The sequence below is a fragment of the Dipteris shenzhenensis genome, chromosome 17, assembly GCF_047967505.1.
Source record: "Dipteris shenzhenensis isolate YYH24624 ecotype China chromosome 17, Dip_SZ_1.0, whole genome shotgun sequence".
Classification (NCBI taxonomy): Eukaryota; Viridiplantae; Streptophyta; class Polypodiopsida; order Gleicheniales; family Dipteridaceae; genus Dipteris; species Dipteris shenzhenensis.
This window is the reverse complement of record NC_141612.1, coordinates 28,049,645-28,121,733: the sequence shown is the minus strand read 5'-3', so window position 1 is coordinate 28,121,733 and position 72,089 is coordinate 28,049,645. Positions and strand designations below refer to the sequence as shown.

The following is a 72,089-nucleotide window of genomic DNA, read 5'->3' as shown; positions in this document are numbered from 1 at the left end:
TCATATCCTTATCCCTTTGCCCTCGAGAAACCAAATACTAGTTCTTAAAAAGACCATTATAGGGGAATCTAATTGTAAAGAGATATATAGACCAAAGAAATAGGATCATTGGTTTAATACATATGGCATACATCAACTAGAGGCTTTATGCCTCTCTCTTGTGCCTTCTTTCAAAGAGCAAGATATCCAAGTAGGCTAGCCTACTCCATCTCATTCATAATCCGCCATTTGCAGTTAAATGAAAAAAATATGGCATACATCCACTAGAGGGTTTATGCCTCTCCCTTGTACCTTCTTTCAAAGAGCAAGATATCCACATAGGCTAGCCTTGTCCATCTCATTCATAATTTGCCATTTTCAATTAAATGAAAATAATATTAGCTTCAAAATAATGAATGATTAGATTAATTAAAAACGTAAAACAAAGGTTAGCCTTGCTCCTTGTCCAAGAGTGTCACTCCTCCCTTTGGATTTCTTTTTTTGTTGCATTTGCTTGGATTTTCATGTTTATGTTTTTGTTAGTGTGAGAAGAAAGCTAATCAAGTTTTAGGGGGGGGAAATCTATTTTGTATGATCAAAAATATGAATTTTAACATGCGTATGTGATATATAGAAATACAATATAAGTGAATTTCAAGTTACCTTTTTTATTTTAATTTCTTTTTGAAAGATACTCCATGAGGCCTTTGATATACTTAAAGGTCTCATGGAATTCTCCACATGTTTTTCTTTTTTTACATTTAATCAATAGAATGCTTTAAAATTGATAGGATAAGAGAGTAATATTTTGCATATAAGACATACACACATATTTTGTTTAAAAGTTTGTAATGTTTTCTAAATGAAAAAAATATGCCATCATAAATTAACCTTCCCTTGTGGGGGAGTAATGAAATTAGTCTTCTTTCTCATTACAATGATAGAGTTAATGTTTTTGATATGTTAGAATGTAGCAACCATCGACAGAATCTAGTTAAAGTTTAGTATGCAACAATAATTAGGTGAATGTGACGCTTTAAGGAGCTCATTACATGCCTCATCTATGATATCATCAATTGAATTATGATTTTGAGGATATGTTGTGATAGAAGTATAAGCATGTGTTTTTTCCATGTAGGAACTTCACAAGATACTTGACGAGATTTAATAAAAAGAGCACTTGTTGGTGTGTGGGTTGCAAAGGCCTTCTCGAGTGCAAATTGAGTGCAGATTATGGATTATGTGGCCAGCATGATATGTACAAAGATAGATGGCCATGTGCTCAAGAAATCGTCCTTGTCACACCAATACTTATGGTATATATATCTCTATATATATTTCCATTTTTTTACATTTGCATTTGCATGTTTTTCCAATTATGAAATGCATAAATATGAATGATATTTTAGGATATAGAGCTGAGTCAACCTCAAATCACACTCAAGGAGGAGAAGGAAGGATAGAAGAGCTAATGGATCCACAATCTATCATAGGGATACAATGGTTCCCCTACAACAAGGCATTAGTAGAGGCAAGTCCTCAGTGTCATCTATGAAAACTGAAATTGTTGTGGTTGAGATCTCTGGCAACTATTTACTTCCTTCTCATTTGAGATTGTTGTCAGGAGTTATGATCATCGGGCATATGGTGCTTGGCTACAGTTTGATTTTCCTTATGATCAAGAGAAATTCTCTTATTATGGTCATTTGTATATGATAGCTCCACAGTTAGTAGTATTGATTAAGGATTGTAATTTTTGCAGAACGTTCATGTGATGTTTATTTGTGAAGTGATCATGTTGTCACATGATGTCATTTTGTGACCATGAATATTCATGGGCTGATTGAAATCAACATACAACATATTTATAAGCGTTGCATCACTTAGAGAGGTAGAAGAGCATGCTTTGCTGATCTTTTACATGTAGATGGTAGGCCTTACACAAAGCCAATATCTTAGGGACTGAATATGATGGGGTGACTAGAATCTTCTATTTTCTTACATGCTTCGTTTGTCAACAAACAACACATGTATAAATGTTGCATTGCTTAGAGAGGTAGAGGGAGCAAGCTATGTTGATCATTTTTATGTAGGCCCTATACCAAAGCTACATGGTAGGGTTAATAAATAGCTGAATGGGAGATAAATACATGACAAATTGTCCATATAAGTAGGGCTTAAGACATGAGCCCAACTACATGCCTTGTCCTATAAGCCAAGATGTGGTGGTAGTAGCCATAAGGATTGTTTGCAGAGAGGAGTTCTTTGTATAGTATTCATTTTGTAGCGCTTGCTCGTTGGAGATGAGAACCAGTACCAATGCCCTAAAGTTTTGTTGCAACAAAATGGATAGCTTTCGTAGCCTTATATGACCTAATAACATTTTGGTTTCGTATACTAGGCATGATTTGCATACTTATAATTCTCTTTTGTGGTGCAAATGGAATTTAATAACAAGGTGGATTGTAATGCAAATACTATTTGTGATGCTTGATTTGATCTACCTAGTTATATTTGTCAAATGAATGGTTTTCAATTACTCTAGAAAATTTTTAATGTGTGAATTTTTATGAGTGGATATGAATGATTTTATAATTGGTTTTGAAATATGTACCAAACATAAGGATGCCTTTAACATATTCCTAAGTGCTCTTTCCAAGGAGCAAACGGAGCGCATTTTTCGAGGAGGGTTGGCACTCACAACAGCTTGTTGAGAGGAGGGTGTATCAAGGTATAAGTATCAACTCCCAATTTTAAAGCACCCAAATGAGGAGAGAATGGGAGAGTGATACCTAAGAAATCTAGGGGCAGGGAGGGGGATGAAAAAGATCCACATGGGCAAGATGCTGTGTGGGCAGCATACATAATCCTTCTGAGGTTCTGATTGGACCCTTCACAACATGTCCAATAGTCTACATGGGAATGCCATTGAGCCACCCTTTATTGTGGCTACTCATGGGCGTGGACTGAGCGGTCTAACACTAAGTGGACTATGAACTAGAATTTGGTGCAACATACCAATAGAAGTGAAGCAAGGATAGGGGTTTTATAGGCCCCCAAACACTTGACCTAGTCAATTGGTTTATAGACTAGGGTGGCCAGGTTTATAGACTAGTCACCCTAACCCTATCTAGGGTCACTAGTCAAATTGGTAGTTGGCCTTTGGGGAGCATACTAGCCCCTTATAAAAAGACCCCCCGGGGGGGGTGGGGGGGGGGGGGGCAATAGGTCTTTCATTCATCCCTTTGCACATTGCATTCAACCCCACAAAAGTGCATGATAGAGGCACAAGTAGAAGCTCAGTAGTAGCAAGGCAAGGAATCAAGATCAAGCCCCAACCTTGAAAAGCACAGCAAGGCACTAGACAAGGGGAAGGATAGATCAATAGCAAAATGCAAGCGAAGGCACTGGTAGCAACAACGGCAATAATAGCCCTTAATCTACATGAAGACCTTATCCAATGAGCAGATCATGTCAAGGCAAAAAGGGACTTTGTTGACACTGAGTTTTAGTGAAGACCTAGTCAAGACATGGTACTAGATAGAGAAGGTGTAGAAGATGTTATCCACTCAAAGACTCATATCATGAGATAATGTATGAGGGGGTAAATGTTATTTTAATCAAAATTTTAAAAAAATTAACAATCATATGCTCATACATCATTATTTATATATTTGGAGTGAATGTGGTGCCTTGAATATAGCCATCACAAGAATATGCATCCCTTGAAGTTGAAACAAAATCACATAACAAGATGAACTGACCAAATCTAGTGAAGCAAATCAAGTATGTGCTAGTCTTTGTGCATGATTTAAAGTGCTTGTTCTCATCATCTAGTTCAATTTATCAAATGGTTTTTAAATATGTTTTGAATCATTATATAATAGTTATCTAACTTTTATGTCCTATCATGTATTGATAAGAGTAGGCAACAACATAACATTTTAATTAAAAGTATGAGAATCATTGTACTAAACACCTTATGCAAGGTGGCATTCCAATACCATAAGCAACAATGGTTAATTTAATTAAAAGTCTTGAGCTGAAAGCACAGTCAAGAGCATAGTAATGGTGAATGCAATATATTGGACGGGGCGTAGATTTGCAATGGCCAAAAGTACTTGTAGGGAGGACCACTTTTATGTGAGTTTTCATAACTTGTTCATGATAATTATAGTAATCATTAGATGGAACTTTGTTACTTTGCCTGTTCATACTAATAAAGTTAGATAGAAATCAATCGTCTCTCTCTTCATTAGCACACCCTTTAATACTAGTAGATAAATCAATAGGAGTTGGATAGAAATCCATCGTCTATCTCTTCATTAGCACACCCTTTAATACTAGTAGATAAATACAAATCAAATGCTTTGTCGCTTCATTAGCACCTCTTTTGTTAGAGCAGCTCTTGAGAAGTATGATATATCTCTTATGAAAGCAACGGCCAGCCTCTTGCTGTAGTACAAAGCACATCTTTCTCTTCATCCACATCACGAAGCAGAGCATGTGTGTGTCAGGCATTTATGCAGCCTCCATCCACCTACTCAGTGTTTCAACTCAACACTTAGATCCTCTTGTTGAGGATGCGAAGTATCCCTGACAGCAATTTCATGCAACACATTGCTCACCTCGATACAATTGCTCCCTGCCCCTTTCTTCAAACCCCGAGCACTCAGCAACCGTTGCCTTTCTCACCTTCATACATCATCTGAGCCCACCTGCATTAGCATGGGTGTCTGCTAGTAAAACATACGGTGACGAATTTCTTGGATCTAGCTCAAAAACAAAATGTGCAGCACGTTCAGCCCGCTTTACATCATTGTGAAGTCTGCATGATGAAAGCAAACTCAACCATGCTAAGGGGACATGTTTAAATGGCATACTGATGATTAAGTCCTCTGCCTCTTGCAACAGTCCTCTTCGCCCAAGAAGATCGACCATGCATACATAATGCTCTGCCGAGGGTGATATGCCATGGTCTCTAGTCATAGAGGCAAAATATCCCCTCCCATCAGCAACCTGGCCTGTGTGACTGCAAGCAGTCAGAACGCTAATGAAAGTAACTTTGTCTGGCTCAAAGCCCTCAGCCTGCATTTGACCAAACAGTTGCAGAGCCTCCTTGCCATGCCCATTCTGGGCACAAGCATCTATCATGGCACTCCAGGAAACCACATCCCGCTCTCTCATCTCTGCAAACACTGCCCTTGCATCATCTAGACTCCCGCACTGGGCATACATATTGACAAGGGCATTCCCAACAACAACATCCAATTCCCATCCGTTGCCCACAATAGAACCATAAATCACTCGACCCTCTTCTAAAGCTGCTACACTGGCGCATGCATCCACAACACATATGAAGGTGACCCTATTTGGCTCAAAGCCTTCCGCCTGCATCTGACCAAACAATTGCAAGGCCTCCTTGGAAACCCCATTCTGGGCACATGCTGTGATCATGGCACTCCAGGAGATCACATCCCGCTGAGGGACCTCTTCAAACGTTGCCTTTGCATCATGCAAGTTCCCACATTTGCTATACATATTGACGAGGGCATTTCCCACAACAACATCCAAATCCCATCCATTGCCAGTAGCAGTAGCATGAATCAATTGACCGCCTTCCAAGGCTGCCACACTGGCACACGCCTCCACAACGCAGATAAAGGTGATGATGTTTGCCACGAAGCCGTTGGCCTGCATTTCACCAAACAGCTGCAGGGCCTCCTTGCCGTGTCCATTCTGGTTACATGCAGCAATCATGGTACTCCAGGAGACCACATCCCGGTGGGGCATCTCTACAAATACTGCCCTTGCATCATCTAGGCTCCTGCACTTGGCATATGTATTGATGAGGGCATTCCCCACAACAACATCCGACTCCCATCCATTGCCAGCAACGGTAGCATGGATCATTCGACACTCTTCTAAGGCTGCCAAACTGGCACATGCATCCACAACGCAGAGGAAGGTGATCTTGTCTAGCCTAAAGCCTTCAGATTGCATTTGACCAAACAGTTGCAGGGCCTCCTTGCCATGCCCATTCTGGGCACAAGCAAGGATCATCGCACTCCAGGAGACCGTGTCTCGCTGTAGCACCTCTGCAAACACTCCCCTTGCATCATCTAGGCTGCCGCACTTGCTATACATATTGATAAGGGATGTTCCCAGAATGACATCTGACTCCCATAAGTTGCCAGCAACGGTAGCATGGATAAACCGACCCTCTTCTAAGGCTGCCATACTGGCACAGGCATCCACAATGCAGATGAAGGTGATCTTGGATGGCTTGAAGCCTTCAGCCTGCATTTGACCAAACAGTTGCAAGGCCTCGTGGCCATGCCCATTCCGAGCACATCCAGAAATCATGGCGTTCCAGGAAACCACATCCCGCTGTGGCATTTCTGCAAACAGTGCCCTGGCATCATCCAGGCTTCCATTTTGGGCAAACGCTGCGATCATAATATTGCAAGAGTACAAATTGCGATTGCCTATTCTGTCAAACACAGCATGTGCATTCTCCAGGCTCCCACACTTGCTGTACATTTGGACGAGAAGATTACTCAGAAATCTGTCGCCAGCATATCCATGCTTGTCCATGTTTTCATGCACAAATTTGCCCTCAGACAAGGCCTTGGCGGTAGTGCAACGCTTCAAAAGGGAGGCATAGGTAGCATGATCTGTCTCTGGACCCAGCTGGGTCAGGATCTCCGAATTCAAGCTTTCAGAACAGGGGTCTTCATTCCTCTTACGGTGGGTTACAGGTGTTGGGCAGGCCTTGCCGGTTCGTGGCTTGCTGTGCACATCTTCAGCAAGTTCGGCACACTTGGGTGTCCACCCAGTACGTGGCAGCTTGGTGGAACTAAAATAGGGAGCACCCTCATGGATATCAGCGACCCTTTTCGTAACTGTAGCTGAAGGTCGAGGAGGATCCAAGAAATTCGAGCTTGTAAGGGTGCGATACATTACCTTGTGCGGGTGCGTTGTCTCCAAGGACAGGGGCTCAATAGCAAAGTGAGGGATGTTGACAAGCATCAATTCGAATGAGGGAAGATGTACTGAAATCTGGGTGTGTGCTTCTTGACATTGTGATGGGCAGTAGTTTAACTTCAACCTTGCTGCAAAGATTGATTCACAATGTGCAGTAATTCTCTACAATTACCTTGGCATTAGAAACTCGACGGCTTGTCATCTCACACACTCAAATCTCTCTTCCACAAACAATAACCCGAGTAGCGGCCGCTCACTCGGTCCGGTGTTCCCCCCCCCTCGAGCTGGCTGCCCGTGTTCGATTCTGTCATTGCACGCCACGGGCGAATGTGCACCTCATTGACGGCCGTGTGTGTGAGGTAAACCATGACATTTCCGGCGGAGAGGATTAGATCATGTGATCCAGAGCTCACCAACCTGAATGTGCGTTTCATAGACGACCGTGTGTGTGAGGTAAACCATTACCTTTCCCATGTGATCCGAAGTTCACCAACCTTTAAAATGTACAATAAGCGTCTCGTAAACAGGCCATGTGTGTGTGTGAAACCATAACCTTTTTTCTTTTGAAAAAAATAAAATTATTTTTACACAAACATGCCGGCACATTTATAGAAAAAAGGAGAAAATATTGCAAATTTTGGTCATCTATACAAGGCACATTGCTCCTATATAGTAAAATACTTAAAGCAAAAGAAACTTTGAGATCTTTCAGGAATGGACCCACAACAACAATTCAGTCATGCCCGACACCGTCTACCCCAACTTTGCCCCTGCATCAAAAACTATCTCATTGTGGACATTCCAAATCGAAAGAGGAATTACAGTCCGAATGTGCTGCCAATATGCCATCAAGGTCGATAATAAGCCCAGAGTATCTCCCAACACCACTACCCCCCAGTTGGTCCTTAGAGAAAACCAGCTCATCAACCCCACTTTCATGATAGCTCCCATTATTACACACCACTCTCCTATTCATTGAACATGCCCACAACAGGTGCATGCTATCCTTAGTGCACCTCCCACACAGTGCGCAAAAGAGGTTCGTCTTCAACCACGTAGTCATCCTCCCCCTCAACAGCAATTATTTATGCATGATCTTCCATAAGAAGAAACTTGCTAATTATCCTTTGCCTCCTCCATTTCGAGGAGTGCCTTAGGTTCTATTTTTCATTCAGCTTATCCCACAGTACCAAATCCGCCATAAGGGATCTGTACGTTGTCCGCATCGTAACCTTCCTAAAACCTACTGCCCCTAGGTTCATGATTCACTCTCCAAGAGATGAAGAAATGCAATTGGTTGGCCAACCCTCAGTGACATTAACCAAAACCCCATTAACTAGTGCCACCTCTCTATTAGATAGCCCATATTGCTCCCTTACCCACCATGCTGGCCTCTAATTGGCTCTCCTAGGATCCAATAAATAATCCAATACTACACTCCCTTCTTATGAGCTGACTTGGTAACTTGCAGATCCATCTACGCCAGTGCCTTGTCCTGGTAAGTCATTGGCCAGCTCCACCAGACCCCTTTATTTAGACTAGCATCCCCCCTCGATCCAGCTTGCCTTTCCACTACATCAACCTGCAAAAACACATGTGACCCGTTGATTTTCAATGGGAGCTAAAAAAACTTCTTATCATACCACTGCATGTTCTACCACTTCCCCACCCCTTTCCCTTAGCTTGATCCAAAAACCATTCCACCCAGGGGGCCTTACGTTCAAACACCCTCGACATCCACTTGCATAATAGAGCTATTTTCTATTGTCAATATCTGGAATCCCCAACCCACCATTCACCTTCAAAACATCACACGGGATTTAATGCAATCTAAGTCTCCGTCTGTCCTCAGCCAAACGAAGGCTCTCAACATCTTTTCAATTTCCATCCAATGATTTTTCTTAAACCTCCAAATGGAGGCCGAATAAGTTGTTGTAGCCGACAACACATGCTTCACTATAAGCACCCTGCCATTCACCCCATAGATACACCATGCCATGCCCTCACCTTCTGCCAAATTCTCACTTGAAGGAATCATAGCCTAGTGTAGAGCGTATCTTCCAAATAACCAAAACCGCCTGCCCAAAGAGATGCTAGAAAAGCGAGCATGAAGATACGTCCCTAATCTAAGAAGAAAAGCTCTGGCAGTACGTAGGTCCAAAGCAGTGTAGAACTGTCTCCTTGGGATGGTAACAAGAAGGACAAGCCAATGAAGCTATATGCCTGGCAGCCAAGAAAGAGCCCACCGGTAGTGTGCCTACTAAACAACTCCATAAGAAAAGTCGTTGCCTAAGAGGGAGTTTACTATTCCAAATGCAGCAAAGACAAACCTTCCACCAAGCCAGAGGTCTATTAAGATACCAAATATGACCTTTACCCCTAAAGGAGCTCCCAAATAGTGCATCATTGAGCCTCTCTCCACCCACTTTCACATGCATTGCATCAAGCCACTCAAGCTGAGGCTGAGGCTCAAAATCAATTCTTAACCCAAAGGTTTTCTCCCAACGATAAATTGACCTAGAAACCTGGCAAAACTTATGTGACACCACAGATAGAGTTTCCACACTTTCCTTGTTTTCTAGAGAAAGTGCCACCATGTCATCTATGAGTGAGGACACTTCTAATTCCCTAACAACAGCAACACACCCCTATCCACACCCTCTTTAATCAAGTGAATTACAAGAAACTATACAAATTGCAAACAGTAGGGGTGCCAAAGTGAAGTCTTGTCTAATGACCTTCAAAGCTCAAATCCACCCCACAACCCCTCCATAGAGACAAAGAACAACCACAACATTTTTAAACAAGGAACCCACCATCTTCTAGAATCCTATTCCAATTGTCCAAAATAGCTAGAATAAAGTCCCATCGCATTCTGTCATATGCCTGATCAAAATCAAAGCTAGCAATACACACACATCTTCCCTATAACTATAGCATAATCTAGAGAGGATGAAATAATCATTATATTTTCAAAAGTATCTCTTGCCTTCACAAAACCATTTTGTTCCTTGTCCACCACCTTAGTATAGATTTCCCTTATCCTCAATGCCATGTCCTTCACCATTATTTTATACGACGTATTCAACATCGTAATCAATCTCTAGTCCCTAACCTTCAATCTATTCTGCCTCTTAGAAAATAGCTTCATCAACTTTACATTCACATATCAGAGAGGGAGCCTCTCAACGTTGTAGCATTAGTGATTTCCAAAAAATCAAGTTCATTGCACTCCAGAAAACTACATGGCATTCTACAGTTAGACCATTAGGGCCCAAGGACTTATCATTTTCTAAATAGTCAAGAGTTCCCACAACTCCTTCTCTAAGAATAACTTCTCTAGACCAGCCCTTTCACTCCCCACCACCCTCGAAGCAATATCCTCGAAGACATCCTACAATAACTAATCCTTTTGAAACATGTCATGCTCTTCCTACGAACCCACTATACAAGATAATTCTTTCCTAAAAACTTCAGTTATGTGTCAAATCCGAGACAAGATTACCTTCAGAATCCACTACCCAATCCACCTTCTCCATCATATGTTTTTTACTCAGTGCTTGCAAAAATAACTTCAAAGGGCAATCTCCTGAAGAGAGCCATAATATCTTACTCTTCAGCTTTGTTGTTGTGCCTAATTAAAGTTCTTCAACTCTTATGGTCTGCTCGGCTTCTACAAGAAAAAGTGTCAGGTACAGGTCAACTGGATCCACCTCATGAGCATTTCTTAACTTCCACCTTCAATCAACCAATAAGTCATTATTATTATTTTCTCTACTCTTACACTCTGGAGCCATGTCTTAGCCAAACTCAAGATTGCCCTGATAGCTTTGTCCCACCTAACACATGAATCTAACACCCCAATAGCCTCCCTCACCCACACTCTTCACCTTATCACAGAAATCCTCGCTCGTCAATAGCCTTTTATCAAACTTGAATGGAATGTTAAATGCCCTCCCTGCCTCCCTTGGAACGGAGAAGCTCCAACTAACTCGTGAATGATCAGATAGTCCCAAGAACAACAAAACCTTGCCCCCTAATGGAGCACTCGACCACCACCCTTCTTTGGAAATGTATAATCTATCAATATGATGAGCTTTGAATTTAGCCCCCTTATAATTCAATCTTTTTCTTTTCTAGAAAAGATTAGATCATGCAATACGAAGCTCATCAATCTTTAAAAATTACAAGGAGCAATCTTCAAACCAAATGGCATAAGATTAAAATCATAAAGTTGAGATGTTATTCTGAATGTTGTCTCTTTTATTAGACTCTTCCACTAATAACCAAATTTAAAATCCAATGTTGAAAACCCAATTTCTTCTTTGTTAACTAAGTGAAGTTGGCATGACCATGGACATCTTGAATGTTGAATGATGATGTCGGTGAGCATACTTTTAACCTATTTATACATCTTTTACGTTCTTTTGGAGATCATATTCTTTTGGGTGTTGAGATCTCTTTGTAATCATCCATGGAATACTTAGGTTGTAATTACAATCAGTTTGTTAGTTGAAAATGCATTGGGGAACTTCTTGAGAAAAATGTTGATCTTTGTGCAATTAAAAATATTAACAACTATGGCACCACCTAAAGAGAACATCGTTGAAAAGTTCTTGAATGTTGATTGATACCACCATTGAGCATACTCTGAACTTATTTATTTAGCTCTTTACATTCTTTTAGAGATTAAGTGTCAAGAACTCTTTGTAATTATCCATGGAATACATAGGTTGTAACTACAATTAGATTGTTAGTTAAAAATGCATTGGGGACTTCTTGAACAAAATGTCGATCTTTGTGTGATTTTAAATATCAACAACTATGGCACTCAAAGAGGACATCATTGAAATTTTCTTGTACTTTATCATATAATTTCTATCCCCTCAAGATCATTACCACCAATGAAATATTTCATGAGGGTATTAAACATATGCAACTCGTTTGTGCTTGGGACACATGCAATCATATCCTACCTATGGATTAGATTGAGACTCTTACAAGCTGCATGGTGGAAACTCGCGAACAACCTCCAGTATTACTTGTCGAGCAAGCTTCACATCAACACTCATTTCTTGGAGGGATCTAGACGTAGCAAATGTAATCCTATTCATGGCCACAATAGCATGCAAAAATACACGGTTATATACATCCCACCTTGAGATTGATTTCTATTTTATTTGTTATTGTTACAAGGTAATCACATATAATATTGATAGGATTGTAAGGATTTGCATTTAAGATTTTCATGTGCAAAGGAGCACAATGCTACACCTTTTACCATGCATCTTGCCCATTTCTAAAGTGAGCTTGTGCTTTCTTTCAATAGATTCTTTGACCTAAGTGTTGGCTAACTATTTCAACATTTGTAAATGATGATGTGAGAGCACACTATCTTGCTTAATGAGACAAAGATAAGTATGGAACGTTAGTTTAAATTCAAAAGCATCAAATGAAGAATGTATAGAAAGATCAATGTTCCAAATGACGACACTGATACTGAGAATATTAAGCTAATTCCAAGGTAGTTGTTGTCACTATCTCTCCCAAGTCTAGGTACCAGGGGTGTTGGTCACCTATAGTCATATTGTCACTCATTAAAGCATAGGTGTTCTCAAGTGTAGCATAGGTCCTCGAGTTGTATTCTAGTGAGAGGTGTAGGCTGAAGCGTGGAAAGAAGCTCTCGTACTCACATAGGTGAGAAAGAGGGCTGGATCACAACAATTGATAGAGGCTCTCGCCTCCATGGGAGTTCAAGGGTTTAGAAGGGGGTTGAATGGTTCAGAAGGGTAATAAGGTTGAGAGAGATAACTAGGAGTTTGAGGGTTCAAAGAGGGTTTCAGGATTCAAGAGGAGTCCAAGGTTGAGGAGTGGAGAGCTAGTCTCCTTTGTAACTTCAAGGGGTAAAAGGTTATGAAGGAGGGACAAGGGAGGAGGAAGTAGGAGGAGGACGAGGGACGGGGGAGAAGGGAGGAGGAGGAGGGAGGAGGAAGCAGGGAGGAGGAGGAGAAGGAGGGGGGGGGAAGAGGAGAAGAAAGGGGGAGATAGGAGATTGCAAGCTTAGAGCATGCTATCACATGATATTGTTGAGGTAGCATGGACCAAGGGAGATCAATCACATGAACACAATAGTGAACTTGAACATTGAATTCCAAAGAGTGGGAGCTTCATTCCATTGAGAGAGATTTATACATGTTGGTCTCTACACAATTTGTAGGTACCTCCAAGGTGGGACCTCTTTTGTAGGGGACCTCTTGTACAATAGTCCCTCCACAAAGTCGGGGGGCCTTTTGAGTCTCTACACATAATGGGGGAAACTCATGAGTCCCTACACAAAGTGGGGGGACCTTTTGGGTCTCTATACAAAGTGGGGGAGCATCATGTGTCTCTCCATAAATTGGGGGAACTGTTTGAGTCTCTTCGCAAAGTGAAGGGACCTCAAAAAGTGTAGACTTTTAGTCTTTCTCTCTCTAGTTTTAGCTGTTCTCTCTCTAGATCCTAATTTTGCAAGTATGATTGGATCTTTTCTAGAGAGGATTTTGGCTATCCTCATCCTTTAATATTCATCATACCATATTTCACGCTCAAGTTATTATAAGCGGAGCTTTGCTTCTACTCTATACACAATGATCATCTTCATTGCTTTAGACTGCACTTTTGACCCTTGTTGCCACAGAGTAAACCTTCCCCCATGCCGATTTGATTACCCGTCCTTGAGTAACTGATGCTTTGAGTGGGAGTTTTTTTGAAATGTGTTCCTTCCATGGAGTTTTTTGGTTGTTGGGGTTACTCTATTCTACCTTCTTTTGATGTGATGTTGCCAAAGTAATTCTTGCCTTATTGTTGAGTGTGTCCAAAATTCCTATTCTTGTAGATTGCACAAAAAATAATTTGTATGTCGGTAATGTGGTACAATGTTGGTACTTGATGTTAAGGGTATGGAATACCATGTGTACCTAATTTTTCCTTTTGATAATGCTTGGCATTTCTCTTCTTTATCTTGTACGTGGCATGTAGATGCACATGTTGAGAGGCCTTGTGTTTGATTACATTGTTTGGCATCAAATTTGGCTCACAAGAACATACTTTTTTACTTGTATTCTATTGGTATATAATGTATGTCTTCTTGGATCTTGGAATTTGATTCATTGGTTGACGAGAGGAATGCTTGTAAGAGGAAAAGGATTAGGTTGTCAATTATGAGGCTTAGGATGTGCATGTATAGTTTTGGAGCCCATGGTTGAATTTTTTTTATTGATGATGTCAATAACCTTGATTTGAGTGTAGCTATTTTTTTATTGATTTGCATGTGAAAGTGCATGATTGGAGCTTGTTGGGTGCCTTGTGCTACCTAAAGCAGATATTCAATATGACCACCTATTCACCTAAGGACTCCAGAGGACTATGCCTTGATTCAATGGGTTTTATTTGTGCATCTATTGTGTCTAAAGTGGAAAAACTTGTGCATTGTCTGTGGACCTAACCTATGTGTCTAGGTGCAAAGTTACAAGGTTGCATGATTCGAGAGAATCATATCTACAAATTTTATTCATTGATGCCATGGTTGAGAAACCATGTTATTATTCATGGTTCGGTCTCCCCAAATGGAGTTTCATTGAATGGTTCGATTCCCAAATGGAGTTTTACCGAATGCCACTCCTTTATTTGTTTTTATCCTTCCTTCTTTCAAAGACCAAAATCATTAATGGGAACATGGTTCTTGGAGAAAATTGTGTCATGTTGGTCTTTGGATTTTTTTTGAAGCTTTTCTAGTCTTGTACTTGAGTCGTAAGGCATGTTAGGGAGTAGACACTTTTCATATCTGTATATGCTTTTGGCAAAAGTGCAACCTCTTCATTTTGTAAGATGGATGGTTGATTGTGTTCCATCCTTCAATGATGCATGCCTTTATTGATTTGTATGTCTTTGGCGATGCATGTAGGTATGTATTTGCTCTACTTTTGATCTCTTGGGTTTGATTCTTTGAATGCGTTGAAAGAATTCCATTTGTGGCTGGGATGGGTTGGAGTTCTTCATGTTGAGGAAGATTTGTAAATAGTGACTCCGTGCTTGGCATGTGTCCCATTTTTATGGATATAGACTCTCTTTGTAGGCTCTATACACTGTCGTAAAGCTACCCATACTTCTTTTAGCACATTGCATGGTCTATGAATATTTGCAATAGGTGAATTTCCCACCTTCTTAATACATATTTGGGAATCCATGCCCACCTTAATCTTTTATCCAAGTATTCATGTCTATTGGGTAGAAAGTGGTGCACATCTTTCTTTTGTATCCAGATAGATTTTTTCCTTGGTTGTTTGCATTGCATATGTTTATTGTTGCTACAGGACCAGTGCCTTGTTTTTTAATGGCTCCATGTTGACATTTTTTTGGGTAGCCATTTGATTGAATGATTTGATTTGGAGTCCTCTGTGATCTTTATTGTTGAACAAAGCCTGACGAGAGAGTTTTCATGTCGTCTTGATATTGTTGACTCTCGGTTTTGAATTCTGTCAAACTATGTGGATCTTTGATATGGGCTAATGTCAATTGCTAGCACTTGTTTGAGTTTATTGAGCTCCTTTTTTTAGTCATGTATCTCATTGTTTTGCTCTGCGAGGCATGAAGTAAGTTTGTTCTTTTTATCATGCTCTTGTTGTAGTTGTTGCCTGAGCTGTTTCAACTGTCGTTGCCAAGTATTCTGGAATTCGTGCATTAGTTGAACATGCTCTTCGAAAACAGTCTTGAGTTGTTGCAGATCTTGTATTGGGCCTATTCCCTCTTGTTCTCCTCTCTTGAATATGTCAAGAATAGGTCTTCTAGGGTTTTGATAAGAGAGTGGATCTGACTATTGTACCTTTGTAGTTGTCTTTTGTAGATCCTCTAGTGCATGGCCAACATGTAATTCTTCTTCCATAGTTGGCACCCATATTTGAGATTTATCACAAAGGATGCTTTGTACACCCTTTTCATGTAGAAGTGTTGCACTTGAAGAGCCCTGGTGACCGAAATGTTCTTGAATGCCACACTTAGGGCATCACCCAAGAGACATGTGTTACAACCTTCTGGTGTAATGTTTTGGATTTCTTCCCCCTTTGTGTAATCTGCTTTTGTGAGAATTGGTTATGGTCATCAGTTGATTTCATATTCACATTGTCTTTCTTAGCTCCTTCCTTATTCTTTTTTTTTAATGCTTGTTGGTTGACTTTCCATTGTGCACATATTAATGATATGGGTTTTGCTTGACACCATTGTCAAATTACCCTCATTATTGTCTATTGTGTTTGATGATTCTCTAGGCTTTACAGTATGTGTGTCATCGGGGTTAGAATTGAGTCCCCTTGTATCACATCTAGATGTCAAAACCTATCTTTCCAATTATGCATCAATCATTGCTCGATCTCTCTCGATTGATTCTTCAATCACCGGTGCAATATCATATACCTCTGTTAGAGTTTTGCAACTATAATGATCCATTAGCTCATGAATTTCTTCATGCATTCCTTTGACAAAATAGTTGATTAATTGGTGCTCTGTTAGTGACAAATTTTCCTCTATGATAGTGCTTTTTAGCTTGTTGAAATAATCTATCACAGTATCCCGATTCTTTTGGACTACCCTTGGCAATGTCAATTTTTTAATTCCTTTTTCTGATCTTTCATGATTGCCAAAATTTTGGATGACACACTCTAATGGAGATCCATCATTGCTCCATGAGTGACTGCAAAGTTTCAACTGGGCCATGAGCTTTGTATTTCCACATCCATTTTACAGTACCAATCAAATGGTTCTCTTATGAGAGCTTGTGGGAATATTCAAATAATATTCCTCCTTCCTTGAGGTATCTCCTAACCATTTGCACTCAAAGAAAGCAATGAATTCTTCGGGATTACCTCTGCCTGAGAACATAGGTAGGTATACAAGTGAATCATGTTGCATGTCAAGTTCTTATGGGATTGACTCCAATTGATCCAATGTATCATTGGTACACATGTCAAGGTATTGGGGGTTGTCTTCTAGAAGTTGATCCCATGTGGGCTCCATTATGGGATGTTGATGATGTTCTTTTGACCAATGCTAGCTTGTTATGATGTCTTTCCCTTTAAGTGATATGGTGAAAATTTGCCCAATAATCCTCAAATTTTCTTTAGAATTATTACTTGCAAATGGCCAATCATGCTAGTGAAGATTGCAAGCAATTCTGGTACGTATTGGCAAAGTTAGGATCACTTTTATTTTAAAATGTGCCTCAAAATCGAGCAATGGTTGGACTTTGAAATGATGTCAAAAAGTATGCCAAAAGTAGTGGAAAATTTTTGCAAAATATGCTTTTTTAGAGTGGGAAAGGTGGCCTTTGACAAGGTCCAATTTGGGCTTCAAATGACCAGGGCAAAATTGGTCAATTTTTGAATTAGAGCCTCCCTTTTTTCTTTTTTTTTGGAGAGGGGTGCAATCCTAACGTAATGTACTATAGTTAGGTCTCTCTCTCTCTCTCTCTCTCTCTCTCTCTCTCTCTCTCTCTCTGTATATGTTACTTCGAGAAGCATGAGGATGTTTCGGACTAGACAGCGAAGCAATAGCAGCACAATGTCCGGTGGCGCGACACAACACAAAAATCAACGGAGGCGTGAAAATCAATGGCAATGAAAATCAGATCATGTGGTAGCAAGCTCATAGGACAATAGGTCAGTTTGGTTACCGTGTCACACCAATCATTAGCTCCTCCATGATATTGGCCGGATTTTGCTCGTACTTTAAGGGCACACATGCTGATAGTGGTGATGCAACAAGTCATGTTGGTGTTATGTTGTGACTATGTATTGGTGTTCTCATGGCTATGTAGCATGTAGCACGAGTGTTGATACTCATTTAGTAGCTCCACCCTTTCAACTTGTTTGTATCAGGTTTATCACAGTCTCATTGGCCCATCGGTCTTTCGAAAACGTCATAAACCCCCCCTCTCTCTCTCTCTCTCTCAAGAAAGGCAAGTGGAATGCATGCATGGAAAGAAGGATTCTAGGGGGTCTAAAAGCTCTATATAGCTTCCAAAACAAATGCAAGAAGGCACACCTGTGGAATTAGGAAATGAGAGTTTTTGTGTACCATAGACAACAATCCTCTATGAATGCCCTATAACATGTTGGGAGAGAATGGAAGCTATACATAAACGTTTCCTGATAGGGCTAGAGGGGGAAGCATCGTGTCAATTCATGGCTTACCTCAACAAATTCGAGAAGATGGACGCCAATAGGATACCACACAAGGCAATGGAAGCTACACAAAGTGTGGGTTGGCAACATAGGAAGGGAATGAAATGGATCAAAACACGATGCCTCATTTAACAAAAGATGCATGTGAAATAAGGGAGATTGTGATGTAGAAAATGCTACAAAAACTCTGGCAAAACCTGGGGGCAAAAATGCAATTTTATAAACAAGAAATTAACTCAATGGACAACCATGGAATAGAAAAATCTCAGGGAAGACATATCAACAATTAAAAGACAGCTCATTTGCAAAATCAAAACTAGCTCACATGATCTCGAAGTAGAGAGGGGCAGATGGGCGAGACCAACAATTCCTAGAGAGGAAAGAACCTACAAACTCTAGCCCACAAGGGAGGTAGAGAACGAACATCATGTACTCCTAGGATGTAAAGCCTACACACACATCAAAGAAGGATACGGGGTGATCCTAAGACCATCAATAGATAATCAAGTCTCTAGAAAGATAGTGTACATATCCACCTTCTTGGCATAAAAATACACCCTTTAAAGCTCTTAAGCATGTTTATACACATTAATGACATCAAAGACATTAAAACAAACTAAAAACAATGTTCATACACATTTATACACATTAATGTGATCAAAGACATCAAAACAAACTAAAAACAATGTTCATACATATTAATGAGAGTCAAAAGATAGATTGCTTTATCCCAATATTTATTTTACCTTGAAGTTCGGAGCTTTTGACTACCAAGCTCTTAATTACTATGTTCCTGAGGACCAAGCTCTTCAATACCAGGCCCTTAACTACTAGGGTCCTAACTAATAGGTTACCTTAGAAAAAACCTACTTGAGTAGCCAACCAAAAAGCTAGGAAGCTAAGAGAGGTTTTCAAACATCGCAACAAGGCACAAGGCCTAGCACACGCGCTAGCCCAACAAGTAACATGACAAGTTTGAAATTATTCTCACCGGATGTAAGGAATCACTATTAGTTAATAGTGATCACCAATCCCATAGATCTTGAAGGGTCTGCCTCGGACTTTAATACAATCATAACATCTCTCTCTCTCTCTCTCTCTCTCTCTCTCTCTCTCTCTCTCTCGGGATACCATGGCTAGCACTACCCTCTTCTATGGCACTTGCAGCAAGGGAAGACCAGAGGTGCTGGCATGCACGCATAGAGAGATGGTTTGAGGGACTGGGGCTCCACATGGACAAACTACCTACATTCCAGTTCAACATCCCTGCTCCGTTTTCTCCCCTCCTGTCACACGAGGTCAACCAAGTTATCCGTGAGGATCTACTACAATACACGCATTTTGGACTTGGTTGGGCCGAGTGTTCTTCCAGAGTGAAGCTGGGCTTCTACAGAGATCACTTCTTACATATCACAGCTTCTACATAGATCACTTCTTACATATCACAGCAAAGGGTTTAATTGTTCCACCAACATACACGCAGATTCACCTACCCCTCTCCATGAGAATCTCTCTTGGGCAGTTTCAGGTCTCTTCACACAGACTCCATATTGAGAGCGGCAGAGCAGAGCAAATACCTAGGGAAGGCGCATATGCACACTATGTGGCATGCAGGAGGTTGAGACAGAGGAGCATTTCATCTTCAAGTGCCCTGTTTACTATGAGATTCGAGGACATTTCTACTGTCTCTTTAGAGATAGTTATGGGATTTTGGCCCGTTTCCTCTCCTACCCAGACCAGCGGTGTTTGGTAGGTTTCATTCATGAGGTGCTTAGACACCACGAGAGGATACTCCGAGCACGGAGACAAGAGCAGACTTCTTCCTCGGCTGATTCCTCTCAGAGCTCTATCACGGGGTTCTTTCAGAAAAGAACAATAGACCCCCACGAGACGAGGCCTCGACATGATCGTGACCCAGAGCCTGTGACCCGACAGCTCAGTCAGAGGGTTGACACACATATCATACTTGGGGACATCCCCTCCTTGTTTAGAGTCGGACAATAAGAGATCATACATCAGAGCTTGGTAATTTTTATCTTGTCCAATACATCGAGCCATTTTTTTGACCCTTGAAAATATGATGGTCTAGAGCGAAAGCATATCAAGGGCATAAGCAAAAATAGTCCCATGCCTTTTCAACTTCCTCATCTATTCAGTACTTGTTCATCACTATTCCTTTGGGAAAATGGTGTCAAAGAAAGTGTCAGAAAAACGACAAGAGCTCAATGGAAGATGCATATCAAATAAGCAATCGACTCTTCAAAGAAGAGAACCCTAAAGCCAAGGACCAACACAACTACCCTATCCAGTACGAGGAATACACAATTATTAGTACAACAAGATTATTCTAGCAACTTGCAATGGGACACGCGTCATCAAGTATGTTCACAGCAGTAAATCTAAGCCATCAACTGGGTCAAGTTTAACCTTGCTATTATGCAATCTTAACATTGATAAAAGGTTTTCCAGATTTCCATAATCCAAGATTCCTGGATTTTTCCTCTCACAAAGCCCCCAAACCATTACTAATCCATATAAATACCTTTTCCTCTTTCAGACATATGTAGACACAGAAGCACTTGGAGCGCACATGCACGCACCCAATATGTTTTATGACTAATCAAAGACCCTTATAAGCCACTTGATATTTTCAACTTCAGTACAAAATCCAAGCACAACTTCATCCAGCCATCGCTTGGGAGCTCAACTGACCACGAAGAGTCTATAAATAAACAAGATATTTCATTCAGGATTCTGCTATATCTATATATCATAACATGCTCATTTATGTAATTGCTCTGCTTGCCTTGCAAGCACTCAATTAAAAAGCATCCCAAAATTTGGATGCAAGCTGTCCACTCTTGGGACATAAAAATTGCAGCCTCTATTGGCATAGTGGGATGTTTGACTAAGGATTTCAAATTCTGACAGAATCATCATGACCCTTTATATAATCAGTGTGCTTGACTTGCAAAAATTCAATAAGAAACATCTCCAAATCTGGATGAGAGCCATCTTTCTCTATAACTGTTTCTCCATGAGTTGTGACGACTATTACCTTGTTTCTCCTACTCATGAGCTCATTAGCCACCACAGCATGCACTCCATACTTTTTTTGTGCCCCCCTCGCTTTTGCCATCAAAATTTGCAGGTCTGTTTCGAGCTGACACAAAATGAAATTATTAATTCTCATCGATATCTCAACAACCTGCACTTGTCCATACACAGGTACAAACATTGCACATTCTACACAAATGTTTCAACATATCAAAGGCCATTCAACAAACCACAGATAGTTTCCAGAAACCTTGGTAGGCAGCTGAAAAAAGAAGACTACGATTGCCCCGATGCTGTATCAGAAACAACCAAATGGCAATTACACACACAGTAATACAGGCGAACATAACAGTTCATATGAACATTTAAGATCTCTATAATTTTTCCATATCAGGTCTCTATTTACTTTGTATGATAGCAATCAAAACATGAGCAAAGGCTGATACAGAAATCACTTAACAGCAGAAACCTTGGTTGGGCTTTGTCCAATCTCCGCATTCAAGAACATGGCGGGCAATGAGCACCAAAAGCCATCCAGAAACCCTTTCCCACCAAGGCACACCAAGCCTTGAAACAAGCAAAGGCACATTCCTTGCGGGGCAGAAAGTACACCCATGTAGAACTGATGCAATCATCCACAATCAACATGAAATACAGAACTCCACCCAGGTAGGGGTATGCACAGGTCGACATAAATCAATGTGAACCAACCCTAGTAATTGTGAAGTCGGGTCAACCGACCCAGCCTGGGTGGGTTGACTGACCCTGGGGTCAGCCATATGGCAGCCCCTGGATCGGCCACTGCCAGGCCTTTATACAGCCCGGCCCTCCTCCATTGTTGGTATCTGCTGGACCATGTGTTCTCTCCTCTGATTGGGATGTTCCCTTGCTACAATACTCAGTTGCCATTGCCTCAGATTTGTGTTGATTCTCTCTCCCACTGCTGCATGCTTCCACACTTCTCCACTCTCACATGGTATCAGACTTCAAGTCGGGCAGGGACCAAGAGAAGGAAGATTCAGATGCGAGATTCTGAAGGCATCGCACTGTAAAAGTGGCTGCAATACCCAAGGTTCATCGCCTGTGTCCAAGTCCCTGTAGCCCAGATCTGCACTATATTGAGCTCTTGTGCTCCGTCTACAGGTCCTGGGGCCAGACGTCTACCCCACAAGGTCTTTGGAAGCTGTTTCCAGCAGCTAATTTGTGCCGTGGCTGGTCTAGTCAACAGCACATCTGGTCAGTAGTTTATTTTTTAACAGGCCCCATTGATTACAGGCTGATTGGCAGAGTTTCTTAGACCTGTTTAAGGTAGGTTGAGTGCTGCTCACTCCCTGCAGAGTCTAGCCCAAGGCATTCTGCCTTTGCACTGTTTTGGTTACTGTTTGAATCTGTCAGAAGGTCTAGTGACTCGCTGTGTGCACTGCACACTCGAGCTGTTTGTCAACCAGCAAGGTTCTTGGAAAAGCGAGGTTTGCAGAGGAGTATAGGGCGGCTGTTTGTAGCAGCCTCTTCGAGGTATGGGCAACATAGGCGCTTGGCAATTGGGTGTAGAAAGCAGTTAGCATGCTTCTCCTTCCATCCCACACCGCCATCCTTTCTCTACTTCTTCACAGGATCCACCCAGTGTTGAGGCAGGAATAGTTTCAGGAAGATCCAGGTTCTATGGCTCCCCCATGCATGGAGGACAAGTTGAACAGACACTGAAGGCTTCAACTCAAGATTTGGTTCATACACAAGGGCATTCAGGGATACAAAAATAAACCTGGGAGGATCGTGACTCAAAAGCACACAGCAGCATTGATGCGCACCACCACGCTAGAGGTTTCTCCATGAGTGCAGACCCTCCACAGTGCCTATGAGGTCTGGTCCAAACTGGAGGATCTTTATGAAAGGGACTCGGCAATGAGAGCAGTTATTCTTCAGAGGCAGCTCTACAGTCTCGAGTTCCCCTCTAGCAGTACGATGCAACCCTTTCTGACGAAGGCTTTTGTCAATGGGATCTGCTTTGACATCTCTTCAGCTAGCAGCTCTTATTCTCACCAAGCTTCCACTATTAACATATGATATAGTCTCCCGAACATTATGGTGCCAGCTTACATCTCAACACAAGGCCAAGAAAAATAGGAGCAAGTCCTACACGTGTGGCAAAAGTGGACATTTGTGCGAGGAACTGCAAGTCCAAGGGTAAGTCTCTCAACCAGGACTCATCATTGGACTCCGACCAGACAAGTGGATCCAAGCCAATAACGGTTGCCAAGGATCGCAAGGCGGTACGATCTTTCTGACAGTAAGAAGTCTCCCCCACGGGTCACAGCTAGAGAGGGCATGCAGGCAGGAGAGAGGGCTGCTTCTGGCCCTACTCAGTTGAAATTCTGGTACGCAAGGTAAAAGTGTGGAGCTATGGAGCAGATGCATTCAAGGTTCATTGCTTGGGGTCGCAGTGACTATGGACCGAGGAGTTTGAGTTCATTGTATGGGGTTCCTCTATATGATGAGTTTACGATCAGGATACAGGACGTGGTGTGTTCCAAGTTCATAATACTCCATTGGGAATCCGTGCTACTAGCTTGGGAAATCATAGTTGAGGATGACTCTTTCACGGTTCGAGGTGGCACTTCTTTGAGAACCCAGGCCATCAGGAGCTATCTCCTCGGACACTCCCTTATGTGCTGTGCAGGACGGTCCTTGGTGGCATCTTCATCCGCTTGCTTCTTCAGATCATCTGCTCACTTTGAATTGCAGAGAGGATGTTAAAGTTGTGTGCATCTCATAGTGAGTGAGGGCTTCTCTGTGGGTGTTCCCGCCCTATTCAGGATAGGTTTGACTGAGTTTTTATGCCTATTTATGGGCTTCTTGGCAAGACACTATGGCCCAGTTTGTAGGGCAGGAGGGCCAACCCATTTTGGGGCTTGACCCTGGTCAGGTCGGTTGACTGACATTACGGCTGTAGCTAAGGAACTTGTATCCTACTTGTGGCTCCACTGAGGACATTTCCTCCAGTGACCCTTCTGGCCGCAAGGCATCATGATCCGAATCGGACATCTCTCGGAAGACTTTGATAGGAAGACTTCCACTTGTCCATCTTGTTGTTGTTCTTGTTGTTGTTCTGCCCTTTTGACTGCTCGGGGGGTTCAAGACCTATGGAGGGTTCAAAAACTGCTCCTCCTGGTTCAAGACCATCGGCACAAGCTCCTCCCAAGTAGCTGAGTCTTCCACTGGTATTCAAAGATGAATAGAAAGCTGAGTACTAAGAGAAGAGATGAGACAGTAAGGTGATGGCCATGTTCTCTGATGATATCTCCTTCCTTGCCTAAAGAACCTCCTGCTGAAGAGCTTGCAGCTTGTTAATGTACACCCAAATGGTTGAAGACTTTGCAGAATTCAGCACACGCATCTGCACCTCCAAGGACACTCTTTTCATGGGTGATACCCAATTGTATAAAGAGGCCAAATGCTCCCAAATCCCTTTGACCAGTGTCATGTGTTTCACATGATTGATCACTTGAGGTGTCAATTGACGAAGATGAAGGACCATACACTAGCATTGACATGATCCCATAAATGTGTCAGGGTTTCCCGCTCCTTTTGGACTATTTTTTCATGGTCCTCCTCCATATTTGGCCTTACAACTCCAACTAAAATGAAATCAGCCTAGTCCTAGGACTGCGAAATAGACTCCGTCATTAGCTTCCAAATATCGCAGTTCTTCTTGTCCATCTAATGGTCTGCCAGGAATGTACGAAGGACAGGGATCTTCACAGGCTTCTCAGCCATCTCAAGCAAATCTGTCATCTCGGGGGGTGAACTTGCTCTTGTGAAGGGAGGGTGGGTGGCGAAAAAAATAGCTTGTAAGGCAGCTATCCTGTGGTGGCACCTCCTTCTAGCTGCTTCCCCTCATCCCATACAGTCCACTCCTACTCTGATCAGTAGCAAACACAGCCTGTCCTGTAAGCTCTCTCCATGTCCAAGGCTTCAAAGTACCTTGTGCTGTGATACTATGTCAGAGATGCAGCGGAAATATGTGAAATGAGAGAGAGCGGAAATGTGCAAGAGAATGCAAGTGAACGCAAGAGAGGGATGCTGGAACTTCTGCTTTATTCACTATTGAAAACCAGCTGAAATGTGACGTACAACAACGGCAAAACTGTGCCCACGGGCCACCCTGTTGGTCGGTCTGTTTAATCAGGCCGACTGGCCCGACTTTAGCCCTGGTTGGCTGGTCTTTAACCCAACGTGCTGGTTGGGTGGTTCGCTGGCCTGCTGGCCATATATGGCCCCTACCAGCTCATATCCAGCCCCAAACCCAGGCCCTACATACACCCCTTCATCAAGCCCACATGCCTTAGCAACAGCCCACCCGACTACCAGCAGAAATACAGGGAGAGAAGAAGAGAAAAACTACTACCATCGTCGGGCAGGCACACCCACATAGCAGCCTCACTCCCTACGGTACAAACAAGAGATGAACAATTCTAAAGTGATCTAATTAGGTGTCTCAACAAAGCACTTAAGGTCATTACACCATATCAGATTTGGTATGAAAGAAGACCCAATGTTAGTTACTCCCGTACATTTGGATGCGTAGCATATGCACATGTACATCAAGAATTGAGAGGAAACCTTGATGGCAAAGCTGAGAAGTACATATTTGTGGGCTACAGCATTGAAAGCAAGGGTTACAAACTCTACAATCTTGCTACCAAGAAGGTTTCACTGGTAGAGATTTTATTTTTGCTGAGAAATCAGATTTACACCTTGCTATATTTGACAAAAATCAGGGTTCACCGGATGTGTTTGAAGGGCTGCTTCCCATTTCTTTTGATACTGGAGCCCATACGCATGTTGAAAATCAGAATTTGCTTCACAAGTTGTTGATGCCTCAGTTCAATCTGTGGCTGGTCCTGTTGCTCACCAAGTGAAGATGCTGCGGCACAAGAAAGTTCAGCAATGCAGGAAGCTAGGACAATCCGTCATTGGCTGCTCCGTAATCTCCAGAAGAGGACGCTCTCTGCACCACTTCTTGGGTGCACACCTCCTGACACTAGAGACACTGAGGATGCAACTATTTGGTTCAACTTGGGCCAGTAATTTGCTGGAAATAGATGGACCTGATTGTTTTGATGATGCACGTGACAATGTGCATTGGATGCAAGCTATGCAAGCAGAGATCAACTCCAAGAAAAACCACATGTGGGATTTGGTGCACTTCCCTGTGGGCAAGAAAGCAATAGGTACAAAGTCGGTATATAAGCTGAAACAAAGATCGGATGGATCTATTGCCAGGTACCAAGCCTGTCTTTTTGCAGAGGGCTATGCTCAAAAAAATGGCATAGATGTTGCACTTGTCTTGGGTGTAGATGCCCGCACTAGACCCCCACATAGAGGCTCTACACATTCAGCTCATTGTATGTCTTTTCAGTCTCATAGACCCTTCTGTCTTTCAAAGACCTTTGATAGACTCCCCCTCTGTCCCGCCATCGGCAGCATATGGCTGGCTGCTCCCTAAATCCCTCTCTAGTGTTTGTCTTTGCTAATCTCCCCCTCCCTCCCTCCGTCCCTTTTCCCCACTTCCTCTCTAGTAGTACGCCTCCCATACAACTCCTGCATAGCCTCTCTGTACAGCTCCTGCGTAGCCTCTACGTACAGCTCCTGTGTAGCCCCTGTGTACAACTCCTGCGTAGCCTCTCCCATACAGCTCATGCGTAGCCTCTCCCTACAACTCGTGTGTAGCCCTTCCGTACAGCCTCCGCAACTCTTCCGTACCCCTCTGTACAGCTTCCTGTACAGCTCATGCTGCTCCTGCATCAGATCTAGCTTGCAGTAGCTCCCTTCTCCGTCCCCTAACCCCGAGCTGTGTTTGAACCCCCAGCCCAGCCCGGGGGTTAGCTGTAGCCAGGGCGTATTATAAGCATGGCCAAGATGGAGTGGCCTATCCTCTCCTCCAAATCCCCCTCTGCCTCCACCCCAAAAAACAACTATTCCTACCAGCAGCAGAAGACCCCTCTACTCTTCAGTTGCCAGGACACCCTCTCCATATGCACAGACATATTTACAGAGGTGGTTTTGACCACCCATTCTGGGGCAACATGAACAGATTTATTTCTTACAGCGAGAAGTGAGGGAGCTGAAGATATTGCTGGAAGAGGTGAAAGCTAGATTTTGGGTCCTTGAGGGGCCTGGATAGCTGTAGAGGCTTCTCCCCCTACCACCCAGTTGGCCTCCACAGTCAAGGATTTAGTGCATACCCAAGTTCAAACATTAAGAAGGAAGTGAGTGTGGAACTGGACACAAAAGCAAGTAAGACTGATATTCAAGCAGAGATTAAAGAGCATGAAGCTAGACAGGACAACGCACTGAAGATTAGAATATGGGGACTCCCAGAAAACTGGTACAAAGAGGAGAACACATTTAGTGAAACATTGGCAAGGGTCAACGCAACCTTGCTCAACATTGAATGGACCGATGGTAATGAGGAGGAAGAGGATGACTCCACACCACTTTCTATTGGACAATCTAAAGGTCATGCCATCCTTACATTAAAATCAAAAGATTTGCGGATCAACCTCCTACAACAATCTTATAAGCTAAAGGGTACCAAAGTATGGATAGTTGAGGAGCTTACACAAGCTAAACTTAAGAACAAGGCAACGGAATTAGCAAAGGTCAAGGCTGCCAAGAAGATGGGAAATGGGTAGTATACCGTGAAGGAGTGGCACTTATTGAAGAGTTCAAATCAAAACCAAAAGACTCTCAGGATTAAACTGATGTATGGCCAGCTATATATGTGTATGTTTTATCTAGGTTATCAAGTAGGTACTTGAAATAAAATGGAGCTGCCTCTGCACTCCATGGGAGCTGCCCTATGCCCTCCCTAAGCTGATGTACTAGATGGTTTTCATGTTGTCCCATGGACGTTAATAGACTCTCTCTCTCTCTCTCTCTCTCTCTCTCTCTCTCTCTCTTCCAAAGACTTTAATAAACTTTCTTTCTTTTTCTTTCTCTCTCTCTCCGTCCGCACCGCGACCTCCCTCCCTCCTGCCCCGCCCTGCAGCAACCCCCCTCTAGCATTCGCCCGCCTCCCTCTGCAACCATTTGCCCCCCACTAGATTCCCGTGCCTCCCTCCCTCCAGCATTCTTCATCATGTGCCAGCCTAGCCTGCATTTGTGCATCTCCTCATAAGCCCTTGTGCATTTTGCTATGCTGCTCGTTGAGGTTTTGTTGCATTTCAGATTGCTGCACACTGAGGCTCTGCTGGATGTCAGCTCTGCTCCGCTCCGGTGCAGTCCTCAACATGCGGGAAGGCGTGTGGCAGTGAAGAATCAAGGCAACAAACCAGCCCAACATACGGCTTGGAGAGACAAGGCAATTATTGGTCTGGGTCTCTTTGACAATCTCCTCCATCATCTGGACCTCATCAAAACTGCCAAAGAAGTATGGACTGGTCTTGAAGCACAATTTAAATAATTCCAAGTTGTTTCTCAAGATGCAATTGTATAGCATGTCGTATGAAGGGTCAGATACACAACACTTGGATGCTCTTAGCCTTCCTTTTCAGCCCTAAAATGCCTGCTAGATAATGATGATAAGAAGGTTGTCCTTCTTAACAGCCTCACCAATGAAGAATGATTTAAAGAAACTCTGCTAGCCTTGAAAGTAGGATGAGATATGTCCTATGAGGAGAAGGTAGCAGTTTTTATGAAAGAAGACCGGCATATGCTCGACACGACCTCCCCTACAAGACCTTCCTCACCAAAGACAAACCAAAGAAACGCGGCTACTACAAAAATCTTGGTCACACAATTGACTAGTGCTACAACAAGGTGGGAAAACCACAAGAGAAACAACATGCTTAACTCATAGCAACTTCTTGCAGCCATTCAGATGATGACCCAGAGCCCTCGACAATCACAGAAAATGTCATGACGGTTACAATTGACTCATTGTCTCTTGATAGTGATAAACACTACGATGAATGTGTTAGAAAACGGAGGGAATGAATCACTCAAACCTCCAGCCAAGATCTCTCCCGCTCTTCTTGACACTCAACTCAGATAACTGATCACAGATGCAATAAACACTCACTCAGAGATAAATTAAACAGAGAGAGAGAATATATTCATCCACCGGATGGTGGGCAGAAAACTGGCTCCAGGGGAGCAATACAAAACTCAGCCAAGTGCTGAGGAGAACTGATGGAACTCTCTCTGTTAGACTAGACCAGCTCTGAGTGCACAGCACAGCCTATGACTGAGGCTTTCTGTCCTGCACTGGATGCTGGAATGGAGGAAAGTGTGGGCCTTTTATAGGCACTGCCCAGGCCTTCTGGACTGGCTGACCAGCAGGGTCGGTCCCTTGACTGGTGGCCGACCAGAAAAATCTGGAAATCCGACCAGGGTCGGCCCTGGTCGGTGGCCCTGGTTGGGCCGACTGGCCCTGCCACAGGCCCCTATAAAAGGGTGCCCTGTGCAGCCAGTCCATGGGACTGTTTGTGCTTCCAGGGAGGCAAAGGGCCCCCCCTAATTCTCTGCTGTTTGCAGACAGCAACCAGCCCGTGTGCTGGTTGCCTATGATGTCTGCCTGGGTCTCTCTTTCCCATCCCTCCTACCTCTCACTACCCCTTGTCCCCACAAAACGGGGGCTCACAGGTGGGCACAGTGAGTCTCTAACAGAATGGGCTTTCTAAATCCTCTACCTTTCTCTCCTGAATAATGTCTGTGTGGGGTAATCTGCCTGAGTTACAAATCCAAAACCAAAATTATAGTAGTGTGTGTGTGTGTGTTTTCCTTCAGGGGGGGCTATCTTTTAGGGGGGACACATGGAAGTTGTGAATCTTTCCCATGGCCTCTAAGTCGGATCCAAGAGCCATGATTGAGTATGAACCTGCACCATGCTTGCCTTTGTTGAGCCTTTGAGCCATGTGTATGTACCTCTAAATTTAGTTCTACTATAAACCTCTGAGCTCATTGGTATAACATGCCATGCTCTAGCAATGTCTGCTAAAGTACCATTCTTCCTTTCAGCTCTTCCATTCTGTTGAGGAGTGCATTCTTCCTTTCAGCTCTTGCATTCTGTTGAGGAGTGCATTCTGTAAATTGTCTTCGAATGCCATGACTTCTGTAAAAGTTCATGAATGCTGAAGACATGTATTCACCTCCTCTATCTGATCTCATGATTTCGATCTTTCTGCCTGTCTGGTTTTCTACCATGGCTTTGAATTCTTGAAATCTGAGAAAGACTTCAGACTTCTCTTTCAAAAAGTAGACCCAACAATATCAGCTATAGTCGTTGAATTGTCTTCGAATGCCATGACTTCTGTAAAAGTTCATGAACGCTGAAGACATGTATTTACCTCCTCCATCTGATCTCATGATTTTGATCTTTCTGCCTGTCTGGTTTTCGACCATGGCTTTGAATTCTTGAAATCTGAAAGACTTCAGATTTCTCTTTCAAAAAGTAGACCCGACAATATCAGCTATAGTCGTCGATGAAAGTCAAGTAGTAAAGTGAACCATTGATGCTGCGGGTCAAGGCATAACCCCATACATCTGTATGAATCAAATCAAGAATACCTCGTGCTCGAGAGGTACTTCTGTCAAAATTGGTTCGCTTTTGTTTACCGAAGCAGCATGCTTTGCAAACTGTTCCAAGAAACTCTAGCTTTGGAATTCCAATTGCCATATTCTAATTTCTGAGCTCTATCAAGCTTTTGAAATTGACATGTCCATATCTCTTGTGCCATTTTGTGGAAAGTGGCATCTGTTGCGGTTGAGCTCACATGGCATGCAAATCTGGTACTATAGCTAACATTCTGCACAAGCGTCCTTCCTTGACTGCTTTTCCTACTAGTTGATATCCTCTGGATTTGTGCAACCTAATGGCTGGCCCACAAGCCTCTGCATCTGGCATACATGGCCCTACCTCCAGCCCTGTACCCTAGCTCTCTCCTAATCTAGCCTGAAAGGGGTGGGGCACACCCACATAGAAGGCCTCTCTCTCTAGACTAAACAATGAGATGCCCTAAACTCTAACAGCTCCGAACTCATACTCAGCCGACTAGACAGTCAGCTGATGTCAGCCCTCCAGTCGCCTATGTTAGCTTCCCGCTTTGCCCTATTTATAGGGCTCCTCCACTCCCCTTCATTTTAACACTTGGAGAAGCATTTCTTCCTTGTATCTGGTCATTCTCCCCCTGCTATATACACAGACACACTTCCCTCTTTCTGTGTCTATTGTCTCTCTCTCCCTGCTGCATGCTTCGGCACTTTTCTACACTCACATGGTATCAGACTTCTGGCCAGTGAGGGACCAGGAGAGGGCAGTGATAGGTACAGACCAAGAGAGGGCATCCTTTGACCTGTAATCGCGAAGCCTACTGCTGCAATTGTATCCCTGTCTGCAGCGATTAGTTCCAGCCCTTCTTCCCTTCTGTGTGCCAGCCACTCCGACCTAAATCAGCATGGCTTTTAGGCGCTACAGGTCCCCGGGCCAAGAGACACCCACTCATAGGTATTTGCGGCCATCCAATCTGGTCTTTTTTAGACTGTTTTGGATGAGCTGAGTTGATGGAACAAGGCGTGGACAGCGTGGGACGAGTGGTGAAGAGCAGTTTGGGTGCCTCTTCTTCCATCCCAAACCCCCATCCCTCCTTGTCCCTTCCTCTACTCTACTCCCTGGGCCTCTTTCTTTGCAAGATCTCCGGCAGTGAGGCGAATGGAATAGTTCCGGGATGACCACATTTCAATGGCTCCTCCATGCATGAACATAGAGGACAAACTAAACTGAACAAACTATGCTCACTGGCATCTTCAACTCAAGGTGTGGTTCATCCATAAAGGGATCTAGAACCTGGTTCAGGGCTTTAAGAAGAAACCCGAGCGCCTAGTGAACCCTAAGAAATGAACCACGGATCAAGAGAATGAATTCCACGATGCATTAGCGGGCTGGGAGGAACGAGATTCGAAGGCTTGGTCAGGACCATCTCACAGGAGATATCTCCAGTAGTCCACACCCTTACAAGTGCAGTCGAAGTATGGTCCAAGCTGGAGGATCTCTACGCACGAGACTCAGCAATGCCGGCTGTCATATTGATGGGGCAGCTTTTCAGTCTAGAGTTTCAGAGAGGCAGTTCAATGCAGCACTTCCTCATGAAGGCAAAGGCTCTCCACGACCATCTTTTGTCGATGGAAGCTGCTTTGACATCCCTTCAGCTGGCGGCACTTATCCTCATCAAGCTCCTGCCTGGTTATGACATGGTCTCCCGAGCCTTGTTGTCTCAGGTGATGAACCTCAGCTCCACGTTGCTCGAGGAGGAGACAGTTTTGTTGTCCCAGGGGAGATTGACCGTCTCTACGTGTGGCAACGAGGCCCTTTCATCAGTGTACAAGGCCAAGAAAAGCAGGAGCACGTGCTGCAACTGTGGCAAAAGAGGACATTTGTCACGAGACTGTAAGTCCAAGCAGAAGTCCAAGGACAATAACTCATATGATTCTGAGCGAGGCAGTGCCAAGGCAAGCAAAGGACATGCTGCCATGAGGCCTGGGATAGCACCATCTTTCTAATATAGTTGACAACTCCCCCCAGAGGTCACAGCTGGAGATGGCATCATAGTTACCAGAAACGGCCATTTCTGGCCTAGAAACGGAGACGCCGAAACCAAAAATGGCATAATCTGTGGAGGGGGTTTTGGGTGTGTGGCCCTCTTTTGATTAAACTGATTTTTATCAAAAAAATTTTCATCGATTCGTCACCTCCTGTCGTCGTTTTCGCCACCTCCTGTGTTGCTGCTCTCCATCATGCTGCTTTCCAACCTCTCCATCTTTATCATTTGATTCCTAGGCCGCAGCCTACTCTCCTCTCCATCCCTCCATCCTGCAGGCTGGTAGCTGCTCTCCATCCTCAGCCTGCTCTCAGCTCTCTACCAATTCTCCCGTATCACAGCGTCCGTACAACTGTACAGCTTCTCCGTCCTCCCGCTAGCCTCCGTACAGCTTCTCCCAAACCACAGCGTCCGTACAGCTTCTGTTGGAACGGTCACCTCCCCATTTGTAAGCCCCCAAATGAGGAGAGCATGGGGGGGGTGAACCTAGGGTTTGAGTGTCTCTCACATGGGCATCTGATTGGATGCCATGTGGGCAAGAATCATAGAGATGGTGGGTACTTGGAGCTAGGATGGATCTGCAGTAGCAAAAGGCGAAGCAGTAGCCAGCACAAGGAACCCGTACAGCGCAGGACACGTGGCTGGGAAGAGGGCCTGGCAGAGGCACAGACATGGCAGGGAGTGCAGGCCCAGATCTGCAGCAGGAAATGTGACTGTCAGTGGGCAGGTGGCAGGCCTTTTATAGGCTGCATATTTGCCTTGAATGGAGGGCCAAAAGCCCTGGAAGTTTGGGCCATAAAAGGCCTGGGTTGTGTGCCTTATAGGGCTGGACCAGCCACAGACTGGTCAGCCAGTCTGGTCGGCCAGTCTGTACCAGGCTGGTCGGTTTTTATCAGCCCCCTCTGGGGCCTATATAAAGAGGCCATTCAGGCCTTATTTTGACATCATCTGGAGCAGCAATTCCACCAGCAGAAGGAGCAGCAGCAGGGTTATCTTTGGGCCTACAGTCAGGAGGAGAAAGAAGTACCTTGTGCTGCAGACTTAGCTAACAGGAAGCTGCCCACCTAGACTGGTTTCCAGACAGCAAGGTGGAGAAGATCATTCTAGACGGAAAGTCTACTCACGCTCGAGGTGGAGCACGCGGACTCTAGTCTAGAGATAGCCAGCAGATAGGAGGACTTTTGTGGTAAGATCAGAGGACCACACCATTGGTGGGACTCTGGACCTGTCTCTTTTGTATTGTGTCAGAGGAGCACTTCACTTTCAAATGCCCCGTGTAGTACGCGTACAAAGGTCAATATCACTGCCTCTTCAGGGATGGATTCAAACCCCTATCCAATCTCCTTTCCTACCACTAGATCATAGATGCTTGGCAACCTTCATTCACGAGGCCGTCCGTCCTAGGGAGTCTTTGCTCCAAACACAAAGGCACGATCAGGATACCCATTCAGACTCCTCTCAGAGCATGATCACTGAGTTCTTCCAATCAGATGGCACCGAGCAACAGGACTTGTATAGACAACAGACGCGAGGATTGGAGCCAGAGATACGATAGGCTCGCCAACAGATTGAGGCACACCTCTATACTCTATGTGATTGGCAAGAGATTGAGTCAAAAAAGCACTTTGCTTTCAAATGCCCTATATACTATGAGATCCGAGGCTGTTACCATTGTCTCCTCATGGATGGTTTCGGACCCCTCTCTAGTTTATTGTCTTACCCAAATCAATAGAAGCTTGACGGCTTTTATTCATGAGGCCGTCCAACGGAGATAGCATTTACTCAGGACACAAAGGAGAGATCAAGGTCTATAACCAAACTCCGCTCAGAGCATCATCACTAAGTTTTTCCACCCAAATAGTACTAACCAGCAGGCCCTAGGGAGTCCGCAAAGCCAAGGTCCAAAGGGAGAGACACGATAAACTCGTTAGCTGGTCGATGCATAGATCAGGCTCGGGGATCTTCCCTCCATATTCACCAAACCAAAGGCATGGCAGATGGGGGTGATAGAGGCACTCGTCCGACGTAGGCCACAGCCGAGAGACCATAGCGGACCACATGCACAAACCGCCACTATCGCTATATCACAAGTTTTATGCCACCGCAGCCTCGTACACCACCGGGCTCCCCCTTGGGCTTGATCCCTCCGCCAACTTTCACAATATCATCGCACTGATGCCATGCCACAGCTTCCATCCTCTCCATGGGCTCAGACATCTTTATGTATTAGTATTTCTTTCAGTCTCACCAACCCTTCCGTATCTATCTATCCAAATATCATCGCAATGATGCCACGCCACAACTTCCATCATCTCCATGGGCTCGAACATCTTTAAATATTAGTATTTCTTTCATTCTCATAGACCCTTCCGTATCTATCCATCCATCCATCCATCTGTCTATCTATCTATCTATCTATCTACATACATACATACAAGAAATTAATTGGATGGATAGAAATGAAATGCAAAAATACCTCAGGTAGGATATGTCAATGTTCAAAAGGCATATAATCTGCAAAATAAGGACCAGCTCCCCTGAACTAGAGGTGGAGAGATCCAAGATCCGAAGAGATGGAAGAATCTGCAAAATCTCCCCACAGCGGAGATAGAAAATGAGCAGCACATGCATCGAGCCTATGCACACATCAGGGGAATAATAGTGACAGTAGAGGCACCCTAAAAACCCTATTGGAACAACCGGCCAAAAGGCTAGGGGGATACCTAAAGGAAGTCTTGGAACACGACAGCAAAGTCCTCGGGCTAGCATACAAGTTAGCTACGCAAATACTCACAACGTAACAAGCTTTGTAAAGATTGCTTGTCAAATCTTCCGGATGTAAAAGGGCCAGTCACCAGTCCCATAGATCCTGAAGGGTCTCAAGTGTACTTCAATACAATCATATCATCTCTCTCTCTCTCTCTCTCTCTCTCTATCTCTCTCTCTCTCTCTCTCTCTCACACACACACACACACACACGAATGCATTTCTTATTCTCATTTTCTGCTTGTTTCTTCCTTTTTGCTATCGAAATTTTTGTTGTTTGGTTGGAATTTCAAAGCTTAGTAAGCACTGGGTTTACCCAAGAGATTCTGAAATATTTAAAAGCCCATAGGGCAGCTTATGCTTCGGTACTGATGAGACCAAAAGTGCAGTTTTGCTTACTAGGTTGTTTTTAGTTTTTACTTTCCTCATTTACTCACAATTTTTTCTAAATTCGCTTACAAACCCCCTTCTTTTCTTTGTTCTTTTAGTTGTTCTATAGAATTTTTCATTTGTAAGATTGGATATATTCTACTCTTATGAAGGTATACTTATATATCCCATTTCTTGTAGTCGCTCAAATGCTAGACATCTCTAACTCCCAATACTACCAACTCAGACTAATTTTGTACTTCCCTAAGGATCAATGCCTTGGGATGACACGCAAGAGGTTTGATAATTTACACCTTGGGCTCACCATATTGATGACTCATGAGCCCAGAAACGAGTCTAGCTTGAAAGTTGAGTTTAATGCCCTGCATCTCAGGAGCTGATCTTATTCCTCTGCATCTTCTTAATGCTGACAATGCACCACAAAATGACAGTAGTTGTTGCTGAGAGGTCCTTGTCTTGCTTTCCCTATGCTAATTTTCCCAATTGTACTAATGATCAGAATTTGTTTTGCCAATAACGAACACCAGGGGGTTAGAGATGGCTTCCTCCATCCAAGCAGGTAAAAAATTCCTCTAGCATAGCTAAGGATTAAGGGGCGTTCTAGGTATTATAAGTGGAGCCAGCTCATTAAGGGAACTTTTGAGCCTACATACAATACCAATGAAAATTCTCCCCTGATGATGTGCCATTATCGTTCTAGGAATTCTCAACAAGAACTCCTGGGATTCACGATCATCCAAGGGCCAAGTCTGCAGTGCATCATCCAAAACACGGTCATAATGTCAACATTGACCATCTTGCCGACAATCCTCTCTCACTAGCTCCACCCCTTGTTGAGAAGTCGTCTTGGCCATCAGAACAATCAAGACAGAGGAAACAAGATGATAATGAGGAGAAGAGGGCGGTTGACGAGAGACCCGCTCAAACCTGCAAGTGCTTCTGCATGGGCAAATCCACTTAGCCCAAATCTACTACAATGATAGCATGGAGAAGGGCCAGCAGAGAATCAGCTAATGGTTGCATTGAAATGACCCCTCTAGGATTACCAAAAAGGATGGAAATGACCCCTCTAGGATAGAGGAGTAGCTCTGCATAGGCAACACTTTGACAATAGGAGGAAGAACAGAGATGGGGAAACACAGTAGAAAGGGGCAGCAAGAGTAAAAACAGGGGCACAGGAATAAGAAGCTGCCTAAAGGGCTGCTCAAAGGCAGCAAGAATGATGGAATGGAGTGTGTTGGAGAAGCTCTAAAAGGGGGAGAGTACAAGCCTGGCCTGTAGATAGACATGGATAGCTTTCCAAGGAGAGAGATGTGTTATAGTTTAGATGGCACCTCCCCATTTGTAAGCCCCCAGATGAGGAGAGCGTGGGGAGGTGGACCATCAAAGAATTGGGCTGCCACATGGGCAGCACATAGGCTGCCATGTGGGTAGCACATTGAGAAAAAGTACCTGGCTGCATAGAGGAGCCTGCCAGAGTCGGAGCAGATCTGACAGAGGGGGGTCACTGGAGCAGTCCCAGGACAGGTGGCGCCTTCTGTACAGGTGCTGGTAGTATGTAGTATGGAGCTCGAGCCAAGGTCTCTAAGCCAGAACAGAGCCATGCAGACCTGCAGTAGATCAGAGCTCTGCCCTTAGCATTCCGCCTCTCTTTTGAGGCTGCTCCTGCCATGCCATGCCACATGGCTTGCTGCCAGTGGCCTGCAGTATGTCGACCTGTTCCAGGCCTTTTCTTGGCCTTTGCCTTGACCAATCTTCACTCCAAACAGGCACCCACATGCATTGTCCATTTACTTGCTGCAAATCTATGCTAAGTACACATAAGGAAAGAAGTTTTGAATTCTATATATTAAACACCACTGTGTGGGTTTCTGTGGCTCTATTAGTCTTCCATTGTATATACCGTCTGTTACGTCAATCTCTAACAAGATGGTGAATGAGGAAATTCTCAGTTCTTGTCCTTCAGCTATATCTATTCACTTTTGTGATTTGGCCTCTTAATTCAATCTCTTTGCAGCATTACACATCCTGAATATCAATGTGACCTTGAAAGAGGACCTCACACATGCAGCTTTTGAATAAGGCCAAAACATATGTCAAAGTCCATCAGGGAGATCCTCAGCACCAATTTCTTGACGTTGAGCTTACCATTGTGCTCATTCAGAAAAACTACAACACAAATGGAATGAGACACAAAAAGAACAAATAAGAACCTTAAAAGATACGCAGAATGCTGATGGGGCCCATTGTTCCCTCAAGACTTTAAGCATTTTGGGCACAGCAGCAAGCTGCATTGCTAAAGGGCCTTCTGCAGATTGTATCTTGTGCTCATCCTGGGAACAATGTAACAAATTAGCTATAGTTTCTCTCACTACAGTTTGTCCTAACATGCAATGAGGATGCATGTTGATAAGTTGTACCTCATAACAGGCTTTCTAAGTGTCAATGTATAAACAAATGTATAAACAAATGATGGTTAGCATCTCATTTGTTAACTCCAAAGATATGCCTACTAATAATGAGTAGAAAAATACCATGGTATCCCAAGGAACATAGAAATCTGACACTGCAGCTGCAAGGTAGAACATCGCAAGCTTACACATGGAGTCCATATTCAGTGCAATTATATGCAAAATCTGCTTCAAAAACATACACCATTCTTGAGAACATTTAAAGCAAGTCCAGATGGCCATGCTACTATATCATTTAGAATGTAAACAGTAAGTATAGAAAAATTAGAAAGTTTTATGAGCACATGCAACTTATCCAACAGCAACCATCTCACTTCGTGAGCATATGGAAAAAGGCACAATTTTAAAAATTTTATCAAAACGTGATTCATGATAATGAGATACAAACATAGATGTGTGCAAACTAAATGACATGTGGGCAATCCTACACAATGGTCCAAAAGAACCATGGCAGTCCCAAAATGCTTCCCCTTGTTCTCTCAACTATTAAGAACCCAGTGATAATAGGCCAAGCTTGGCAAGGGCCTTTGGAGAAGGTTCTGGAGGCAAGGCCTTGGAAAGAAACCTATGTTATATGAAGTAATGACGTGATATCTATTTTTCCACATAAGTGCTATAGGGACAAAATATATTAAGCTTTTCCACCCCCATTAAAAGACACAACATAAAAGGATAGCTTACAGTAGTCCATGGACCACTCCAACTAGTAAAGAGCCCCCAATTCCGGAGCCATTTCATTCATCATTATTAAGAATAAAAATACCTCTTGAATTAGATTTTCACTTAAATTTTGTTTCGAGGGTGGGTCTAGCACAAGTATTACCACTAGCCTATGGTCTCTTGTGTGAGGAGTGTTGTATGGTCTCTTGTATGATGAGTGTAGCTTGCCTACAAGCTAAGCGTGTATGACCTTATGAGTGAAGGTAACTGACAACCCATTGATAAAAGCAAATGAACATCCATGCTTTAGAACCAGCTATTCAACCTAAAGATAAATGATAGAGAGTCAGCCCACGACTTCCTAGTGAGGAGAAAGATTCTCAGAGATCAACTCGGAGCAATGGGTCACAAGATGGACAGCAACCAAAAAGCCATGCTCTTGGTTGATAAGCTTACAAGGAGCTAACGAGGGTTGATGACTAATCTCACTATTGGAGAACAAACGAGGCCGCTCACATTTGAGGAGTTTTCTTCTTTGTTGCTTCAAGAAGAAGATCAAATGAAGTTGTACGGCGGGAAGGATGACAATGAGGACAACGAGAAGAATGGAAGCCACAGAAAAATAAGATGCCAATGGTGAGGATGGGGGCACAGCTGATGGTGACAACAAGAAGCAAAGAAAGAGCCACAACAAGTGCTTCTATTGCTACATGCCTAGATGCTTTGCCAAGGATTGCAAGAAGAAGGAGGCTGACCAAGCAAGGAAGGGGGACCAGTGAAATACGATATTTGCCAATGTGGTAGACGCTATGTCCCATTGAGACAAAGTATGTAGACCCAGAAGTGGTAGTGTTCATAGCAGACATCGAACGTTATTGCACAAAGTCAGACTCTGTGGTGGAGGATGGAGGAGGTTGCTCAATCATCGGACGTGAGGAACAGCCCTATACCACCTGCAAAAATGGAAGGGCAGACCTAGAGATGGAGCTTGATGAGCAAAATCTCACTATAGGGAGTATAACTATAGTGTTACATGCAAGCACGGAGAATCGTAGTACTTATAAGAGTAGATTACTTTGAGATCAATATAGGTATAGGTGCTCTCAACTCAATGAAGAGTGGAGGGTGAAAGCCTTCCATATAGACAAAGGGGGATCTCTCATTGCAAAGGCATTTGACGCCTGCTACAAGATTGTCCCCTTGAGATTCGCAGCAAAGACATCGGCAAGTTCGAGTTGCAGATCAATGTATGGTGATCAAGAGGCTTCTCCAGACTAGCCCGCTTGCATGATGTTGGAAGGATCATTATCAAAGCCTTTATGGTGGAGACAAAGGATCCGGAAGATCAACAAGTGACACACTCGCTCCAAAGTTAGCCGAAGGGATTCCTACAAGAGGGGATCTACATGGACCAGCCACTAGGATCTCACTATGCAGAAAATGATGCATATGGCACCGGTGGGCTGTAGGGTTAAAATAGACCCTATATCTTTGGTACCTTCCAAGGTTTGATCAGTCCCTCTCTCTAAGGGGGGCAACTAGAACTTGCCCTAGATGGGCCAACTGCCTACCCTAGATGGGCTGCCCAGGCATGCCATAAAAGGAGCTCACACGTAGCTATGAGGGGGCTGCCAAGCAGCCTAGGTGGCCAACCAGTAGGTCGGCCCACCTCTGCCAGCGACCCTGCTACTGGGGCTTGGTCACCCAACTAGCAGCTCAGGTTTGCTTCCCCAAAGGGTGGCCACACAAGCCCCCCTATACTGGCCTAACTACGGCTCCTCCAAGGGGGCTGCCACATGGCACATAAACAGGCTGCAAGAGCCCCGAACTGCCCCAAACAAGGCAAGTCATATCCGCCTTGGCCAGCAGCCCTCCTGGCCCACGCGTATGACCCTGGTATGCCCTGCAAGCAGCCAGATCTGCCACAATGACCTGGCCATCGACATGCCTAGGTATGCACCCAACCCTATCACACACTCCCAACCAAGGCCCTCACTCTCTATCCTAACCATGGTACATTAGGAGATGCTCAACTCTAACACCCCCTCTCAGCTCCTGGATGTAGCATCATCTCCAAGAGAGCTGAGCGTGTCGCCAAAGCAACTGAAGGAATCCATAACGTGAACCTCTGTCGCTGAAGACCACAACAGGTACCATCGAAGAAGGAAACCTGGTACTGCTCCTTCCATGCCACAGGTGCTATGCAAACTCCTCTAGTCCGGTATTGTACTAGTACAACAATCCAGTTGATATTGCCAACGATGCAGGATCTGCTTTCCTGCATGGGCACTGCATCATAGAGCTATACAACCCCCTCTCAAGTCCAAACTTGTAGACTAACATCAGATCGATGCCCTCTATGCTCTAGAAACAATGGGCATCTAGCTGCTTACTAGGATCAAACTGCGGTGTCTGGATTCCTGCACTAGCAATCATCTATACCATCCAGATCCCCAGCAGCTCATCAGACAGTAGCTGTAGCAGAACACAAGGAAACCCCCTCTAGGTCTACTAGGTCATCACGTCCAAACAAATACAACCTGGGATACATACTGCCACCTGAGTCAGCGGGAGCAACTCCTCATGCCTGAAGTCTTGCCTGAGGGCGTACCTCGAACAAAGACTCCTCCACCACTCACTTGTCTGGCAAGTCCCGCTGCCACAAACAAGCAAGCAATCCTCCAACTCAAAACAAAATGCCTACCAGTAACGCCACCTGGGTCAGCGGGAACAACTCCTCATGCCTGAAGTCCTGCCTGAGGGTGTACCTCGAACAAAGACGACTCCACCACTCACTTGTCTGGCAAGTCCCGCTGCCACAAACAAGCAAGCAATCCTCCAACTCAAAACAAAATGCCTACTAGTAACGCATCCTGCCTCGTGCGACTAGAAGGTTGGAACAATCGACGTGACGGCTGTTCCAGCATCTACTTCTTTTTGCTCACTAGTCCTCTCACTTTTCCTTTGAGGATACTACCACCAATAGTAACCTTTCTGACTACAATGGTTACACATACTTGAAGCCTTTACAGCTTCTCTTTCTGTATCTATTAGCTTACTCCTTCCCTTCTGCTCTACAGGTGCCAAAGCCTCGAGTGACTTTCCTAGAAAGGGCTTTGAAATCTCGCCTCCTGGTCGAGCACCATGGGTAGCAACTTTTCCCAGGTCAACGTATTCATCCTTCCACTGGTTGTCAAGGACAAATAATATGCGGAGTACTGGGTAGACAAGTGGAACAGCAATGTTATGGCCATGTCCTCAGATGATATCTGCTTCCCCGCCTGGAGAATCTCTTGCTGCTGAAGCTCCTGTAACTAATCAATGTGCTCCCACATCGATCGAGACTTCGAGGGATCCAATAACCTCATCTGAACTTCCAAAGAGACCCTCTTCATGGGAGAGGTTCTGTTGTACAAGGATGCCAAATGCTCCCAACTACTTTTGGCCACCATCATATGCTTTACATGATTAATTACTTGAGTACAGTTAAGGAAAATGAAAGACCTTACCCTCGCATTGACTCTGTCCCAGAGCTGAGACATGGTCTCTGCCTCCTGCTGTTACAGGATCCCTAGATTTTTGCAAGGGGATCAGGCCTGACAACCCCACCAATATGAAGTCTGCTAAATCATATGACTGCAAGACGGACTCCATCATATCCCGCCACACACCGTAATTGAGTACATCCAATTGACGATCCAAGGGGAAGGTGGGTAATACGGGAATTTTCACCTTGCTCTCTGCCGTCTCAACCAGGGTAGTCGACATAAAGAGATAGTCAAACAGAGAAGAGAGAGTGGATGGGAAAGAAGGTAGAGAAGGGGATTCACGAAGAAAGAGAGGAGACAGCTGGAGAAGATAATGGAGAGGCTTGGGGCCTAGGTACCTTCACACCTTCGCTGTCCCATCCCTCGAAACCCCTCCTTTCAGATTTGATAACACCCTTCAAATACTACGCACCTTCCTTGACACCCGAACAGTCCACACCTCTGCACACTCCCCTTCAACTCCTCTGAACAGCAGCCCTAATACTCCATGCACTTTGCTGGCTCCACGCTCCCTCCACGTCTGGGATCTTTAGCCAACATTTGGCTCTGATACCATGTGAGTAAGAAAGAAAGTCTATTAAAGTCTTCAGAAGACCAAAAAGGGTCTATGAGACTAAGAGAAACTAATACGATGAGCTGATAGGTGAAGCCACTAAAAGGGCATCAACACCTAGGACAAATACAAAAATCCATAATCCATAATCCATAACCCTGCCCGTAACGGTGTCGGTACGAGAAGGGAAAAACACTCTGAGTGGAAGCCAATGAGAGTGCCGTGCCAGCCCTAGGAGGGGGCCTCGATGTGCGAGACTGCAAAAACCCTGTGATAGGGTGCTGGCGACTGTCAGCATGTATGGCTTGCTGAAGTCTCCTGGCTGTAACCCTGCAGCAAACCGGTGCCACAGTCAATCCCGTGGATCGTGCATTGGGTCTAGTAGGCATGGAAGCAAGGTCCCTCAGCGTGATCTGGGCCTCAGTGCGCTGACAAGTTTGATGTGTCTCTGACTCTGGCTCGGGTCCCGGATCTCCGTGACTCCTGTTGGTCTGTGTTGTCTAGCTTAAAAAATACAGTCCACATGTGCACTTATACGTTTGTTGGTGCATTCTATTTCTTCACAAACTGTGGGTGCCACCATTGCAATGCAAGTCAAAAAATAGCACCAAACAGAGAACTGATGAGGACAATAACCACAACCTGGAGATACTCAAACAATGTCGTATATGGGACTTTCAAGAGAGTGCCCTGCATCATTGCCTGCAGAGAAAAGTTACTCAGTTTCAGTTCTTTAACTGTATACACTCCGTACTTTGAACTATATGGAAAAAAGAAAATAAGAAAGAAGAAACTAAACCCTCTAGAAAAAAAGCTTTAAACCTCATGGTATGCCTTAACAGCATATTCCACAGCTGTGCGATACTCTGCTTGCACTGTATGATAAAAAGAAAGTGAAGATAAATCAGAAATCCAACTCATTACAGCATGCAAGTCTGATTATGCTGCACAATAAACTGTCAATAAAATTACGGTTAGACTGGCTTCCTATGGTTTCATTGGTTATTATACTACAACAAAGCAATGTGACATATGAGAACCTTAATATGAAAAAACAGGTAATGTGTACAATGCATATTCGTATACAAAATAACATAGTCACTAATCTAGCATTTGATCGATGCTTGAAAATCATTGTGGGTGGTCAGTTGATTGAACGACTAGAAATACAGACTGATGATTTCTAGTTGATGGCAGCATAAGCATCCAAAAGAACATGACTTTTTAATTAAACACCTTTCCTGATGAGTTCATCTCTGGTAAGGGGTGGTCCTCATTCGCAACAACCCAGCCGGTGTCGGAATCTCTCTACTTCTCTTTGCACCCTATCTCTTGTGTGGAATTTGTGTTGGCTTTATTTTTCAATTCAAGTATTGATTAATTAACAAGCTCTCTATTCACGCACGGGTGAGTAGAGAACCGAGATGAAAGATGATAAGTAGAAGAAAGAGTACAGGCCATTGGGTCGCAAATTGACTTTCAACCCGCAGCACTAAATCCACAAGAACCAAGGGGAGGACCAAGAGATAAGGACACCCACACGAGAGGCAAAAAGGGCCTAGGAATTCCTATTGGAAAAGGTGTGACTCCCATAGATTTTCTCTTCATTTAGGCAACATCATGATGAGATAACGAACCTTTGTAGGGACTGAGGAGACACAAGAAAAGGCCTAGTAATGCCCCCAAAGAATCCCATGAACTACAAGAGGACGCAAACAACCGAGTTTACATATTGGACAGATCCGGATTTCGATGTATTATTGCTGGTGTGACTGCACTACAAATTTCTAAACTTAAGCATGGATTGGATAATTAATTTCAGGAGAAGTGTCAGATCGGTCTACAACTTTAGGGATCCACGGGCCCTTTCGAATGCCAAAGTTGGTCTTTGCCTTCTCTGCAGCAGGACGAAACAACGAAGGCTAAGAAAATAAACTGAACCAAGCAGCTGTGGTATGCCAGGCAAAGTCTGGCACAACATGAGTGGGAAGCGAAGACAAATCGCACCAGATATTTTAGCTTTTTCTCTAGCTAAGACGAACCAAGGATGCATGCTTAACTACAAGCAGTCGCAAGAATTGAGGTGATAGGTTAACAAGGAAGAGTCAAGGCAAGTTATTGAAGCAAAAACCAAATCGAATGCTGTCACCAGAATTAGCCTCCGCTCTACCGATTGTCAACCATTCCACAATTGCTCCTTCGGGCTTGCTCCCTGCATGTGCTCTACTTCAGACTGCATGGATCAAGTTGCTCAGTGGCTGCCCCGTCAATAATGCAGAGCTTTCTGGCATTTGACAGTATTCATGGATTCAAGTCATTCGGGGACAAAGTGCAGTCATTCACTTTCAGCCAAGGATTCAATCTGATCATTGGTACAAACAGCAACGGCAAATCAAACATACTCAGAACTACTGAAGGAGCACAGACTTCTATTGGAGGAAACATAGCCATGGTTTTACAATCCAGAGTTACAAAGCGAGCTTTCTGGCTCTTGACAGTATCATGGATTCAAGTCATTCGGGGACAAAGTGCAGTGGTTCACTTTCAGCCAAGGATTCAATCTGACCAGGCAAATCAAATGTACTCAGAACTACTGAAGGAGCACAGACTTCTATTGGAGGAAACGTCAGCAATGGTTCTACAATCCAGAGAGCTCACTGACAAAAATCCTGCTCTCACTTTGGGTGCAGTTATGCATGCAGCATCAGGAGGAGACTGCTGTGGTATGAGAACCAGCAGAATATTCACCCCCATCAAGGCCCAGCTTGGCTGTAGAGAAATTTCACTCCCCACCACTAGAGCACAGCTAATTAAGATGATGGTCAAGACGCAGTAGGAAAACACCCAGCCATCAATGCAATCAAGCAACTACAAGCAAACAGGGGCTCTCTCAAATATTGCTGCAAGTGGAAAGCAAAGTGGAGATGGGATATGCCAAAGTCAACACCATAGAACAGAAAATGCAGGCACAACCAGAGCAAGGGGAGATAGCAAAGTTGCAGGATAGCACAATACCCAAAAAACGGAATATCATAAACAGCATTGATGACCTGGTAAACAATAATGCAATACCAAAAACAATGGGGAGCAGAAAGAGAAGCAGGACAAGGCTCTAATCATAATAGATAGTAGGGATAAAAGAAGATGAGGAGGAAGATGTAGGAGAGGTCCTCACAGATACTCTCAAAAACCAAGCACATATCAGCAATAAAGTGGCACGGCAGGATGCCTACAGGATCAGAAGGCAAGGGGACAGCCCAAGACAGCTAGTTGTGAAGTTCCAGAATGCCCAATCCCAGCTTACGGTGCTCATTCATTGAGGGATCTACCTTAAGGGGCACTCTAGGACCTCAAGACGAGTCAATACTCCCACAAGCTCAAGGAGCTTGAGATGGTCAAGGAATGCAACAAAGATGGAAAGGCAAGTATTACAGAAAAGCACAAAGGTGAAGTTATTTAGCTCCCACCAAATCTCCCTTTTACAAACATGACAGTAGCATATCACAAGGTGAATGCACAAACAAGATTAAGGTCGGGCACAATAACAATAGAAGGGAAAGAAGAAATGGAAGAAGAGAGTTAGGAAAGACTGGTTTGGAAGAGGTCATCAGAAGATACAAGAGATCCCCACCACATGGGAAAACACCTACTCACACTATGCTGATGTTCCAGGATGCAATGACATGCCTTTCTCGGAAACACTGGAGACCACACATGCACAACCCCCCAGGGCTCAAGAATCAGCCCAGATGCAAGACATCTATTGAAATACTTCAAGAACATGAGATGACTTAGAGTCCGACAAGAAGGCCCCCTCCATCAGGATTGAAGGGACAAGACCCGCTCCAGAAAATCAGAAACACATGACACACACCCCCACGTCTGAAGATGGACTGTAAAAAGTCCATATTTACAATGAAAGCAATCTCTCAATGCCAGACACCTTAAGGCTTGCACTTGCAAGGAGATATGCAAATGTCTGACAGAGTCACTGCAGAAAGAGCCGCAACTGCTTTCCAAAGGGCAATGGAGGAGTGTAGGCATGCCCTGCAATCACTGGTATGACCAAGAGAGCAAAACAGCAAATAAAGCATGGAAAAGAGCAGACACGGCCAAAGCCAGAGATTACAGGTTGATAGTCAAGAAAAGAAAATAGACTTCGTAAGAAACAAACAGCCTGAGCACTTTGAAGAGCTCAAGAAAAATCCTAGAAAATTTTTCCAGAAGCTACATGGGACCAAACCTTAATCTGGAAAAGCGGTATGGGATGATATGCCCCAAGTTGTTAGGGACCTATGGTTCTACTTATTTCCTGGCTTCCCCAGGATATTTTGGCACACTTCTAATTACATATTTCATTGTAATCCCTCCTATTTGTTTTTTTTTTTTGCAAGAAGTAATCCCTCCTATTTGTTAAACAAGACGACTTTATTCCTAGGTTCAAACAAGAAGACATTACTCCTAGATTCTCCTAGGGTTTCCTATTGGGTCTGTCCAGAGTTTTGGGATACCACTTTATTCAAAAACCAAGCATTATTGGAAAAAGAAATATCCAATCGTACAAATTCCATTCATTGTTTCTATGTTCCAATCTTTCTATATTTATGTTATAAATCATGTGCTGGATGCTGGAAGTTATTGTTTTTATTTATTTTCGGTAATTTCAAGTGCTTAAATAGATCTTTGGAGACACCCTTCTGCTAAAGCACGACTCTCACAGAGGGACAGAAGAAGTCCTTGGAGCCAATTCAAGTAAAGACCACATCAAAACACAAATAGAAGCTCTTGGGCTTGCAAACCACTGCCCCTCCGTTGTAAATCTTGAAAAGAAGCAAGACGAAAGAAATAATTCACAAGTTCATGCACAGGAAAAGTTGTCCTGAGCAGCAGTAGCACTAATTTGGAAACAGATGCACGAGTCAAAGGAAAGAGCTTACTTTGAATACCAGAACTGCCGCTGGGTTCAAAACATGTTAAAAGAGGGTTTTCCGGCACAAACCTGCAAAATGGCTGGACGCTTTCTCTGGCAAAGACCACCAATACTATCTATCAATTGGATGGTTTCAAGCTTTGTGGAGAGCGTAAAAATAACAAACACCTTGCCTTTCTCCAAATCCATGCTATGTTCGATCAACACAGCAAAAAATAGAAAGTTGCTTGCTCCTCTAAGAGTTCTCCACAAACTCTCAGTGAAAGAAAATGTTTCAGTAGGTGGAGTAACCTTCTATAAAGAAAGATGACAGCATATCCAGCCTTTAAAAAAAACCTGGAAAAATCCAATAGCCACTATAAGAATTAGAGCACCAAAGCAAAGATCCAATTGACCAAAACGACATGTTGCTTTCACTATATTTGAATCCTTCTCTTCTACCCTTCCCTATTCCCATTGGCTTTATATAAACTTGCGTGGCAACATCATAGATGCACATTCCTTTTATGTTTGGTGTTTTAGAAACATAATACCCATGTTTCATTTTTTGCCGAAAAAACAGTGCTAATTATATTACTTCGAGAACAAGATACAAGAGGTCAGCTTATAGCTGACGGGCTGCGTTCACAAACCGGACGCAGCCCTAAAAGGTAGCATAATAAATCATACTCTCACGGAGGGATATGATGAGTGTGAATGAACAGCCATCGGGGTGGTGAGTAGTGCCACCGAAGGCCCTGCGTAGTCTGCTCGAAGAAGAGGCCCTGTGTGTCCCAAGCCCGGAGGAAGCGTCTCCGCTTCTCCTGACCGGCCCGGGAGTCTCCCTGAATCTGGTCCCACTGGCCTCTGAGGGTATGAATAATCTCACTCCAAATCTCCGCCATGATCTGGGCAGTCGATAAGGAGGTGCCACCGAGGATCTGCGCGCAGCGCGAGGTCCAGATGTGCCACCCTGTAATGCTGCTGATAATCTCCCAGACTGGCTGCCTCTCCCGAACTCCTGTATCAGCCTCTGCTAGGTGCTGTGGGATACCCTCGAGCAGCCCCCACGTCCCCTGTGTGATAAGGAAAGTGGGGTCCTGCTGGCATGCCTCGAATAAGTGATGAAGACCAGGTGCGGTGCTGCACCAACAGAACGCGCCCCAAGTGATCAATCCTAGCTCTGGTGCTGCGCGAGTAAGAAGCCCGAAAGTCCACCTCCACACTTCCTGGGCGCGAGTGCAGCTCCACAGGCAGTGTTTTGGTGACTCCTCATCCGCATGGCAAATCTGACAGCATCCGTCCTGGCCTATCTGCCTCAACCAGCTCCCCACTGGAAGACCTTTGTGGGCAAGAAGCCACAGGAAGTATGAGATCTTCCGCGGCCGCCAGCTCTCCCACAAGGCCTTCCAGAATGCCTGCAAAAAGAACCTGGAAATACCCTGTGCGTACCAGCTGGGTCGCTGGGTGGGGGGGCGGCTCTGCATCCTCCCGAGAACTCGCCTGCCCAGAGTCGTGCTGTAGGGCGAAGAAGGAAGTCGGCCCCTGTCCTGTCACAATCTCTGGCCACCACCACTCTCCTGGGTCCCAATCAAGCTCTGATAAGACCCGCCCCTCCCAGAGCCAAAGACGCCAAAGCTGCAACTGGTCCTGCTCGATACTAGGGTCGGTACGCCAGACCTTCCCCAAAAGGCCTACGACCCTAACCCTCTGCCACGGGAGTAGGGGGTCGATGAGCGCATCCTCTCTCCTGAGTCGTCCATCCCCTGAAACCGCGAAGAAGGAGATAGAGGAGTCATCCATACGTCCTGCGACCACCAGTGGGATGCCACGGGGGGTGAACTGTCCCAGCCAGCGGGTGTCACCAGGCATGAGGACCTGAGGCTCAGGTGGAACCAACCAAGCAGCTAGGATCGCACCGTCGATCTCCGTGCGTCTCGCCTGGACTCCACGTGCACCTCCAGCTGCGTCTGCAAGATCAGCCATCTCCAGATGTCTGTACGTATCCCTCCAAACTCGAAGGGACCGGGCTGGCCCCCTCATCCAGCCGTCCCACCTGATATGTGATCTCTCCCCCAACTGAAGGCCCTCGGCATCTCTGACCTGACCGTTCCAGATGAGCGGCTGGCGATCGATCTCCTCCTGACAGCTGGGAGGGGACTGAATGAGACTGAGACGGAGCCGCCTCCAAACCATGAGGAGGCTACGAACGAGTGGGGAACGGGGCTGAGTGAGCGGGGTGGAAGTGAAGATCCACCTGAGGGACGGTAGCCACTCTCCACCTCGGCGCGGGACACAAGAGCCGACTCCCTGCTGAAGTAAGATCTTCCACGTCTGCCCCCCCGGGGTCAAACCGCGGATGACAAGCTTGCCTAACAAGGCCTGACTCTGAAGCTCTGGATCGATAACCCCTAGGCCACCCTCAGCCTGCGGAAGAATGACTGTCTGCCAAGCAACCCTGGCTCTGGTATCTCTAAGAACATCCTCCCCAGACCAAAGGAAGTTCCGAACCAACCTCCTGAGCTGTGCCACGCTGGATCTCGAGAAGCACCAGCAGGAAGCCACATACCAAGCCGTGGCTAGGAGGACCTGGTTAACTACCAGGGCACGACCTGCAAGAGACAGCTTAGCAGTGCTCCAGAAAGCCAGCTTCCGTCGGATGGAGTCTAGCACCGGGAGAAACTGCTGAGCTGGCGTGATGTCTAGGCCAACCTGGAAGCCAAGGTATCTAGCTGTCTGTCCCCGTGGAATCCATCTGAAACCCAAAAATCGCCCCCACTGAGAACACGCCCCAGGGTCTGTGAGAAAACCAACTGATTTGTTCCAGTTGATTTTCGCACCAGCGGCCGAGCAGAAGACCTCCAGGGCCATCCGCACCCTCTCTAGCATCCTCTCATCGTCCTGGACATAAAGGGCTGTATCATCTGCGTACTCCGAGTCCAAAAGCTCCGTGTCCTCCCGGAGTGGAAGGCGAACACCCCTGATCCCGGTAGACCTCGCCCGAAGGTAGTAAGTCAAGGCCTCGGCGAAGAAAAGAAACAGGTAAGGAGCAAGGGGGCAGCCCTGACGCACTGATCTCTCCAAGCTAAAGCGCTCACCCATCCTGCCTCCAATGATGACCCTGCTAGACGCTATCCTGTACAAAGCTGAGATACCCTGAATCCAACCTGCCGGGAAACCTAGCCGCTCCAGAGTCCCCTCCAAAAAGGACCAGTCCACGCGATCGTAGGCCTTCTCGAAGTCGAGAAGTAGAATGGCAAGGTGTGATCCGCTGTGCTGAGCCCACTCCGCCGCCTCTGAAAAGGTGAAGACATTATCCAGGATACTGCGATCCTGGACAAAGCCTGTCTGAGTGTCATGAATGAGGTCTGGGAGTAGAGGCCGAACTCTGGCACTGATCATCTTGGCGAGGATTTTGTAGGCGGTGGTAAGGAGAGTGATCGGACGCCACTGGCGGATCTCCTGTCTATCTCCTCCCTTCGGGATGAGGCAAATCAGTCCCGAAGAGAGGCTCTCTGGCATCTGACCGCTACTGAAAATCCCGTGCAGAGCTGCAAGGAGGGGCTGATGGATCTGGTCCCAGAAGGAGGTGAAGAATGCTCGGGGTAGCCCATCCTCTCCTGGGCATTTCTGTCCGTCGATAGCCATCAAGGCCTCCAGCATCTCATCCAAGGTAAACGGCGCCAACAACGTCGCCTGCATGCTAGGCTGGACCAAGGATGAAATGTGCTTCCCTCCTCACGGGCACGACTAGCACGAGGGGCAACCGGCTCCTGCTGGAAGAGGATCCTGTAGAAGTCAGTGGCCAACCCCAGGACCTCCCCCGGATCCGTAACGATGTGACCATCCGCTGTCCTGAGACTCCGAAGCTGATCACCTGCAGCTCTCTGGCCATGCGTCCTGAAGAACTCCCTGCACATCCGGTCACCCTTCCGGGCCCAGAAGGAGAGAGAGGCGTGATAGGAAAACTCTGAGCGACGCTGGAGTGTCTCCTCCAGGAGGGCTCTGGCTCGAAGGGCCTGGATCCGAAGCTCCTCCGAGCCCGGGGAAGCCTGCTGGAGTCGCTGAATGGAGGCGAGGTCCCTCCGAAGAGCTCTCTCTCTACTCCACCAATCCTGTCGAACCTGTAGGGCTGCTAGCTGGCAGATCTGGCTGGACTCTTGCAGAGCCTGCGCAACTGAGTCCACCAGATCCACGCACTCCCCCCAGTCTCTGTCCCAAAGACTGCAAATACTGCTGCGCACGTCCTCCCTCGAGAAAATGGAGTCGGGAATCCTGCATGACCGGGGGGGAAGGGTCTGGGCTGCCGAATCTAATGAAAGGAGCACCGGCGCATGGTCGGAAAGTGTCGTCCCTGGAACTATACCCGCCTGACCGCCTCTACTGATGGCCCAATCACTGACATAAAATCTATCAAGCCTCTCCAGGAGTCTGCCTCCTTCCCTGCGGAAGCCCCGGAAGGACGGGTCTCTCCAACTGTCCCTACCTCCTGTCGCGAAGATGAAAGAGTCCCAAGCTGACTGCTCTGCCTGAGCCATACCTGTGAACTCCGGACCTCTGCCCTGCTGGTCCTCCAAGGTCTCCAGATTGTTGAAGTCACCTCCAACAATCCAGGAATCCATGTCTGGAAGAATCCCTGTAAGTGTCCTCCAGAAGGTGGCTCTGCATCGGAGGTCTGTGGGAGCATAAATGTTGAGGATTCCAATTTTGGATCCCTCCAAATCCAGGCCTACCCAAAGGGCTCGGCCTGGGATCAACGTGCCATGACCGAAAACTCCCTGGGCTAACTGCTCGCACACGGAGGTGCAGACACCCCCACTCCTCCCCTGTGCGCCGATCGAGGGCTCCCAGTAAGTGTAGGAACGTCCAGGGAGAACCTTCCCGCAGCTACGGGAATGAGCCGCAGAGAGCTTGTGCTCCTGGAGCAGAAGTACATCCAAACGACCAATCACTGCAGGCTGAAGTTCCTGTCGCAAAATGAGCTTCCTGAGACCACGGGTGCCAGAAGAGTATTCACATTCCAGGATACGAGGTGTAGGCTCATGGAGAGGGATGGGGGGCTGCGAACAACTGTCTGCTCGCGGTCGAAGTCGATGAAGAATCAGACATGTCGGAATGGAGGCGCTGCCGCTTATGAGAAGGTTTGGAGGGGGAGACGGGGTCGTCCTGTCCGTTCTTCAACACCTTCAGCAAAGGCGAGAGGCCTTTGGTGCCATGAACAAATGCTTTCTCGAGCCAGCTCGAGATCTCTGAAGTGGTTATCCCATAGAAGGTTCGGAGTTTCTGATGGGACCAAGCTCTAACATCCTGGGGGAGAGGCCATGACAGGGGAGGTCTGAGGATCACAATCAGTCGGAAGCGTTTGGCGGCGCAACGCCACCGCAGGCGCACATCGCCCTCGGACCACTGAGTCTCGAGAAGCTGCCCACCGGACAGGCCTATCCAGGAACAGACCTGGGCGTGTGTCTGCTCTCTGAGAGCCTCCCAAACCGAGTCGTCTGTCCAGGTCTCGGTGCCATCGCTGAGGAACGTGAAGGCGAAGCTAGGGCCATCCCTAGGGGCCAAGGCGACAATCTTCCCATCCGCCCCTTTGCGGAGCAGGAAGATACTGATGTCGAGATAAGCCGGGAAGGTCCCCAAGGTCGGCCACATCCAAGTAGTCCCAGGGGCCAGATCTGTAAAAGTCTCGAGGAAGCTCTCTCTCCTGAAGCTGAGACCCATCAGAGTCTGCCACTGAGGGGCTAGCGGCCAGGGAAGCTTGCTCCAGTGGTGGTGTAGACTCCGGGTGTCCTGCCAGCGGGGGGGGAGGGGGAGGAGGCTGAGGGGTAGGCGACTCGGACTCCACGGGGGCGACTGGCGGAGAAGGTGGAGGAGACGAAGCGGGGGCTGCCCTCGGCTGGGAAGCCGACGGTGCAGCTAACTCTGTAGGGGAGTCGAGGGGAATGGAGGGAGGGGGGGTGGGGATGCATCTGGAACTGGGGCTGAGAGGGAGGAGGAGGAGACTGAGGAAGAGACGGGGGCTGAGGCTGCGGGTCGGGCGAAGGGAGGGGAAACTGGGGAAGGGGCTGGGACTGAGTGGAAAGGGGCGGGGGAGCGGGAGAGGGGGATCTGAGGCTGTGAAGGGCGGGCTGCCGTCGAAGAAGAAGCTCTCCCAGGTCCCTGGGGCGGCTGCCTGTCAGGTCTCTGGGGTGCTGCTGCAGGAAGGGTAACCTCTGCCTCCTTGCCTTTATCCGAGATCTTCTTGTTCTTTCCTCTTTTCCTTCTAACCTCGGTCCAACCACCCACTAACTCTAGACCGGGCTCCAACTGCCTCGGCTCCTCCTGACGTGGCTGTCCGGGGGGGGCGGGGGCGGAGGGGGCGGGGGCGGAGGGGACGGGGGCGGGGCGGGGGGGTCGAGATGAGCTGGCGAAGCGTGGACAAGCAGCCACCAAGTGCCCAAAGCCGTGGCACCTCAGGCACTGACCTGGCTGTCCGGTGACTATCATGCTCTGGGTGATGCTACCGGCATCTGTCACAATCTCGATCACTGCAGGGAGAGTCGCAGGATCTGCCACAGCCACACGGACTCGGGGGGCTCCTGCCGTGGTCACCGCGTCGGCGAAAGTGTCGTGCATAACCCAGCCGAAATGGGAGCCCAAGTCCCTGACAATCGGCCGCAGCTCAGCAGCAAGACCTGGAAAAACTAGTGTCACTGGGTGGCGAGGTATACGGAACCGAACATCAAAATCTGCTGCGCTGAATCCACGGTACCACGGGACTATCATGATAATCTTTCCATCCACCGATGTGGGGGAACCGGCAATCAGGTTGCTCGCAGCTTTCTCATTGGAGAGTTTGAGCCAGAAGATGCCCCTTCCCATAAGGGCCACCTCCTCAATATGGCCATCCTCTAGCAGGAGAGTGGACTGGAGCCAGTCCCTGATGGCTGATCTGGAGGGAGAGTGTCCAATGACTCTACCGTAAACAGAGGTACGGGCAAAGTCAATGGCAACCTCCTGAACACGAGATGATTGTTGCTCTGTCAGGATAACGCGGTAGGCATCTGGAGAGGGAGGGTCCGACTAGGCCTCCGGATCCGGGCAGGGGGCCGCCATACCGCCAAGACTAACTGCAAGCTTCCGATAAGGAACAGGCTGCCACCCAGAAAGGGGAGGCGAAGCGGGAGGGTGGCGCCTGGGTGTGGAGAGGACGGTTGCGGAGGCGGAGGGTGGAGGCGGGGTGGAGAAGTGGAGCAGAAGGGCGGGCGAGGCGAAGTGAGGGGGCGGGGGGGTCGGGACGGGGCGGGGTGAAGGGTGCGGGGAAGGCGGGGGGCACGGAAGGGCGGGGGGGCGGGGTTGGTGTGGCGGGGGCGGAGGGGTGAAGCGGTGGGCGGGGGAGCGGAATGGAGGCGGGGGGGGCAGAATGGGGCGGGTGGAGCGGAATGGAGGCGGGGGGGAGCGGAATGGAGGCGGGGGGGCGGAATGGGGCGGAATGGGGGTCGGGCGGAGGCGCGGGGGGAGCGGAATGGGAGGCGGGTGAGCGAGGGGGTCGGGCGGGAGAGGCAGAGCGGCGAGAGGGGGGGGTGAGGTGAAGCGAGGGGGGGGTGGGGTGAAACGAGGGAAGGGGGGGGGGAGTGGAGGCGAGGGGGGCGGCGATGGAGAGGCGAGGTGGAGAGGCGAGATGGAGAGGCGAGGCGGCGAAGGAGAGGCGGCGGGTGAGGGGGAGGGCGGGCGGGGGGCGAGGGCGGAGAGGCAGGGGGCGGGGGTGGTCGCGGCGAGGGGGGGGGCTAGGGAGAGGAGGTAGAGCTAGCGGTGGGGGGGGAGGGAAGCTCGCAGGAGCGTGACTCACTTGCTTTTCCCCATGTTTCATTGTATCATTTATAAAGCCTTATTAATGGAAAGTAAAAACAAGAAGCAAAGTGTAGCTTATAACAGATTGCCAAATTAAAAAGGACGTTTCTCTCCTTTTAGAAGTTTCAGAGAGTGGAGTTTAACATAAGCTTAGCTAAGAAAAAATCCTTGATTTCTTCAATATCTGCAAGGGAATACAGGTTGCCAAGAACAATCTTGTATCGAAAGGAATCCTGTTATATAAGAACAAGCGAAATGCATCATGCATGTGAGCCATTCCTAATTTTTTGGTATAAAGCATCATTCTTTGAATTTATCATGCTATCAAGGTGGTATATATTGTTGCATTTGGGGATCAGTTTCCATTGCATCTGAAAAAGCAGGGTGACCAGATTGTGGATAGGGAGACCTTATCACACATTTGGCTGAATATCACAACACCCCTACGTAATCAATGGGATGGATGTACATGAGATTGTGACCTACGAGATATAGATTCACACTTTCTAGAAAGTTAAACAAACGCATGGCATGGTTGCTTGTATGTATTGCTGAGGATCTTTCACTATAGGCCCCATGTCATGACTTAAGATTGAGACACAAATGTTTTTAAAAGTCATCATACATTCCAAGGTCAACCTTCAGGATACATCAATTAGAAAATTCCCAAGATTTGAGACATTCTATGTCAGCAATTGGTATTTCTCCCAAGAAATAAAGAAAAGTCTTTATCAGATTGACTATGGTCAAAGAAAACTGACTTTGGTTCACTAGAATAAGTCTTACTACTTTTACTTTTACTTTGCATTCGTAAAAAAGAACTGTGGGGACGCCCACAAGCAACTAGGATTAGTCCAAGAACTAGGAATGCATGCATTTCGCTAACCTTTAATGGGTTAAAGCGTTGGAATTTGTTTGTGCCATGTGTAGGACCTAACAAAGTGCAAAAAGGGCCCAAGTGTTCCCACAAGGCTCAAAAAGTAAAGACAAGGGGGCGCCTCATTAAAAGGAGGGTCCACAAGATTAAAAGGCACCTAAAAGCTCCAGAGCGCCAGATTTAGAAGGGAAAAGACTAAAAGCTTGGCTTTTTGTAAGAGTAGCTTTTAGAAAGCAAGCCCTAGCTTTTAGCTAGGCCTAGTCTATAAAAGAAAGGCCCCTGGCCTCCCAGATTCATTCAAGATTGTACTCAGACTTATGCTCTTTCATAAGCCAGTTGTACAAAGATAATTCTATTGCAATAAAGACCTTCGGTGGGGTCCAGCCCTTATTTATGGGCCCTAGTGTGGTGTCTTGCATTATTTCTCTCTCCCAAACCCCTCTTTCTATTGCTGTGATTCACTTCTACTCCTCCCAAGCTGAGTTGCGATTCATTCCAGCATCATATCTTCGACTCTCTCACGCATATAAGTGCCCGGAAAGAGTGCAGCTGCAGCTATCCAGTTCCCAGCCCTTCTGGAAGATCATCTACTTGCTGTGATTAGAGTTCCCTACCTGGTGTGCAGAGATGCTGCGAATTGACTCCAAAGCACCCAGAGCTGCTGCGAATTGATTCCAAGGAGCCTAGCACTGCTGCGACTTGGTCTAAGGGTTACCAGGATCCTCTACAAGCTATTCCAGAGAGTAGGGCCATATTGTGATTTGTCTGTTGCAAACTGCTCAAAAGTGTCATAATAGCAGTGATTTTATTGCTAAAGTATATTCAAGTATATAAAGGTTTGGTTATATTCTATTACTCTGTAGATGCTGCTCCACGATTCCCTGAGCTGAAGTTATCAATAAAGCGTACACAACGACGTTCAAGAGGAACAGTCGTGCCACCAGACGTTACACACACAAGCCGCTTCCCTGTTCCACCTGTGCATAATACAGAAGGGTTATATTCAATATGAAATGAGAATCCTCAAGTTAAAAGATGTAACTTATTTCCAAAAACTTGTCTTGCGTTATACTTATCAAAGAAATCATAAGGATAGAAAATGGAGAGGACAAAACGGCCTTCAAAAAGCTGATGTATTATTTCAGAAACACAGTAGCAGCCAATAAGATGCCACTACTAGATGCAAGCTAAAATATTGCAAACAAGAACTCACAGTGCGCATTGACAAATTTTTCCACTGTTTGTCTTATAGACTCTTCATCCTTAAGCGCTGGTGCAGATTCAAAGAAAGCAGCAGCCTTCTCACCCTCCACATCTTTATATGCGTTATTCATGGCACTCACCTAAAACACAAAGGAAGATTTGCAATGCATAAAGTCGATCAGAAATCCAGTTAGTGGAGCCTGCACTATTGAGAATGGGGTACACTATATAACACAGTACTATCGATCCCCAATAGTTTTCCAATCATCAACCATTTACGATCCGACCAAAAGCAGGTCATTTTGCACTCGAGTGAAATGAAGAGACGAATGTAATTCTTTGAGTCTATGACAACGAAGCCCTTTGGCTATCAGAAAACCATGCATTTTGACTTCACAATTAAAGATAAAAGGACATCTAGTCCTCTGCCAAGTCAAGGAATCAATCGTGATGCCTCCATTCTTGTCCTCCAAATTCAGGATTGATAAGTACGCGGCCACTGTCTTCAGACAGACCCTACGTCTCTAGACGAAGATTACAAGGATTTCTCGTCCGTAGATCAAATTTAATTTTCAAAGGTAGTCCATGTATAGTATATACTATGAGAGTCCGAAACAAACAATCTTCAGCCGCTAGGGGATGTACTTGTTTGCAATGGGTTGTTATAGGTCAAGATGCTGAAGATGACCCCGCGCACAAAACGTTCTCGTGTTCTTAGATTACTGACTGACTCAGAGTGTCAAAAGTTCCACTGCTACGCCCTTCGTCTTTACCGATTCCCAGAGTGCCATCGCTGCAAAACACACCTAACATGCGCTCGTGGACTTCGTTCCTACGAGTCCCGCTTCTTCCGTATCAATCCGGTCGCTTTTATCGCACTGTGATCGAAGCCAGAGACTCTATCGAGCAGCCAGAGTCAAATCAATCATGCATTGTACTCCAAAGCATGAGTACAGGCTAGCCCAAAACCCTAGGAGCGTGTTTTCGGCCCTGCAACAGTCCTATGAGTATTGTTAAGAGAGAACCATTGTTTGGGTCAATTTCACCAAGAGTTAGTGTGGACTAAGCTGGGTTAAGGGCTAGTTAATTAGGTTAATACGTGGTTTAGGGTTTTTTAGGGTTAAGTATTTTGTCATCTTTTGGAGGTTGTAACTCATTTTGTTTTATGTGAAGGTGGTGGCTGAGTGTCTCTCGTCACTCTCGTCATTTTTCCTCCTGTGGCGAGACGGATTTGTCTTCTTCTTGCCTCTCTCTTGTGGCATGACGGATCTCTTGGCCTCACGGACACGTCTCCTTTGCCCTCTGTTCTGGTCGACGAACCTCTCTGGTGGCTTGACGGAACACCGCTCGACTACCCTTCTAGCCTAACGGAAATCTTCCTCTCGCCGATGCCTTTCTTCTGCTCGCCGCTTCTACTCACCACTACCTCTCTTCGTGGCAGTTCTCTTTGAATGCTCTGCTAGTCTGCATGCTCGATACACAGGCATGTTGACAGATGGGATGTTGTGGCATCACTGCATGTGTAATGGCGGCGACGATCTCTGCTGTGGACCAATGGTGAATGCTATTTTAGTTCTCGACATAGATTTGAGTGTTAAGTGTTGGAAGATAGCATGGAAGCAATAGAAGATGGACACAATGAAAAGAACTACTCTTGGAATGAAGAACAATGAGAGCCATATGTAGGGCATCTCTACATGATCACTGACATCATCGATGACCTCTAACCAAAGGCCACCGAGCTCATCTACTCCCCTAGAATCTAGCCAACATCTAGATGGCATCTACTCCCACCTAACTGTGCTTATGGGCACCTAACTATGCCTCTAGCACACATATATAGAACCCAAGGTGTGCCTGGGGCATACACCTTGAGATATCCCAATAACCCCCCCCTCAAGGGAATGCCTCAGGCTATGTCAAGGATACATCTAGTCACATAGTGTCTCAACCCATCTCATGGTGGTCAAGGATAAATCTATGGCTAGGATCTCATGCTAGCAAGGGTTCCCAAGGGTGTGAGGCAAACAAAGGGATACATAAGACCCTCCAATGGTTATCTCCCCTGCATGTACATGCACACAATGTCTGCAAGAGGTACCATGGAGCTAAACACATACACATGGCCTACATCATAAGGTGGGCTAGAGGTGATTACAATGATAAAGACACACAAAACAACAAGAGTACAAAATATCATAGATACCTTTGCATACTCATAATGGCTGCAAAAGGTTCATAGTCCTTTTTGGAAACATGATATGAGCAAGGCACCCTAGAAATAGAAATCCGCATTTCAGGAGCATAGAAGCTGTAGCTTGTTCCACAATTCATGTGCAGTGGAACCAAAATCCAAGTGATGCATGACTCGATCAACCAAGGTCGAACCGATGAGGACAATAGCTTTGTTGTTGAGATGCTCCCAAGTTATAATTTTGTCTTTTCCCCTTACTAAATTCCATACTCCTTTGATGAGAAGAAGCTGCAGCTTGTTTTGCCAGATGAGGAGGTTCAGACTATAAAATTTCTCCATAGTAGCAGATTGAGAAGACTCCATGAAATCTGAATATCGAACCTCAAGAACTGAATAAATTTCATTTTGCAACACCTTGTGACAAATGTCGCAGCAAACAGATGCAAGTTTGGAAAAGCAGTTTCTTATCATTCGATGCAAGAACTAGGAAATGTCAAAATTGTCAAAATGTGCCGCTCTATCATGCAAATCCTTAGAGTTTGAAATAGACTGATAGCTTCAGAGAATATTGTCAATGAACATACATATCTCTCCTCCTAGTTGACCATAGAAAGAAAAGCAAGGGTGCTCTTCTTGCAAATACGAGCTCAGAGATACGCTTCCAATAGTGGAACCAATGTAGCAGGCCTACAATTTGTAGCAAAATGAAGTTCACCAATGGCCAACCCTTTAGAGCCGTCAAATTGAGACCTGAATTATTGACTACTCTCTACATCAAAGAAGCTTCAAGAGCTTCAACTTTGAGAGTATAAAACGACCATGAACAACGATGGTCGAGTACCAATAAACTCTTGCAAATCTTTATCAATTGAAATAGTCAAGGAAGAAAAAGAACACTCCCAATCAGAGAGTCCCTGAGAACCATGAGTGAAATCCAAGAGTCTCCAAAGAATCTCAGCAAGTCTATCACTTAACGTCATTAGCAAAGAGTAGATCAACAGTAAAAAACATTTTATTCTATGGAGAAAACAATGGTGGAACAACAGCACCAAGTGTTCCTAGAACAAATGTTGTCAGTGGGTACGAGCGGATCAGCATATGAAAGCCATGCTTCTGAGCTTCATCAATTATAGAAAAATTATAAAGGATGGATATTGCTACAGCACAACCAGGCCCTTGGCTAAACCTCCAATGACTTTAGGCACTAGCTGTGGGTAGAATACTGTGAATAGCATCGCAACCTTTCCATATCAGAATCAGTATAGCTGGAAGGGTAACTACAAAACATGAGTCTCTCACATTAGCAACCGGTGTATAGAACCTCTCCTAGCATCTTCTGTGACGTTCAACTATATGCAAATCTTCTACGGCGGCCTTCAAGCTATAGAAATTAGAGGTTGTTCTTGTTGCAAATGGAAGAAACCCATCCACTGACTCGAAGTAAGCTTATGTCAAGAGTGTTGCAAGACCAAAGACTACAGACTTGGCAAGAGAAAGAAGAGGGAGAGAGCCACAAGAAGAATGACATCGAGCTCAAGGAGGATAGAACTGCTCTGATACCATGTTGGAAGATAGCATGGAAGCAACAGAAGATGGACACAATGAAAAGAACTGCTCTTGGAATGAAGAACAATGAGAGCCATATGTAGGGCATCTCTACATGATCACTGACATCATCGATGACCTCTGACCAAAGGCCACCGAGCTCATCTACTCCCCTAGAATCTAGCCAACATCTAGATGGCATCTACTCCCACCTAACTGTGCTTATGGGCACCTAATTGTGCCTCTAGCACACACATATATAAAACTCAAGGTGTGCCTGGGGCATACACCTTGAGATATCCCAATATTAAGAATGCCATTTTTGATGGAAAGGTTCTTAACAAATATGGTACTTTCATGTTGTCAAATGTCAATTATCCCAAGTGCCTAAAAGTTGACCTTGCTATGATAGAAAAGGTATTGGGTATATAACTCTACACATAGAGGAGCTCTATTACACAAACTTTATTAGATTTCTTAATGTTGAGGATTGTATACGTGTGACCAACTTCTCCGTATGCTCAAAGAATCGAGAAAGAATCCTAGAAATGATGGAGGGACTACTAATTTCAGCATAGCCTTTGACCCTTCCACTCATATTGAATGCATACCACCGTTTAGGGTTGTCTTTGAGATCTATCCCAAGCAAACTATCTCAGAATACAAGGAGAAATGCAAGAATCTAATTAACAAAGGAGAAGGGAATCAACTGCCATTAGCCACTCTAGCTGTGACTATCATCAAGCTTGGTGCATCGTACAAACAACATGACGAGGTCATAGTGGGAGATGGGGAGCATCCTGATGATCTTATCACACTAAGCTCTTTCACTTTAACGTTTTCATTGAGAGCCTTGACAAATGTAGGTTTATAACAACTCAATTATTATAAATTGACTTGGATTGCATAACAAAACTTGTAGCTTACTTTCTAGACCAATAGGCGTGGCTGAGAGGTTTAAAGTGTTTGGTGAAGTGCAATTTGTGCTTCACAATGTTGGTTGCAAAAAAAACACGCAACCCATTGCTTTGAACAAGTTGAACATCACAATCATTACACTTGTAAAAGATCCAAACTTGACTATTTTCCTTCAACGAGTATTCACCACGCACATACAACATATTGGCTATGGAAACTAGGTCCTTACATTAATTTCTTGCTACAATATAGTGTTTCCAAATTGCAACTTCATTTGCAATAGTTTTTTTATTGACTACATGTGTTTTCATATAGGTTCTAGGAACATTATCTGTGACAGGTGTTAATGCTGCTATGTATGAGTCTGCATGATCTCTTTTGTAAAGAGAACAAAATCTCAAGGGAACGTGAGAAAGTAATTTGCTTGGCATGTAACAAGATAACTTCAATTGTAAAAATCTCAAAAATCAAGGCTCTTGTAAGAAGTTTAGAGGGAGCTACAGTTGAAGTTGTATTGAAAGATAGCATTGAGGACAAGGTTTTGTAGTTGCCTCGTCCATTTGTGGATCTCCTTCAAGACAACCCTCACATGCTCAAGTCTTATCTTTTCAACAAGAAAGTTGAAGGTCGCTTCTTAATCAACATGTTCGGAATGGTGACTGCATATATTGCACCAAAGGTTGAAGAAGCCCAAGAGGCAATGTAATGAGAAGTATTATTACTTCATGGTCCATTGTATTAAAACTTTATTTGAAATGAAATGATGTTCCTTCTCTAACTTTGTTCTCATCTTCTATCATTCATGCAATTAAACAAACTTTGCAAATTGAGAAGTTGAGTCTTCCTCATAAAGATGTAGTCTCAATACTTGCAATAATTACTCTTTTTCACAACATCTTTCACATTAGCATCTCCACATTCTAGCATTCTTATATTTAGTAGCATTCTTCTATTTGAAGCAAAAAATCTCCTTTGCTTAATGCACAAAATGAATTATCAAAATCATTGTGTGAGATACTTATTGATGATGTATTTCAAACCCAATTTCCTAACAATAAGTGCATCTTACTTTGTTTATCTTACTTACTAAACTTTCACGTTTCCATACAAGCTCTTAAATTAAATGTCAAATGTAGCCTTGCAAAGTTGTTGCACTCTAACAATGAAGAAACTAGAAAATGGAACAACAATTTCTTTGAGTCCCCAAACTTTTGTGAAATTTATCCTCAACTCAAAAATGCAAAATCATATCTTTTACACTTGCAGCAAGATGATTTCATCTTCTTGCCCTTTGACATTTTCTTGCTTTCAACCTTGATAGAGACATTCGCATTCAAAATAAAATTGTTTCACAAAAATGAAGATATTGCCTACCAATGCTTTGAGAATGTTAACATAGCAAGCAAGAAAACATACTACAAATTGCAGTACTACATCCAGACATGAACTTATTTCCTTGCACAATACGCAGTAACTTTGATAAAAGGAAAATTTGGAGTATTGAAATGGAAGAAAGCTTAAAAAGAATATTGCTAGAAGATAAGAAAATGTCCATCAAGGAAATGATGAACACAATGAAAACTCTATATCCTACAACAAATATATCTTATACTTCCATGAGAAGAAAAGTTAACCAATTAAGAAAGACTTTCACACAAAATAATCCAACTAATGAAATGCTCGAGCAAAGCACTCAAATAAATAAAAAATCCCCTTTAGCCATAAATCAAAAAAGAAAACGCGTCCGTTCCATCACTATTGATGATAATGTAAATGGGTCTATTTACATATCTATGTTTCAATATTGTTCAAAACATGTTACCAAATATTTGAAAGGTATAAAGGACACACCAACAAATGAATGCTTCTCATGCGAAAGAATGGTATTTCGAAAGAATAGCAATTACTTATCCAAAACATCTTTTGATTGGATATGTACTAAAAATGAGAATGTGCATGACATTTTCAAAGACAAAGAATATAGAATATGTCGTGATTGCTATAAATCAATAAAGTATAACTCAATTCCAAAGTATTTTGTTCCAACACAAATCACTTTGAACAAACAATTGGCACCAGTCAATCAATTGAATGAAATTGAAGAATGACTAGTAGCTCCAAGGATCGCATTCTCACAAATAAGAGAACTAGGTTTTAATGGACAACTAGGAGTGTTTGTGTTACAAGACCATAAAGGGCTCTCTTTGGATTCTCTACCCCGCCGCAATTCCATAGTTCTCCCTGCAGCCTACTTGCGTGAACTCTTACCCTCCGTTCCTACTCTTTTCGTGGAGCTTTCCTCTCGAATCTACCTTGAATCCAGTGCTTGCCACTTGGAGTCCAATTGAGTGCCACATGTCCATAATGGACCTTAGAACCTTACTGTCCTTTAGGCCTTAATATTGCACTCCCTATTGATGCAAGCATTGTCGAGCCCTTTAGTTTCCCGCTTCACCATAACCAAACCAAACAATGTTGGGATTATGGCTGACGTAACATTCCCTTCCCCTTAAGAATGGTTTATGTCCTCGAAAACAAAATTGGGAAACCTCCTCTGGAGACTGCTTACCCTTTCCTAGGTTGAACTCTCTTCAGATCTATCTTTCCACATAACCATACATTCTTGCCATATAAGTTGTTGTGTTCTTTTTTCTTGTCTATCTAAAATTCTTTCTGGTTCATGTGGTAAAGATGCAAGTTCAATGAGTTCAACTAGGACTTCATTTCCAATGAGATTATCATCATCTCCTAATTTTCTTTTTAGTTTACTAACATGAAAAACTGGATGTACTCTACATCCCTCAAGTAAAGCTAATTTGTAAGCAAGTTGTTCTCCAATCCACAACTTCGGACATTTACCTGTCTTTATAGATTCTGAAGATTCAAGTACCTTAAGGTAGACTTTCTCATTTACTTCAAACTCCAACTTTCTATGGTGGGGGTTATCATAACTTTGTGCTCTATCTTGAGCTCTTCTTATGCTATCTTTAGCTAACTTAAGCGGTTGATTCATATCTTCAAGAAAGTCTTTGGCCACTTGAACCTTCTCTTTTTTGAGTCCCACTATCATTGGGGCTCTCGGTTGAAATCCATACATCATCATGAATGGACTAATGTTTGGCACTGTTATATGCAAATTCTAATATGGGCAAATACTGTTCCCAATTAGTTTGTCGTTTACTTACATATGCTCGAAGCATATCCTCAATGATCTGATTGACCCTTTCAGTTTGACCATCACTATGTGGATGATCCACGGTGCTCATATTCAATGAAATTTCTAACCTCATAAACATAGCCCTCTAAAAATGGCTGTTAAATTTGCTATCCCGGTCACTAACAATACCGGCTGGTAGCCCATATAGTCTATAGATATGCTCCACAAATAGCCTAGCTAATTCTGGAGTTTTAACATCTTCACTAACAGGAATAAAATGAGTCATCTTGGTCAACCGATCCACAATTACCCACATTGAGTTGTGCCCCCTCTGTGTCCTAGGTAATCCCACAATGAAATCCATGGAGATGCTTTCCCATTTGCCAGATGGAATCTTCAATGGATGTAGGAGACCTCCTACCTTAAGGTGTTCAGTCTTATTGACTTGGCATTTTTGGCACTTCAATACATAATCTTGGATGTCCTTACCTATTCTAGGCCAAAAGAATTGCCTTTTCAGAAGCACATATGTCTTCTGAATTCCTAGGTGTCCATCACTCATCGGACTATCATGACATTCAAAAAGGATTTGGCGCCTAATGCCTTTATCATCCGGGACACATACTCTACCCTTGTAGAGCAGGTAGTCATCTTCAATCGTATATTTTTTTCACTTGAGTCCTTTATCACCAACCTGTGGTGTGTCGCCATTTCCATGCGACTCCTTAGTGAAAGCCTCTCAATTAATTGGATCTCTATTTTTAATTGCTTTCCATATTTCAGAGAAGTGAGGATCAAACTCACATTTCCCCTTTAAGGACTCTAGGAAATCATTCTGAAATTGAGTAAAACTCAATTCATTAACAATTGGCATTTGGCAAAGAGAGTCTGCTACCACATTGAACTTCCCTTTCCTATATGTCAATTGTATATCAAACTCTTGCATTAACTCAGTCCATCTAGCTTTTCTACCTTTAAGCTCTGGTTGATTACAAATCCACTTAATGCTCTTCTGATCAAAGATGATCTCAAATTTTGCACCATATAAATAGTGCCTTCACTTTTTTAAAGCATAGACTATAGCATATAGTTCCTTCTCATATGCCGAGTAATTCCGTTGAGCACGATCTAACTTTTTGCTTTCAAAAGCCACTAGTCGACCTTTTTGTATAAGTACCGCTCCAATAGCGAAATCACTAGCATCTATCTCAATCGCGAATGGCTCATTGGGATCCACTACTTTTAAGATAGGAGCCGCTGCTATAGCTACCTTTAATTTTTCAAAACTTCTATTTTGAGGTTCATCCCATATGAAGGTGCTTCCCTTCCCCTTAAGCTGGTCCGTCATTGGAACAGCAATCCTAGCGTAATCTTGGATGGAATCTCCTATAGAATCCTGACAAACCTAAGAATATCTGTAATTCTTCTAGATTTATAGGATGTGGCCATTCCAATATGGCCCTTACTTTGTAAGGATCCTTATTGGGATATTATATGTCCTAAGTATTTCACTTCTTTTGCAAAGAAATCACATTTGGATTCTTTAGCAAAGAGTGAATTATCCCTAAGCGGTTGGAACACTTTCTGCAAATGTTCGAAATGCTTTTTCAAGTTTTACTATAAATAAGGATATTGTCTAAAAATACTACAACAAATTTCCCTAGATATGGCCTTAAGACACTATTCATAAGTGTCATGAAAGTTGTTGGAGCATTTGTTAATCCAAATGGCATTACTTTAAATTGATAATGCCCATACCTAGTACGAAATGATGTCTTAGAGACATCCTCTTCCCTAATTCGTACTTGATGATATCCTGGTCTTAAATCAATTTTAGTAAAGTATTTTGCCCCTTGCAATTGATCAAAGAGCTCATCAATGCGAGGCATAGGATACTTATTTTTTATGGTGATTCTATTTAGTGCTCGGTAATCTATGCATAAACGCATAGTACCATCCTTTTTCTTTACCAGGTAAAACTCGTGCAGACCAAGGTGAGCTACTTGTTTGGATTTGGCCCTTCCTAAGATATTCCGTTAACTGTCTTTCGACCTCACGTTCCTCTGTTTGACTAAGTCTATATGGGGGTTTACAAATAGAGGTAGATCCAAGAATTAAATCTATTTTATGATCTACTCTCTCAAGAGGTAAATCAAATAGAAAAACATCTTTAAATTCAAACATTAAATCATTGAAAGAAGATTTATACTTTTTAACATTATCAAAAACAACATTACGTCTTTTTGATGCAGAAGACATAAAATCACCAATAAAAGTAAGACCTTGCATTATTCTTGGTGTAGTAGTCGTTCCAATTCCATCGAACAAATAAGAGGAGAATTAGGCACATCATGTTCTCCTTGAATCTAGAAGAGTCTACCCTCTTTTTCAAACATATATAGCCATTCTCGACCAAGCACTACATCTGTTCGGTTGAGATGCATGATTTGGAAATCCAAAGCATCCTGATAGCCTTGAATATCCACCTCTACACCATATATCATGGTGTCCCAAACTTTTTTATCGCTGCCCTTTGCCAAAGAGACCACATATTTAGGGGCACTAGGACTCTCAGGCAATTTTAATTTCTTAACTAACGACTAGTTCAAGAAATTATGTGTTGCACTATCATCAACCATCACTCTTACTCTTTGCCCCTTAATTTTTCCATGCATCCTCATTAAATCATGAGGACCAAAGTTGGGCTGCCACATTGCCGATGATAGACAGCACATGTGGGTGCTATCCTCATGATAGACCTCTACCTCAGTGTACTTTTTAGTACCATTAAGCAGTAACACTTGCACCACATGCACTTGTCTTTGGGGAGGTCTATTTGGGGCTTTAGCTCTCGCTGGTTTATTTTTAGGGTAGTTCCAAGCAGCATGGTCTTTGCCCAAACATTTGAAGCAAAGATTTTCTTGCCTAGCCCTTTCATAATCCTCTTTCTTCAAGAGAGGATAATTTTGTGTTTGAGGTTTCTTAGGTGGTGCCTGAGGAACTTCCTTCTTAAAGTGCCCCTTTCTTTTCAAATTGGAAAATTTATTGAACTTTGGAACAAAACTTGTTTGCTATGAAGTTTCAACTCTGAATTTCCCCGTCGTATCATCGTATATTTGGGCATACTTAATGGCTTCCTCAAAGGGTTTTAGAGAATTTCTTTTCACCTCAACCTTATGTCTTTGAGACCTCTCACGAAACCCCTTATCTTTTGGAATTCATCAATTCCCTTCAACTTAAGGACTGCCTCCCTATAATTTGCTATGTACTAGACTAGAGTGTTTTTACCCATAGTGCAATTGTCCCAAGCCTCCCACGCTCTTTCTAATTCATTTTCTGGTAAAAACTCTTTAAGGAAGGCTTGTTCCAATATCTAGAAATTATATCACTCTCCCCGAGGCTCATATACCATTTATAAGCTTTATTTCCAAGGGAAAGACTTGCTTCCACGACTTGATTTTCAGGAGGTGTAATCCTGAGTCAGTGGAAGTCTTACCGCTTTTGCAAGAACATATTAATCAAATCTTTATTATGCTCCTTTTCTTCCCCGTTGAAAATTGGCGGTTTTAAGTCCTTAAGGATGTTCGAGGTTTCTCTAAGTCGAGAGGTGGACCTCTCAACTTGATTAGGAGGAATCAGTGATTTTTCAATAATAGATACCGATTGAGAATCGGCTATCTTAGTTATAGCTTCAGCTAGGGTTTTTAGTATTTCACTGATAACTCCTAGCTGTGTTCTATATTTTGCGTTCGAGTTTCAAGTATACGGAATTCCATAATCACCGTAGTCTATGTCCTCCATTTCCACATTATCCTCTTGATTTTCAGTTTGTACCTCCTCATGTGTTTCCTCTCCGACTAATGCTTTTCCCTTTCTAGCCCTTTCCTCGGCCTCCCTAATCATACCATCCCTTTCTGGAGTGGTCATTATACAGACGTATATTTTCCAGAAATTATAAATCTTTATGTCAGAGAGAAAATGTGATGCCCACTACCCTGGTATTTGTTCGAGGCGTTGGATTCGTCTTGAAAGTCGTCTCGCTTTCTTTGATTCACGCCTTCTCACTTTCTTTCAATTCACAATCTTTCGATCCCGCTTCTTCTGTTTCCCTCGATGTAAAACCTTGAACTCCTCAACACCTTCTTCTTCTTTCAATTTGGCGAGGCTAAGGAGTTTTGGAAGAAGAAGAGGGTAAAAAGACTTTGAAAAGAAAAGGGGGGCTTTAGACTTTAGGGAGGCGTATTAATGCTCTTGATGAGGTGGCTTTTTTCCAAAGGTTTCTCAACCTTTGGATGACATGGCTACTGTTGCAATTCCTCTCTTCACAATGATGATGTAGACGCTCGTGGCTTCTTTTTATTTTCCACGTTGGAATCTCTAACTCTCTTAGAGCCTGGCTAATCCAAGTTACAGCTCTGACTCGATGACGACCATTTGGAAATTGAACTCGCAGGCTCATAGCATTCCCGCAGCCCCCTCTGTGCAACTGTATTTGACAGTAAGCTAGTACTAGTAGGCCACTAGTAGTAGATGATAGTATGCAGGTGGCAGTATGCACGGTTCTCCAAGGCTCTTCATCCCAGGTTGCTGGAATATATGCAGAACCAACACAGTGCCAACCTCGAAAATCCTGAGAATATTAATACGCCATGGAATTAATGCCAGACTCCTTCAAAATAGTAGAGCGGTGCAGCCAACGCTCATCCTTGTACAAACAATATGCCTTTGTTAATAACAGATCCCATTTGGCTTTTCACGTGAATATGTCCTTAGGGTCACGTTTAAGAAACAAAGTTGTTTTTGTAATGTTTGATTGTAGAGATTGGATATATGTTGCTAAGTCTATGTCCATTTGCTTTAACCATTCATTGAATTTCAATGTTGTGTTTGGTTCCAATTACTGAATTTTGCTTTGTATTTTTTGGTATAATTGTTGATATTTTGTTCTATTTATATCCATTAGAGGTTTGAGGATCATTATCTCGTTCAAGGGTGGTTTTGGATAGTTAAATCTACAATGCTTCTTTCCTTTTTTCAAGCATGTTGCTGTATGTTTATGTGTTTGAATTTCTTTTATGTTATCATTTAAGAATATCTTATTGGATGTGATGTGATCATTTATGAAATTTATTAATTCTTCATTGTTATTTGAATTGTATGTTAGTGTGTTCTTCACCCCCATAGAATACCATGTTCATGATAACTTCCTCTACTTTGAAATTCTATTACAAAGAAGTAATCAACAACATTTCCTAGTGTTGTGGAGTTTTTGAGGATAAGTGAGAGTAGTAGTTGTAGCTTGTGAACATAATATCTAGCGCAGACTATAGGGTTTCTTAGCACCAATTGGTTGATCTCCCTATTTGTCAGTGGTTGTGTTGTGTTGCAAGTATTGGGGTTGTATCTTGTTTGGAGAGCATTCACTAAAGGATCCCATAGTTGTTCTGCACATGAAAATGTAATGAAGAATGTAGCGGGTCCTAATTGCCTCATCATTGTAAATGCATCTTTTCTTAGTTTCTCCTTGTAGTTTGGAGATGTTTGCAAGCTCTCAAAGTCCTAATATCCTATTCCCGATTGTAGAATTGTTTCTATGTTTATATTGTTCTTCATGTCTTTTGCATATAACACTTTGTTTTGCACCATCCCTTTTCTTAATCGTACCCATATATGATGTATGAGAACCTTGATTGATTTGAAAAACAAGTTTGGAATGTTGTGTGAGAATTTCAAAGATTTGTGCATGATTTCCAATTTCACAATGTCTAAGTACGATAATTTTGGATTTCGCACATCTCTAGGACATCCAAAAAATAGGCTTGGGAAATTTAGCTCTTCACTATGCTTATCTTGGAAAAGGCCTAATGGTAATTGGTTCTCTGTAGGGGCAACGTACGTCACTTTTGTTTCGTAGTCAATAATTTGTTCAGCACTGATGATATTGTGAATCAATGTGTCAGTATCAATATTAGCATTCTCTTCATTATCTTCATTATTATTTGTAGTTTCTTCTAAGTTTGCATTGGTGTCTTCTTCTTGTAGCCTTAGTATATGTTTATACCACTCATGGTTAATAGTGGTTTATCTATTAGTACATTAAGAGCTCTCATTAGAGTTTTTGGTCGAACATTCCCTATTGCATAAGTGGTTTGTATTGAAGTCTCTTTTTAATCCCTATGGTTATTGATGCTTCGTCTTCTAAAAAGCATGGAAGTATGCTTTGAATTTTATTGGT

At 44.3% G+C, this 72,089-nt stretch overlaps 2 protein-coding genes across 4 annotated transcripts; both read right to left on the bottom strand.

Moving 5' to 3' along the window:
• Positions 1-4,683: 4,683 nt before the first annotated feature.
• Positions 4,684-6,942, bottom strand: LOC147891935 (pentatricopeptide repeat-containing protein At2g13600-like). Its single transcript, XM_087388540.1, has 3 exons — positions 6,296-6,942; positions 5,149-5,917; positions 4,684-5,067 (listed from the first exon to the last, which is right to left on the bottom strand). Exons 1-3 carry the CDS (start codon positions 6,940-6,942, stop codon positions 4,684-4,686), a joined length of 1,800 nt encoding a protein of 599 aa, XP_087244666.1.
• Positions 6,943-20,697: 13,755 nt separating this feature from the next.
• On the bottom strand, positions 20,698-59,070 carry LOC147891934 (phosphopantothenate--cysteine ligase 2-like). Of its 3 annotated transcripts, XM_087387967.1 has the most exons (11): positions 58,686-59,070; positions 58,051-58,180; positions 57,694-57,814; positions 48,443-48,487; positions 48,159-48,244; positions 44,044-44,096; positions 43,864-43,923; positions 38,524-38,625; positions 38,203-38,322; positions 21,487-21,529; positions 21,115-21,342 (listed from the first exon to the last, which is right to left on the bottom strand). In XM_087387967.1, exons 2-11 carry the CDS (start codon positions 58,169-58,171, stop codon positions 21,263-21,265), a joined length of 831 nt encoding a protein of 276 aa, XP_087244093.1. In that variant the 5' UTR covers positions 58,172-58,180; positions 58,686-59,070; the 3' UTR covers positions 21,115-21,262. The 3 variants fall into 3 exon arrangements, with proteins under 3 accessions (XP_087244092.1, XP_087244090.1, XP_087244093.1); XM_087387966.1 differs by lacking the exon at positions 21,487-21,529 and having other exon boundaries at positions 20,698-21,342; positions 58,641-59,070; XM_087387964.1 differs by lacking the exon at positions 21,487-21,529 and having other exon boundaries at positions 20,698-21,342.
• Positions 59,071-72,089: the final 13,019 nt, after the last annotated feature.

Coding starts and splice junctions, on each gene's coding strand:
- LOC147891935 (XM_087388540.1), bottom strand. CDS start 6,942: ATGTATCGCACCCTTACAAGCTCGAATTTCTTGGATCCTCCTCGACCT. Junction 5,918..6,295: donor GGCCACGAGGCCTTGCAACT/GTTTGGTCAAAT, acceptor TGCATGTGCCAG/TTTGGCAGCCTTAGAAGAGT. Junction 5,068..5,148: donor AGATGAGAGAGCGGGATGTG/GTTTCCTGGAGT, acceptor GGTCAAATGCAG/GCTGAGGGCTTTGAGCCAGA.
- LOC147891934 (XM_087387966.1), bottom strand. CDS start 58,171: ATGAATAACGCATATAAAGATGTGGAGGGTGAGAAGGCTGCTGCTTTC. Junction 43,924..44,043: donor CTGTTAAGGCATACCATGAG/GTTTAAAGCTTT, acceptor TTTTCTCTGCAG/GCAATGATGCAGGGCACTCT. Junction 38,323..38,523: donor ATGTTCCTTGGGATACCATG/GTATTTTTCTAC, acceptor CATTGTTCCCAG/GATGAGCACAAGATACAATC.